Source organism: Heteronotia binoei, chromosome 10 (genome assembly GCF_032191835.1).
Source record: "Heteronotia binoei isolate CCM8104 ecotype False Entrance Well chromosome 10, APGP_CSIRO_Hbin_v1, whole genome shotgun sequence".
Classification (NCBI taxonomy): Eukaryota; Metazoa; Chordata; class Lepidosauria; order Squamata; family Gekkonidae; genus Heteronotia; species Heteronotia binoei.
The window spans coordinates 10,871,304-10,934,209 of NC_083232.1; the positions used below are offsets into that span (position 1 = coordinate 10,871,304).

A 62,906-nucleotide genomic window follows, 5' to 3' on the forward strand; every position below is an offset into this window, starting at 1 on the left:
CATACTTTGCTGGCTCAGTCATGGCCCAAAACGGGGAGAGGGGGAAGCAGGCTGCACCCTGGGGGGCTGCCTGGAAGTTGGGGGCAGTGGCTCCACAGCCCCCCCCCCCCCTCATGGTTACAGGCCTGTCTCTACCTGATTGCTAAGCATTTGTTAGACCAAGCAGAAGTCAAGTTGCACCTTTAAGACCAACCAATTTTTATTTAGAACGTAAGCTTTCGTGTGCTCTTAAGCACACGAAAGCTTACGTTCTAAATCAAAATTGGTTGGTCCTAAAGGTTCCACTTGACTCCTGCTTTGTTCAACTTCTTCAGACCAACACGGCTGCCCGCCTGGATCTAAGCATTTGTTAGAGTTAGAGCTATTGATTTTAGTGGTGCTTATTTCTACAGAGTTGGAAAAAAACCAAGTTTACCATTATGACACTGATCTCAACAGATTTTATTTTGGAGATAGCTATTGTAGTATTTGAGGAACAGCAGAGTCAAAAACACTGTGATCAGTCAAATTAAAAGCTGAAGAAACTGAGACAGGAAATTGCTCAAATAGCACAGGAAATGACTGGCAAAGAAAACAGAGATCTTGTTTCTTCCTTGCAGATGTGGTTGTGTGCTTGCAACTTGGTTGTGTGCTTGCCAGGTTGGTTGTGTGCTTGCAACTTGGTTGTGTGCTTGTTGTGTGCTTGCCAGGTTGGTTGTGTGCTTGCAACTTGGTGCAAAGCTGGAAATGAGGAAACAGCTTAAACAAATTATTCTAGTTTAATTTTTAATAAGATGAGTTTATCTAGTCTTTTGTGGTCCTTAACGCTTTTCTCTTTTTTTAGTGCTGTGTAAATTCTCAAGATATATCTATGGTTTAAAGCAGAGGTGGCCAAACTTGCTTAATATAAGAGCCGCACAGAACAAACATCAGATGTTTGAGAGCCACAAGACTTGAACGTTAGATGTTTGAGAGCTGCAGGACTGGACAGGCAGGCAAATAGGAGGGAGGGAGAGGTGGAAAGAAAGCAACTTTAATTTTAAATACATTCTCCAAGCCGCTGGCTGGCTTGGCTTGAAGAAGTGATTTAAAGAGAGAACTTTTAATTTTCCAGAGTTATATACTTATACCCCAATAATTCTGCCTTATCTACATACAAGTCTTTTTTTCGAATTTATCTTACTCTGCTTCGGTAGTTCCTACCCTCCCCCCCCCCCAAATTCTTTGGCTAGAGGGAAATCAGGATGGTGGGTTTTTAAAAGTTCAGATTTTTGGACATTAACTCTCTGGCCTCTGATCTGTCCCAACTGACCTGATTGACTGTTTCTCTGTTTTAATTTTTGTAAATTATTTAATGTATTTTACTATTTATTAAGCCGATTGTTGAATTTTATGTCGTGAGCCGCCCTGAGCCCGCCTCGGTGGGGAGGGCGGGATATAAATCGAATAAATAAATAAAATATGAAAGTATTGCCCAATACCAAGAGCCCCATGGTGCAGTTGTAAAGCTGCAGTACTGCAGTCTGAGCTCCTTGCGCATGACCTGAGTTCAGTCCTGGCGGAAGCTGGATTCAGGTAGCCAGCTCCAGGTCGACTCAGCCTTCCATCCTTCCGAGGTCAGTAAAATGAGTACCTAGCTTGCTGGGGGGAAAGTGTAGATGACTGGGGAAGGCAATGGCAGCCACCCTGTAAAAATTCCATGTTGTTTTATGGATTTTTTCCAGTTGCATATATTTGTTATGTAAACATGTTTTAACCCTTCTGTTGTGGAAGGTGCACTGTTATACATTGGTGTATATGCCTATGGCTATAACAGTAACAATAAACTTCTCTCTCTCACACACACACGAGAGAGAGAGAGAGAGAGATCTAGAAAGATGGGGTGTGTGTAAAAATCTATACCTTTCTAGAGATTTACTCAAACTGAAAATGCCATACTAGAAAACTGTACAACATTTTAAAGGGTTCTCACAAGTTATCAGTTGCCTAGTTGTAGTCTTTCTTTAACAGGTTTGGGTGTTTTCCTTTGTAGGTAGTTTCAGAATGAAACCTACGACTCAGTGCTGCTTGATATTTTGGTGCTTTTGCTTTGGTATTTGTAATGGGTCTGCTCCGAGTCAGTTCGTTCATAGGTAAGTGACTGGTACAGAATGTTACCAAAGATTATTGCTCCTAATCTGATAGTGTGATAAACTGGACTGAAAGTTCTGTGAGGAAGGGGAGCCAAGAATGGGCTAATTTCTGTGCTTGTTTCAAGGGATATGCAGATTTCTTGAGACATAGCCCTCCCATCTTTTCCATTTGTTCTAGGAAAAAGTTAATAGAGTTGTCTTGCTCTCACTACACTGTTGCTTACCTGTGCAGTCTACGCTTTCGCATAGTTAACATATCATGTCTGCTACTTAATGGTCTGTTTTCAAATTGCTGTATTCCTAGTTGCCCATAGATGAAAGTTCCATCTGGACACTTGGCCTGCTGAGCTGTAGGGGAAAGGACACGACCTAAACTTTGTTTTCAAGATGGACACAACTTGCCTGGCTCCTGGTTCTTTTTCCCTTTTAAGCCAGCAAAATAAAATTCTAATTTTCTGACGCTTAAAGGAGAAACCACAGGGTGCCCATAGATGAAAGTTCCATCTGGAGTCTGGACACCTGGCCTGCTTGAACCTGTAGGGGAAACGACATGACCTACGCTTTGTTTTCAGAATGATGTGGGACAGCCAGTTTGGCGTAGTGGTGAAGTGTGCGGACTCTTATCTGGGAGAACCGGGTTTGATTCCCCACTCCTCCACTTGCACCTGCTGGAATGGCCTTGGGTCAGCCATAGCTCTCGCAGGAGTTGTCCTTGAAAGGGCAGCTGCTGTGGGAGCCCTCTCAGCTCCACCCACCTCACAGGGTGTCTGTTGTGGGGGGAGAAGATACAGGAGATTGTAAGCTGCGGGGCGGGGTATAAATCTGCAGTCATCGTCTTCTTCTAGTACTTCACTTATCAGGTACCTAATTCTCTTCACTGGTTTACTTTGTGAGATCTGCTTTGAGTCTGAGTGAGAAAGGTGGACCATAAATATTGCAGATAAACACTTAGATGTAATTGTAGCTATTTAGAAGCTGTGGAGCGTAAAGACAATGCACAACGTCTTGAACTGCATCTATGGAGAGCCAGTTTGGTGTAGTGGTTAAGTGTGCGGACTCTTATTTGGGAGAACGGGGTTTGATTCCCCACTCCTCCACTTGCACCTGCTGGAATGGCCTTGGGTCAGCCATAGCTCTAACAGAGAGCCAGTTTGGTGTAGTGGTTAAGTGTGTGGACTCTTATCTGGGAGAACCGGGTTTGATTCCCCACTCCTCCACTTGCACCTGCTGGAATAGCCTTGGGTCAGCCATAGCTCTGGCAGAGGTTGTCCTTGAAAGGGCAGCTGCTGTGAGAGCCCTCTCCAGCCCCACCCACCTCACAGGGTGTTCGTTGGGGGAGGAAGGTAAAGGAGATTGTGAGCCGCTCTGAGACTCTTCGGAGTGGAGGGCGGGATATAAATCCAATATCTTCTATCTATGTGAGGATTTTACCTTCCATGGCTAGTATAGGGGAGCATCCACTTCATGTCATGCTCAATATGGACACAACTTGCTTGGCTCCTGGTTCTTTTTCCCTTTTAAGCCAGCAAAATAAAATTCTAATTTTCTGCCGCTTAAAGGAGAAACCACAGGGTGCCCATAGATGAAAGTTCCATCTGGACACTTGGTCTGCTGAACCTGTAGGGCAGGGGTGGCCAACGGTAGCTCTCCAGATGTTTTTTGCCTACAACTCCCATCAGCCCCAGCCTTTGGCCATGCTGGCTGGGGCTGATGGGAGTTGTAGGCAAAAAACATCTGGAGAGCTACCGTTGGCTTTCCCTGCTGTAGGGGAAAGGAAATGACATAAGCTTTGTTTTCAAAATGGTGTGGGACAGCTTGCTGTTCCACGTCCCCCCTACTTTTAAAATGCTTTCCTTTCTGAGTTGCACTGAAGGCTTACACCATAACTCAGGAGGGGAATTGAAAGAAGAAGAAGAAGATGATATTGGATTTATATCCCGCCCTCCACTCCGAAGAGTCTCAGAGCGGCTCACAATCTCCTTTACCTTCCTCCTCCACAACAGACACCCTGTGAGGTGGGTGGGGCTGGAGAGGGCTCTCCCAGCAGCTGCCCTTTCAAGGACAACCTCTGCCAGAGCTACGGCTGACCCAAGGCCATGCTAGCAGGTGCAAGTGGAGGAGTAGGGAATCAAACCCGGTTCTCCCAGATAAGAGTCCGCACACTTAACCACTACACCAAACCAGCTCTCCAGAGAGAGGCGGGGGGAGTAGTATGGCAGCAGCAAATGGAGTTGACCATGAGGATGTTAACCCCGCCCACTTACAGGTTTTTTTTTAAAAAAAACCCTTGATATTAACAGTATAGTTCCTGTGTTATTATTAACAGTGTCATTAACCAAGACTCTTTTGATTGTAATGAGACAATATTGCGTTATGTAAGAGGCAATTATTTTCTTGTTTCAGTAGTCCTCATTTCCCTGACTGGAAGAAATTGTACTTTGTTTATCACTGGCCAGTGACTGTGTGTAAGGTAAGGCTCTTCCTTTTAAAGGAATAGATTTGTTCAACCTAAATTACCCCTATTCTGAAGGCTCATGGTGAATAACGGACTTCATAAGAGATGGCTTCGGTGTTGATCACCACAGGGAGAGGGAGACATTCAGTTTTAGATACTTCCTACAGGAGTAAAACCCCAAACCATAAGTAGCAATGTTAGAGAAATTCCTGGTTGGTCTTGATAATTGCAGTTGTGATGGGGACAGCATCTAAAAGATCCTTCTGGGTCTAAGAGCTGGTGTGGCCATTCATGCAACTTGCCCTCAAAAACAACTGCTCATGTCACTTGTCACAGTAAAATCAGGGAAGAGAGTACCAAGGCAACACATAGGGGTAACTTACAACCTTGAGTTAACAGCAGGGATTGTTATTGATGCTTACTGTGGGCACAATTTCACTTTATATAATCTATACATTATCGATATGATGTAGTAGCTAGAACAGGGGTCCTCAAACTTTTTAAATAGGGGGCCAGTTCACTGTCCCTCAGACTGTTGGAGGGCCGGACTGCCGTTACTGTACAAGGCCGTGGGCCGTCAGTTCTCCGTCTTCTGCATCTCTCTCTCTTCCCCACAGCACACACCCCGGCCTGGGAACTCACCTCACCTCGGTATCACCTCACACTCTGTCTCCGGCGCCTCAGCCCAGTGCCGGAAGTGTGTGTTGCTAACGTGAGTTTAGGTCGAACGTCACTTCCGGTCTGATTTTGCCATAACCCAGCGGGCCGTAGTTTGAGGACCCCTGAGCTAGAATGTTGGGTTTCGTTGTGGAAAATCTCAATCCCAGTCTCTATTGGGTATGCTTACTGAGCAGTCTTAGTGAAAATTCCTGGTCACTGGTAAACCTCCCCCTTCCACAGTGACAGGCTGTGTGTCAAACACCCAGACGCTTCACAGAGTATGCAAAGGTTCAAGAGGAGCCCTCACTCATCTTTTGGTGGACTAAAAAGATTCATGTGCCATTGGTAAATGTATCAGTGATCTCTGGTTTTAAACGATTTGGAAGTTGACTCACGATGCGACTGCTTCGAGCAAAGTTTTTATTTTCCATCAAAGCGATGTTTGATATTAAAATGAGGAAAATACAAAAATGGCAAATTGTGGCATAATTCGTACTTAAAATGCTTTGATAGTAAATATTACATACAAATGGTTTCAGAGGGTAAATGTGTTAGCCTGCAGTAGAACAGCTAGCTTCCAGTCCAGTAGCTCCTGAGGTCCAAGGAACCTTAGAATCTGATTAAGGAAGAAGGGTTAAAATGCTTGGGGCTCTTTAGCTTGGAGAAACGTCGACTGAGGGGTGACATGATAGAGGTTTACAAGATTATGCATGGGATGGAGAAAGAAGTACTTTTCTCCCTTCCTCACAATATAAGAACTCGTGGGCATTCGATGAAATTGCTGAGCAGCCGGGTTAGAACGGATAAAAGGAGGTACTTCTTCACCCAAAGGGTGATTAACATGTGGAATTCACTGCCACAGGAGGTGGTGGCGGCTTCAAGCATAGACAGCTTCAAGAGGGGGTTCGATAACAATATGGAGCAGAGGTCCATCAGTGGCTATTAGCCACAGTGTGTGTGTATATATATAAATTTTTGGCCACTGTGTGACACAAAGTGTTAGACTGGATGGGCCACTGGCCTGATCCAACATGGCTTCTCTTATGTTCTTATGTGACACAGAGTGCTGGACTGGAGGGGCCGTTGGCCTGATCCAACATGGCTTCTCTTATGTTCTTCTGTGACACAGAGTGTTGGACTGGAGGGGCCGTTGGCCTGATCCAACATGGCTTCTCTTACGTTCTTATGTTCTTAAGCTTTGCCTACCAAAAGCTCATACCCAATTTTGTTGTTGTTCTGAAAGGTGCTACTGGACTGGAATCTAGCTGTACATAAAATACTTATTGTTAGCTGTATACTTTATTTCTGTAAAGAAACACGTGGAAAATTATCTGCTGGTTATATGTTTTTATTTGTGTGTGTGTGGGGGGGGGGTGATGCCTAGAAGTCATGGTTGACTTCTGGTGACCCCGAGTGGGGTTTGAACATTTACAGCTGCGGCTTGATATTGCCTGGTATTCCTTGGAGGTCTCCCATCCAAGTACTTGGGAGGGGTGGCCTTTCTTAGCTTCTGAGATCTGATGAGATCAGGTTTGCCTGGGCTATCCAGGTCAGGGCTTGCTGTAGGTCAAGGGTGGCCAACGGTAGCTCTCCAGATGCTTTTTTTTTTTGCCTACAACTCCCATCAGCCCCAGCCATCAGCCATGCTGGCTGGGGCTGATGGGAGTTGTAGGCAAAAAAAAACATCCGGAGAGCTACCGTTGGCCACCCCTGCTGTGTAGGTCATATCTGACTGCTGTTTTAACCCGACTGCTCAGCAATTTCATCGAATGCCCACGAGTTCTTGTATTGTGAGAAAGGGAGGAAAGGACTTCTTTCTCTGCTTTCTCCATCCCGTGCATTATCTTGTAAACCTCTATCCTGTCATCTGGCAGTCGACGTTTCTCCAAGCTAAAGAGCCCCAAGCGCTTTAACCTTTCTTCATAGGGAAAGGGTTCCAACCCTTTAATCATTCTCGTTGCCCCTTTCTGGACTTTTTCCAATGCTGTAATATCCTTCTTGAGGTGCGGCGACCGGAATTGCACACAGTACTCCAAATGAGACCGCACACTTAGAACCACAGGTGCATCCTTCTTGTACTCACCTGGACTGCAGGTCACTTCAAATTCTCAAAGCTTAGGTCTGAAAATGACTTTGCGTGTTGAGCATTTGTGGTACTTATGCTTAAAAATGTGTGTTTAGCATTAAAGTTTAGCTTTCCGTTATACTGAAGGGCTTTTTTTTTCCTCTCTAGATGAGTGAGAATGATTGCAACAATCCGCCCATGTATTGGACCATCCATGGCCTCTGGTAAGACTTGAAATCCTGCCATTTGGAGGTTGGGCGGGACATAAATCCATGGAAATAAATGAATAAATTTTTCACTTAGAACCACTGAATTTGAAGGAATTCTGTATGGAATCTAGGCAAGTTTTCAACCTGAGACGGAATACGCTAGAGTATTGGTTAGGGTTACCAAGCCTTGACAGTTCTGTAGCAGGAGGCTCTGATGGCAGGGATGGGTGGAAATGGTGTCGCTGCCAAAGTTCCCTCTACACTGCGGAGTCTTGTGAGCAAAAATTTTACTTTGTGAGCTACTGGCATTAAAGTTGTGAACTGCTGCATCAATTAGTTTGCTCAAGGGCCAATTTTTCCTGAGCTGAGACAAAAATGTGTGAGCTAGAGGCTAAAAAATTGTGAACTAGCTCACACTAACTCCGCTTAGAGGGAACACTGGTCACTGCAATGCCTTGGTTTCATTTCTGGCTGAAAAACCCAAGTGTGGTAACTCTGTAGGAACTGCACTGATTTCTGTGGTTTGATTGTGGTGATCCAGGGGATTCTTAGAGTGTCACCTTGATGCAGTGGTGTTGCTTCCAGTTGTTTGTTTGTTTGTTTGTTTTGGGGGGAGGCTGGAACAGACACCAAGGTGTCACACAGTACCATTTCCCCTCCTGCATGGTTAACAAACCAAAGTAATGGAAGCTGTAAAAGACAAGAAGGATTCCTTTAAGAGGTAGAAAGCTAATCCAAGTGACATTAATACTGTGACAAATCAAATGCAAGTCTGTGATCAGGCAGGCAAAAAGGGATTATGAGGAGCTTATTGCGAAAAACATAAAGACTAACTATAAAAATGACCAAGAGGTAAAAGGATTACTGAAGGATGATAGGGAAAGGGCTGAGAAGTCGAATGCATTTTTTTGCCTCCGTCTTCACTGTGGAAGATGAAAAGTGTTTGCCCACTCCAGAACCGCTGATTTTGGGAGGGGTGTTGAAATACTTGAGTCAGATTGAGGTGACGAGAGAGGAGGTCCTATGCCTGATAGACAATCTAAAAACTGATAAGTCACCAGGCCCGGATGGCTTACATCTGAGAGTTCTGGAAGAACTCAAAGGTGAAATTGTGGATCTCCTGACAAAAATATGTAATCTTTCATTAAAATCTGCCTCTGTTCCTGAGGGCTGGAAGGTAGTTAATGTCACCCCCATCTTTAAAAAGGGTTCCGGAGGAGATCTCTGGGAAATTACAGGCCTGTCAGTCTGACTTCAATACCATGAAAGTTAGTGGAAACTGTTATTAAAGAGAGAATTAGTAGGCATATTGATGAACAAAAATTATTGAGCAGCTTGGGTTTTGTAAGGGAAGATCTTGTCTCACTAACCTGTTAAGAGTTCTTTGAGGGGGTGAACAAACATTTGGACAAAGGGGGGCCCAATAGATGTTGTTTACTTTGACTTCCAGAAAGCTTTCGATAAAGTTCCTCATCAAAGGCTCCATAAGCTCAGGAGTTATGGAGTAAAAAGACAAGTCCTCTTGTGAATCAAAAACTGGCTAATTAATAGGAAACAGAGAGTGACTATAAATGGGCAATTTTCTCAGTGGATGGTGGTAAGCAGTGGGATGTCGCAGGGCTCAGTACTGGGTCCGATACTTTTTAACTTGTTCATTAATAATTTGGAGTTGGGAATAAGCAGTGAAGTGGCCAGGTTTGCAGGTGACACTAAATTGTTCAGGGTGGTGAGAACCAGAGAGGATTGTGAGGCACTCCAAAGGGAAAAGTCCAGAAAAGGGTAGAATTATTAAAGCTTTGGAACACTTTCCCTATGAAGAAAGTTTAAAATGCTTGGGGCTCTTTAGCTTGGAGAAACATCAACTGCAGGGTGACATGATAGAGGTTTACAAGATTATGAATGGGATAGAGAAGGTAGAGAAAGAAGTACTTTTCTCCCTTTCTCACAATACAAGAACTCGTGGGCACTCAATGAAATTGCTGAGCAGTCAGGTTAGAACTGATAAAAAGAAAGTCCTTCTTCACCCAAAGGGTGATTAACATGTGGAATTCACTGCTGCATGAGGTGGCCGCAGCTACAAGCATAGCCAGCTTTGAGAGGGGATTAGATAAACATATGGAGCAGAAGTCCATCAGTGGCTATTAGCCATAGCCTATTGTTGGAACTCTCTTTCTGGGACAGTGATGCTCTGTATGCTTGGTGCTTGGAGGGGCAACAGTGAGAGGGCTTCTAGTGTCCTGGCCTCACTGATGGACCTCCTAATGGCACCTGAAGTTTTGGCCACTGTGTGACACAAAGTGTTGGACTGGATGGGCCATTGGCCTGATCCAACATGGCTTCTCTTATGTTCTTAGGTCTGGGGCAAGTGATGCTCTGTATTCTTGGTGCTTGGAGGGGCAACAGTGTGAGAGCTTCTAGTGTCCTGGCCCCACTGATGGACCTCCCGATGGCACCTGAGTTTTTGACCACTGTGTGACACAAAGTGTTGGACTGGATGGACCATTGGCCTGATCCAACATGGCTTCTCTTATGTTCTTAGGTCTGGGGCAAGTGATGCTCTGTATTCTTGGTGCTTGGAGGGGCAACAGTGTGAGGGCTTCTAGTATCCTGGCCCCACTGATGGACCTCCCGATGGCACCTGAGTTTTTGACCACTGTGTGACACAAAGTGTTGGACTGGATGGACCATTGGCCTGATCCAACATGGCTTCCCTTATGTTCTCCTCATTTCCATCTGCTGCTCATTTTAGCATCAGGGGAGAGCAGGGAGAATTGGTGGGAGCCCTCCTGCTGGAAGCAAGTACATGTTTTCCTATTTATTTGCTTAAAACATTTTGTAGTCACCTTTTTCCTTTACAGGGCTCAAAGTGGTTTATAACATAAATAAAATACATTAACTAGAGTTCGTAAATAAAACCTCTTTAGATAACCGCTGCATCAGATCTACAAATAGCTCTCGAATCAATATCCCTCCGAGACTGATGTAAGATACTTAGCTACATAGCTCCTAGGACCGAGATCTGAAGCTTATTCTTCTTTGAGGTGAGATTAACGGGGGCACATGGCAGAGAGTTTTCAACTGGTGCCCTCAAATTCTAGAACTCCCTCCCTCAGAAGGTGAAATCAGGTATGTCCCTACAGGTCTTTTGAAGCATGTTGAAGGACATATGTGTGCTGGGAGTACTTTGAATTGGATTGTTTGAAAGGAAAGTGTTTTGCTGTTGATGGATTTTTTAAATGAATTCTTATGACCATATTATTGGTTGGCTGTGTTAGTTTGCAGTAGACTAGCCAGACTGAAGTCCACTAGCATCTTAGAGACCAACAATATTTTCAGAGTTATGAGCTTTTGAGAGTCTGACTAACAGTAACAGGTTCAGCTCTTGAAAGCTCACTCTTCAAAAATATTGTTGGTCTCTAAGGAGCTACTGGGTGTGACCGTATTGTAACTTCGTTGTATTGATAACAAAGTTGGCTTTTTAAAAACCGGTTTTGTAACTTATATTGTCAGCTTAAATTTTAGCTGCTTTGAGAGCTTGAAAAGGCAGGAAGGGGGGTTATAAATGTTCTTAAATGAATCAAGAATGCTGTTAGTTCAGGGATCAGAAAGTTTTTTTCCCTGTGCTATGCATGTTAGCAGCTAAATGCATGTTGCCTTCTTGCTGTCAGCTTTTCAACACAGGTGGTATATTGAGCTATATAAAGGCTATTATGAGTTTGTCAGAACCATTTGTTAATTTATTTGGAAACTTTAGCCTGTTGCCAAATAAACAACTGTACATTTAACATGTCTTCATTTTTTTAAAAAAATTCTGTAGACGATGACTAAAATTATAGCTCACCGTGCTCTCGTCTTCCCTGAGACAACACAAATTTGTAACAACATTTCCGCATTTATGTGGATGCACTGAATTCTCTGTTCTCTCCTCCCCACAATTCTTCTGTAGGACTGATAAAGCAGAAGATTGTAATAAAACCTGGCACTTCAATGTAACAGAAATTAAGGTATGAATGTATGAAAATACAGTTTTCGCAGGTGTACATAACTTACATGGTTGAAGCATGTTTACAAGTAATTTAATGACGGTAGGCTTTTATTTTCATGGTGGAGTATTTGTTTCTCTCCTGTCCCATTCCAAGAACTTAGGGTGGATATAATGACAATCGAGTTTTTCAGAACTATTTTATATCGTTGGTTTAAATTGGATCCAACCAGCCTAAGAAGCCTCCCTCCTATGTAACAGCCGCTTAATTTGGAGGAAGAGTCTTAATATTGGGGCAGGGCGTTGAACATAAACCAAAAGGAAAAGTGGAATATAAATATTTTAGTAAATATTTGGAGATGCAGGATGGGATAAGATGCACCCCAGTATTGCACAAAAATTAGTTTCATATGCCTTTGTCGTATTAAACGGTGGCCTTAAAAGTGGTATCACTAACACCCGTATACATATGGGAAAGGTTTTACATGCAGCCGCTTGAAATGTGTTCCTGTACCACATCCTGTAACAGCGCCCGGAACACCTCTGCTGTTGTTAAACTATAGATTATATATGTTATAGACTATATATGCTGGATTAGTGTTGTTTTAAAAAAATTTGATGCTGTTTTATAATTTTAATGTGTTTAATGTGTTTAATGTGTTTTAATTATTGTATTTATATTATGTCTTATTGAATGTTGTTAGCCGCCCTGAGCCTGCCGGGGAGGGCGGGATACAAATAAAAATTAATAATAATTAAAAAATAATAATAACATTAAGTAGTGCAATATACCTGAGTCCTGGTGTAATGGGCTCTGGTGGTGCAGTCCTGAATTCAAAGGGTTTAGGAGGGTGTCACTCACCTTAAACTTGCATTGCTAACAACTTGCATCATTAGGAACTGCCAGCTGCATTCTGTTCTGCCTGAAAGTTTTCACCCAGCAAGGTGCAAAGGGCAACTCTGGCTTTTAATTATGGCCACAAGAATCGTGGAATCAAACACCATTCAGTCAGTAGGGACATTCTGGCTAAAGGGAGGAGTTGGTGCAACTTGCTTTGAGTTACTGCTAGCTGTAGAGTTAGCGAGTGGCACCCTAAGGTAAAAGGCAGGGAGTCGAGAAAATCTCGTCGCCCTATGCAGAGCTTTGGTTTGGATGAGGAGAAGAAAAACAAAATTTCATAGGACTCTAGGTCCCCCAGGCGTCTCACACTAGCATAATCCCGTGTCAGCCAAGAGCTGTAGTAAGGATTGTGCTCCTTATGAACATATGAAGCTGCCTTATACTGAATCAGACCCTGGGTCCATCAAAGTCAATATTGTCTACTCAAACTGACAGCGGCTCTCCAGGGTCCCAAGCTGAGGTTTTTCACGCCTACTTGCCTGGACCCTTTTTAGTTGGAGATGCTGGGGATTGAACCTGGGACCTTCTGCTTACCAAGCAGATGCTCAGCCATTGAGCCACCATCCCTCCCTAAAGTCAGTCTTGTCTACTCAGACTGGCAGCAGCTCTCCAGGGTCTCAGGCTGAGGTTTTTCACACCTATTTGCCTGGACTCTTTTTAGTTGGAGATGCCGGGGATTGAACCTGGGACCTTCTGCTTACCAAGCAGATGCTCAGCCACTGAGCCACCGTCCCTCCCTAAAGTCAGTATTGTCTACTCAGACTGGCAGCGGCTCTCCAGGGTCTCAAGATGAGGTTTTTCACGCCTCTTTGCCTGGACCCTTTTTAGTTGGAGATGTCAGGGATTGAACCTGGGACCTTCTGCTTCCCAAGCAGATGCTCTACCACTGAGCCACAGCCCCATTCATGGCTCTCCAGGGTCTCAAGCTGAGGTTTTTCACGCCTATTTGCCTGGACCCTTTTTAGTTGGAGATGCCGGGGATTGAACCTGGGACCTTCTGCTTCCCAAGCAGATGCTCTACCACTGAGCCACAGCCCCATTCATGGCTCTCCAGGGTCTCAAGCTGAGGTTTTTCACGCCTATTTGCCTGGACCCTTTTTAGTTGGAGATGCCGGGGATTGAACCTGGGACCTTCTGCTTACCAAGCAGATGCTCTACCACTGAGCCACCGTCCCTCCCCAATGTTGCCATACCCGTTGCGTCATGGCCAGGGCTGGCTTGCCCACTTAGGCAAACTAGGCAATTGCCTAGACGCTGGGAGGAGGGGGCCGAACTGGGCTCCGGAAGTGAGGGGGGGGGGAAAGCCTCCTCCAGCGTGCTCGTCAAACAAGTGAGAACAGGGGTGTCAAACTCATTTGTAACGAGGGCTGGATCTGACATAAATGAAGCCTTGAGGGGCTGGGCCATGTTGGGTTTGGCCGACCCATGTCGGGTTAGGCCATGGGTGTACCTATTTAAGATTAGGTAGCAGAGATATACATTTTATATGAACCTATGAAGCTGCCTTCTACTGAATCAGACCCTTGGTCCATCCAAGTCAGTCTTGTCTACTCAGACTGGCAGTGGCTCTCCAGGGTCTCAAGCGGAGGTTTTTCACTCCTATTTGCCTGGACCCTTTTAAATTGGAGATGCCGGAGATTGAACCTGGGACCTTCTGCTTACCAAGCAGATACTGTACCACTGAGCCACCGTCCCTCCCCACAAAGAGCACAAATACAAATATATATATTTTTAAAAACTTCAAGTATTCTAAAAACGTAAGCACCCATTGGTCTTAAGGATGCTTTCTTTGTATTTCTCCCCTGGGATCCAGGGAACTGGGCAAAGGAAGTTCTGGCTCTTTCCTTCCTTCCCCAGGGAACTGGGGGGGGAGCCTCAGACAATAGAGAAAATACAGGTTTTGCTCTGTGGCTCCTGTGCGATTGAGCAAGCCTTGCAAGGAAAGCTGTTACACAGAAGGAAGCAAGAAAAAGGGAGAAGGAATCAGATGACAGCCAGTTGCTCGGGGGCCTGATAGGAGCCCTCCAGGGGCCTGATTTGGCCCCCGAACTGCATGTTTGACACCCCTGACTTAGAACAACTTAAAAAAATTTAGAAGAAGCCTGGGCCCTTGCAAAGCAGGTAGGGCTGAGCCTCATCATGGCGCTCCTCTGATCGTGCCAGAGGGGCGGGCAACAGAGCGCGGTGCCGTGTTGCGGCACTGCGGAGAGCAGGCAGTGGGGCGGTGGGCAAGTGGCCTGTCTGGGGCACCACGTGCCCTAGGGCTGACACTGGTCATGACTCTGCAGGCAGGATCAGGTGAGCCAGTTTGGTGTAGTGGTTAAGTGTGCGGACTCTTCTCTGGGAGAACCGAGTTCGATTCCCCACTCCTCTACTTGCAGCTGCTGGAATGGCCTTGGGTCAACCAGAGCTCTGGCAGAGGTTGTCCTTGAAAGGGCAGCTGCTGTGAGAGCCCTCTCAGCCCCAACCATCTCACGGGATGTCTGTTGTGGGGGAGGAAGGTAAAGGAGATTGTGAGCTGCTCTGAGACTCTTCGGAGTGAAGGGCAGGATATAAATCCAATATCTTCATCTACCTCACAGGGTGTCTGTTGTGGGGGGTGGGGAGGTAAAGGAGATTGTGAGCCGCTCTGAGACTCTTCATCTACCTCACAGGGTGTTTGTTGTGGGGAAGGAAGATAAAGGAGATTGTGAGCCGCTCTGAGACTCTTCGGAGTGAAGGGCAGGATATAAATCCAATATCTTCATCTACCTCACAGGGTGTCTGTTGTGGGGGGGGGGGGTGGAAGGGAAAGGAGATTGTGAGCTGCTCTGAGACTCTTCGGAGTGGAGGGCAGGATATAAATCCAATATCTTCATCTACCTCACAGGGTGTCTGTTGTGTGTGTGGGGGGAGGTAAAGGAGATTGTGAGCCGCTCTGAGACTCTTCGGAGTGGAGGGCGGGATATAAATCCAATATCTTCATCTACCTCACAGGGTGTCTGTTGTGGGCAGGGGGGAGGTAAAGGAGATTGTGAGCCGCTCTGAGACTGTTTGGAGTGGAGAGCGGGATATAAATCCAATATCTTCATCTACCTCACAGGGTGTCTGTTGTGGGGGAGGAAGCTAAAGGAGATTGTGAGCCGCTCTGAGACTCTTCAGAGTGGAGGGCGGGATATAAATCCAATATCTTCTTCTTCTACCTACCCATTTGTAAGTTTATGCAGAATGCAGTGCTGCTCCCAAGTTTTACAATATCAGTATTTTTCATTGCTAGGATCTCTTGGTAGACATGAGACAATACTGGCCAGATGTGCTTCATGAAAATAGAACAAAGTTCTGGTGAGTTTATAATACACCTTTTTTTCTCTTTATATTTTTATTGTAATTTTAAAAAATATACAAGTTAATATCAATATTTATATTCATATACAATTAATTAAACTTATGGAAACAGGTTGTAAGCAAGCATAAACACTTACATGCATACAATTAAACATTGAGTAAGGATTTTAAGTTACAAAGTTGTATCTAGATATGTAGACCATTTTCTATCCAAGAAGAGAGGTCAAGATGAAAACAAAAGATTAAGAGTAATTCCTGTATCAAAACACAGTTAATCTAATTGAACCCATATTATCATCAAACTATTAATTATGCATTGCTATGAATTCTTTAACTGCCTAAATATTCTCTATGCAAACTATTACAGGTTATTCCAAAATTTACTATCTGGTAATTATAATTAGGTGCGATCCACGACTAGCCCGGTAATAGAAAAGGAAGGTAGAAAAAGAGAGAAATAAAAGTGTTAGTAAATAGAAAAGAAACAAAAAAACACAACTGAAGGAAAATATTAAAAACTTATAAGTAGAGAAGATCAAGATATTCTATAATACACTTAAAACTCTTAAAACATGATGGTTGTTTTACAGAGTACTGTTATTGTATGGTGTCTTTCTCAAGCACTGACCGGGTTTGATTCCCCCACTCCTCTGCTTGCACCTGCTGGAACGGCCTTGGGTCAGCCATAGCTCTGGCAGAGGTTGTCCTTGAAAGGGCAGCTGCTGGGAGAACCCTCTCCAGCCCCACCCATCTCACAGGGTGTCTGTTGTGGGGGAGGAAGGGGGAGGAGATTGTGAGCTGCTCTGAGACTCTTCGGAGTGGAGGGCAGGATATAAATCCAATATCTTCTACTTCTTCATATAACATCTCAGTTATTTCCTTTCCGATGTAAACATACCCAGCTCCTTCAGCCTTTTTTAATAGGACTTAGTCTCCAGACCCTTCGCCATCTTTGTTACCCTCCTCTAGACACGTTCCAGCTTGTCAACATTCTTTTTAAATTGTGTTGCCCAAAACTGAACATAGTACTCAAAGTGAGGTCAAGCTGATAAAGTGATACCATCACTTCATGTGATCTGGACACTGTGCTTCTGTGCATGCAGCCTAGAATCTCATTTGCCTTTTCAGCTGCTTCGTTACACTGCTAACTCGTGTTCAGTGTATGGTCTACTAAGTCTGAAGCAACATGGCTGGTGAGAGAGCTGAAGTAGTGACTTGCAAAGTCTGTGTCAGTGTTTGTTTTCTTGCCTGAGGATAATGAGTTACACTTGTAGCAAGCGTAAGTTCATAGCTCTGCTTGTAGAGAAGACACGAGGAAAGATTAAGAGCTCATGGACAGAACACTCGAAGCATTCGTGAGAGGGCAACAGCAGTAGGAGGAGAACAGTGTCTCAGGAAGAGCACCCAACAGAGGGCATGTGGAAGAATGTGACCCCCCAGGAGCATGAAAATTCAGGAGACATTCTGAGCCTCTATTGTGAAGCAATCAGTTCCAGGATCTCCCCATAGATATTGATTCTGGACTACTGGAACAAGAATTACACCCCCAAGCTCCACAAAGTTCAAAGGAACTTTCCCAGGCACCTCTGGATTAAAGGACTTGAGTGTCTGCCCCTCCAGTATAGGAAGAGACATGTGGTAATTGGGGGGCTTCCTACTGGGAGACAGAGGCTAAAGTGTGCCGGACAGACTTGTCATCTTGGAAAGTATGTTGTCTACCAGGTGTGTGTGTCCATCCAGGATGTGACAGAAAGGCTAGAAAGACTCTGCAAGAAAAAATAATAACGATGGTGACTAGAGACTTTTACATCTAACCAACTATAGGTACTTGGATTTTAGATTCTCCCACAGTCTGACTTTGCGTCATGACGAACATTCTTTGGGTTTGACAGTTTGACAGTTCAAGAAATTTTTAAATTTATTTATAAAACTACTTTGGGTCCCACTGAGGGAGAAAGGCATATATCATTCTCCTCTTCTCCATTTTTTCCTCATAACGATTCTGTAAGGTAGGTTAAGGTTGACAGAGTGACTGACCCAAGGTCAACAAAAAGTTTCAGTGACAGTGGGGATTTGAAACGAGGTCTCCCAAAGTGTATAGTTCAGCCCTCTTAACCACTGCACCACACTAGCTGTATTCTATCTCTTGGTTTCCAAACGTGATATCCAAAAATTGTTTTGTTCCTTGCTTCTTTTGTTGTGGTTTTCTTCCTTTTGCCATAGTGGACAGTCTCAAAATGTATTGCATGAAACTGTATTTTCCTCTACGTGCATCTGTTAGGAAGTGCACTTGTGGACATCAGCACTGTACCTGAGCATCTTTTAAGTACTGTATATTCGGTAGTAAAAAAGAATCCTTAAGGGCAGAAGTGTGTTTTGTATGGATGTGTTAAAATTTAATCCGCTTCAGGTGTTTTTGTACTGAGATTGGAATGAGAATTTTGTGTAATTTGTGTAATACAGTTTTCTTGTAGCTGCGCATAACTGGCCTCTACACCAAACTGGCAAACTGGAGAGTCAGTTTGGTGTAGTGGTTAAGTGTGCGGACTCTTATCTGGGAGAACCGGGTTTGATTCCCCACTCCTCCACTTGCACCTGCTGGAATGGCCTTGGGTCAGCCATAGCTCTGGAAGAGGTTGACCTTGAAAGGGCAGCTGCTTTGAGAGCCCTCTCCAGCCTCACCCACCTCACAGGGTGTCTGTTGTGAGGGGGGGGAAGGTAAAGGAGATTGTGAGCTGCTCTGAGACTCTTCAGAGTGGAGGGCGGGATATAAATCCAATATCTTCTTCTACCTCACAGGGTGTCTGTTGTGGGGGGGGGGGAGGAAGGTAGAGGAGATTGTGAGCCGCTCTAACTCTTCGGAGTGGAGGGCAGGATATAAATCCAATATCTTCTTCTACCTCACAGGGTGTCTGTTGTGGGGGAGGAAGGTAAAGGAGATTGTGAGCCGCTCTGAGACTCTTCGGAGTGGAGGGCGGGATATAAATCCAATATCTTCTTCTTTTTGTTTTCTTCCTGCAGGAAGCATGAATGGGACAAACATGGGACTTGTGCAGCCACACTGGAATCTCTGAATTCCCAGAAAAAGTACTTTAGTAAAGCACTGGAACTGTATGAAAAACTTGACCTCAACAGGTGGTTTACATACTATCAGATAAGACTTTGTTCACCTATTCACTTCTTATTTTCCCCTTGCGTTTGTCTCTAAAAGAGCAATTCCTTCTTCTACAGTAGCGGGTCTTTAATGTTTCGTGCCAGCCAGATCAGAGGAATTAGAATTGGTCCCTTAAGGTGGCTTCTTGCAACTTATACAGTACCTGAATGTTGCCAGCAACACAAGTGTAAACCCATAGGAAGAAGGAACATAAGAACAGAAGAGAAGCCATGTTGGATCAGGCCAGTGGCCCATCCAGTCCAACACTCTGTGTCGCTTAAGAACATAAGAGAAGCCATGTTGGATCAGGCCAGTGGCCCATCCAGTCCAACACTCTGAGTCACATAAGAACATAAGAGAAGCCATGTTGGATCAGGCCAATGGCCCATCCAGTCCAACACTCTGTGTCACATAAGAACATAAGAGAAGCCATGTTGGATCAGGCCAGTGGCCCATCCAGTCCAACACTCTGTGTTACACGATGGCCAAATATATATATATATATATATATATATATATATATATATATATATATATATATACACACACACACACACACACACATATACATACACACACTGTGGCTAATAGCCACTGATGGACCTCTGCTCCATATTTTTATCTAACCCCTTCTTGAAGGTGGCTATGCTTGTAGCCGCCGCCACCTCCTGTGGCAGTGAATTCCACATGTCAATCACCCTTTGGGTGAAGAAGTACTTCCTTTTGTCCATTTTAACCTGACTGCTCAGCAATTTCATTGAATGCCCACGAGTTCTCGTATTGTGAGAAAGGGAGAAAAGTACTTCTTTCTCTGCTTTCTCCATCCCAGGCATAATCTTGTAAACCTCTAAGGAAGCAGCATTTAAAGTTATGGAGGAGCATATGCTGTTAAAATGGCACAACCTTTGTTTGTAATGTATTAGATAGGCTGCCCAAGAACTTTCTGCTTTCAAGAAAACTGTGTGACTTTCTCAGTTGAGGAACCTACCTCTTAACTATAGAATTGCCACAGTAGATTCTGAGGCGTCTTTTGTGAGGCACCCCCTCTGTTCATGGGCGTGCTAGTCAAGCCTCCCCCTTACTAGAAATGGAAGCGTGCCCTACACACCCAATATGCCCTTACGGTTCTGCACAATGGGAGTAATAGAGGTGGACAACCTTCTCAATAAAGAATAAGCTATTCCCCTAGATAACTGGTTTGGTATTAATGAATTGCCACCGTTGTAAACAGCATGGAGCGTCCATAAGATATTCATTACCACCCATTTAATATACTGGTTGTATAACATTGTTACTGAAGAAAAACGGAAATTAATTAGAACACGGGTTGTAATTGCTGAACAGCTTAGGGATCCAGGGCCACCTTGTTTCCCATCTCTCCTTTGTGTGTGTGTGTGTGTTTGTGTGTGTGTGTGTGTGTGTGTGCCAGGAAGTTGAAATGAGCTGGAAGGTTCCCCCCAGTTTTGGGTACCTTTTCTTTCTCACCTTTTACGTACGCTTTGATGAGCACGATATGACAGAGCATTTACTAATTATATCCCAATTGGCTGTAAGGTGTTAAATGCTAAAGTGAAGATGTGCCTCCATCTTTCTTTTTCTCCCCTGCAGTTATCTCTTGAAACTGGGAATAAAGCCAGGCAGTACCTACTACCAGGTAAGATCAGGCATAGGAGCTGGTCTCTTTTTTAGCTTTTAGTCTCTTGGGCGGTGTAATAGAAAGTAGAGACATCACCCTGCCAAGAAAAGTCCGTATAGTCAAAGCGATGGTATTCCCAGTAGTCATGTATGGCTGTAAAAGTTGGAGCATAAGGAAGGCCGAGCGCAGAAGAATAGATGCTTTTGAGATGTAGTGCTGGAGAAGACTCTTGAGAGTCCCTTGGACTGCAAGAAGATCCAATCAGTCAGTCCTAACAGTCTGGGTTGATTTTCCTTAGGACTGACTGCTTGGATCTTTTTGCAGTCCAAGGGACTCTCAAGATTCTTCTCCAGTGAGTGCTCCCTTCTCATTGGGTGGCCAAAGTATTTGAGCTTCAGCTTCAGCATCTGACCTTCCGGTGAACAGTCTGGGCTGGTTTCCCTTAGGGCTGGCTGATTTGATCTTCTTGCAGTCCAAGGGACTCTCAAGAGTCTTCTCCAGGGAGTGCTCCCTTCTCATTGGGTGGCCAAAGTATTTGAGCTTCAGCTTCAGCATCTGACCTTCCGGTGAACAGTCTGGGCTGGTTTCCCTTAGGACTGGCTGATTTGATCTTCTTGCAGTCCAAAGGACTCTCAAGAGTCTTCTCCAGCACCACATCTCAAAAGCAAGGCAAAATGAGTCCATTCAATAAAAGCATCGTGTAACTTACTCCCAGTCCCATCTGTAATTTCTTCTGTAAAATGACTGTCTTGGCCATAAAACTTATTTCACTTTTGAAGTGATGCTTGAGTCTTTCAACAGTGTTGTTTAAATCTTCAGCTGGAAGCTATCAAAGAAGCTCTTACAAGCGCATATAATGTAACACCAAAGATCCAGTGCCTTCCTCCAGAACAGGTATACCATCTTTCATTATTACTGATTCACTAGTCTGCCTCTGCAATTGTTGGGGAAGGATATTTTGAATATTAGAACTTTGGAAGGAAAACACTTGTAATATTTTGAAATTAAACACTTTTTGCAGATTTATGCTCATAATTATCTCCTTCCCCACCGCCCCTAGTAATTCATTTTAAGCAGCAATCACCAAACAATTGGTCATAAGATTGAAAGTTTCCCTCCAAATTTATGTTGGCAGAACTTGAAACTCTTCTCAAACAGTATGAAAATCTAAGAGCAGTCATGTTCTAAACGTTTTATTTGAAAGTTGAGGGATTTATTCCATCCCAGTTGAAGTTTTGGCTTCGTTTAGATGACCTGTGCAGGTTACGTCTCCCTTTCTTGCTTAGGTTAGCAGCTCGTTATCTCCTTCTTGTCTGCCTTTGCCATCTCTCTCGAGTCAGTCTATTTATGTAACATTTTACAGTGTAGAAACTGCTTCTAATTTACCTTAACAATTGCTCTGCAAAAGAAGCAAACATCAGAAGTAAAGACTTCTGCAAGGCCGTGGCTGAGCTAGGATTTTCATTCCCCATGTTTAATAGTATGCCAGTACCATGTGATCCTCTGTGTCAGTGAAAATGTAGCCTATCCTGGAGTGGGAATTATGTCTGTGGGAAAAGAAAATATATCCCTTCCTAGAGCCAGTATGGCGTAGTGGTTAAGTGTGTGGACTCTTATCTGGGAGAACCGGGTTTGATTCCCTACTCCTCCACTTGCAGCTGCTGGAATGGCCTTGGGTCAGCCTTAGTGGTTAAATGAGTGGACTCTTATCTGGGAGAAGCGGGTTTGATTCCCCACTCCTCCACTTGCCGCTGCTGGAATGGCCTTGGGTCAGCCATAGTGGTTAAGTGTGTGGACTTTTATCTGGGAGAACCGGGTTTGATTCCCCACTCCTTCACTTGCAGCTGCTGGAATGGCCTTGGGTCAGCCATAGTGGTTAAGTGAGCGGACTCTTATCTGGGAGAACCGGGTTTGATTCCCCACTCCTCCACTTGCACCTGCTGGAATGGCCTTGGGTCAGCCATAGTGGTTAAGTGAGCGGACTCTTATCTGGGAGAACCAGGTTTGATTCCCCACTCCTCCACTTGCACCTGCTGGAATGGCCTTGGGTCAGCCATAGTGGTTAAGTGAGCGGACTCTTATCTGGGAGAACCGGGTTTGATTCCCCACTCCTCCACTTGCACCTGCTGGAATGGCCTTGGGTCAGCCATAGTGGTTAAGTGTGCGGACTCTTATCTGGGAGAACCGGGTTGGATTCCCCACTCCTCCACTTGCACCTGCTGGAATGGCCTTGGGTCAGACATAGTGGTTAAGTGGGAGGACTCTTGTCTGGGAGAACCGGGTTTGATTCCCCACTCCTCCACTTGCACCTGCTGGAATGGCCTTGGGTCAGCAATAGTGGTTAAGTGAGCGGACTCTTATCTGGGAGAACCGGGTTTGATTCCCCACTCCTCCACTTGCACCTGCTGGAATGGCCTTGGGTCAGCCATAGTGGTTAAGTGGGCGGACTCTTATCTGGGAGAACCGGGTTTGATTCCCTACTCCTCCACTTGCAGCTGCTGGAATGGCCTTGGGTCAGCCTTAGTGGTTAAATGAGTGGACTCTTATCTGGGAGAAGCGGGTTTGATTCCCCACTCCTCCACTTGCCGCTGCTGGAATGGCCTTGGGTCAGCCATAGTGGTTAAGTGTGTGGACTTTTATCTGGGAGAACCGGGTTTGATTCCCCACTCCTTCACTTGCAGCTGCTGGAATGGCCTTGGGTCAGCCATAGTGGTTAAGTGAGCGGACTCTTATCTGGGAGAACCGGGTTTGATTCCCCACTCCTCCACTTGCACCTGCTGGAATGGCCTTGGGTCAGCCATAGTGGTTAAGTGAGCGGACTCTTATCTGGGAGAACCAGGTTTGATTCCCCACTCCTCCACTTGCACCTGCTGGAATGGCCTTGGGTCAGCCATAGTGGTTAAGTGAGCGGACTCTTATCTGGGAGAACCGGGTTTGATTCCCCACTCCTCCACTTGCACCTGCTGGAATGGCCTTGGGTCAGCCATAGTGGTTAAGTGTGCGGACTCTTATCTGGGAGAACCGGGTTGGATTCCCCACTCCTCCACTTGCACCTGCTGGAATGGCCTTGGGTCAGACATAGTGGTTAAGTGGGAGGACTCTTGTCTGGGAGAACCGGGTTTGATTCCCCACTCCTCCACTTGCACCTGCTGGAATGGCCTTGGGTCAGCAATAGTGGTTAAGTGAGCGGACTCTTATCTGGGAGAACCGGGTTTGATTCCCCACTCCTCCACTTGCACCTGCTGGAATGGCCTTGGGTCAGCCATAGTGGTTAAGTGGGCGGACTCTTATCTGGGAGAACCGGGTTTGATTCCCCACTCCTCCACTTGCCGCTGCTGGAATGGCCTTGGGTCAGCCTTAGTGGTTAAGTGGGCGGACTCTTATCTGGGAGAACCGGGTTGGATTCCCCACTCCTCCACTTGCCGCTGCTGGAATGGCCTTGGGTCAGCCTTAGTGGTTAAGTGGGCGGACTCTTATCTGGGAGAACCGGGTTTGATTCCCCACTCCTCCACTTGCACCTGCTGGAATGGCCTTGGGTCAGCATAGTGGTTAAGTGTGCGGACTCTTATCTGGGAGAACCGGGTTTGATTCCCCACTCCTCCACTCGCAGCTGCTGGGATGGCCTTGGGTCAGCCATAGTGGTTAAGTGTGCGGACTCTTATCTGGGAGAACCGGGTTTGATTCCCCACTCCTCCACTTGCACCTGCTGGAATGGCCTTGGGTCAGCCATAGTGGTTAAGTGAGCGGACTCTTATCTGGGAGAACCGGGTTTGATTCCCCACTCCTCCACTTGCACCTGCTGGAATGGCCTTGGGTCAGCCATAGTGGTTAAGTGTGCGGACTCTTATCTGGGAGAACCGGGTTGGATTCCCCACTCCTCCACTTGCACCTGCTGGAATGGCCTTGGGTCAGACATAGTGGTTAAGTGGGAGGACTCTTGTCTGGGAGAACCGGGTTTGATTCCCCACTCCTCCACTTGCACCTGCTGGAATGGCCTTGGGTCAGCAATAGTGGTTAAGTGAGCGGACTCTTATCTGGGAGAACCGGGTTTGATTCCCCACTCCTCCACTTGCACCTGCTGGAATGGCCTTGGGTCAGCCATAGTGGTTAAGTGGGCGGACTCTTATCTGGGAGAACCGGGTTTGATTCCCCACTCCTCCACTTGCCGCTGCTGGAATGGCCTTGGGTCAGCCTTAGTGGTTAAGTGGGCGGACTCTTATCTGGGAGAACCGGGTTGGATTCCCCACTCCTCCACTTGCCGCTGCTGGAATGGCCTTGGGTCAGCCTTAGTGGTTAAGTGGGCGGACTCTTATCTGGGAGAACCGGGTTTGATTCCCCACTCCTCCACTTGCACCTGCTGGAATGGCCTTGGGTCAGCATAGTGGTTAAGTGTGCGGACTCTTATCTGGGAGAACCGGGTTTGATTCCCCACTCCTCCACTCGCAGCTGCTGGGATGGCCTTGGGTCAGCCATAGTGGTTAAGTGTGCGGACTCTTATCTGGGAGAACCGGGTTTGATTCCCCACTCCTCCACTCGCAGCTGCTGGAATGGCCTTGGGTCAGCCTTAGTGGTTAAGTGAGCGGACTCTTATCTGGGAGAACCGGGTTGGATTCCCCAGTCCTCCACTTGCAGCTGCTGGGATAACCTTGGGTCAGCCATAGTGGTTAAGTGAGCAGACTCTAATCTGGGAGAACCGGGTTAGATTCCCCACTCCTCCACTTGCAGCTGCTGGAATGGCCTTGGGTCAGCCATAGCTCTAATAGAGAGCCAGTTTGGTGTAGTGGTTAAGAGTGCGGACTCTTATCTGGGAGAACCGGGTTTGATTCCCCACTCCTCCACTTGCAGCTGCTGGAATGGCCTTGGGTCAGCCATAGTGGTTAAGTGAGCGGACTCTTATCTGGGAGAACCGGGTTAGATTCCCCACTCCTCCACTTGCAGCTGCTGGAATGGCCTTGGGTCAGCCATAGCTCTAATAGAGAGCCAGTTTGGTGTAGTGGTTAAGTGTGCGGACTCTTATCTGGGAGAACCGGGTTGGATTCCCCACTCCTCCACTTGCACCTGCTGGATGGGCCTTGGGTCAGCCATAGCTCTGGCACAGGTTGTCCTTGAAAGGGCAGCTGCTGTGAGAGCCCTCTCCAGCCCCACCCACCTCACAGGGTGTCTGTTGTGGGGGAGGAAGGGACAGTAATAACAGGGTTCCCTCCCAATTCATCGGGGCAACCGTAATCCTAGGGGCGGAAGTGAGCTAAAAGGGGCCCCTGCCATTTTAAGGCTTTCAGTGAGACTTACACATTAAATCAGGCCCAGGAAACTGCTGCATATACTTTCTTTATTGGTGTAAAGTGTTTGGGATACCGCTCCATTAACAGCTGTGGTACAACTTCATGAAAAATACTCAAACAGGCATTGCAGCAAATGTTAGTATCCCAGTGCTAACAAATTATTCCTGTCCTAGTGAAAGGGACGGGACGGCGGCTCAGTGGTAGAGCATCTGCTTGGTAAGCAGAAGGTCCCAGGTTCAATCCCTGGCATCTCCAACTAAAAAGAGTCCAGGCAAGGAGACAGGAAAAACCTCAGCTTGAGACCCTGGAGAGCCGCTGCCAGTTTGGTGTAGTGGTTAAGTGTGCAGACTCTTATCTGGGAGAACCGGGTTTGATTCCCCACTCCTCCACTTGCACCTGCTAGCATGGCCTTGGGTCAGCCATAGCTCTGGCAGAGGTTGTCCTTGAAAGGGCAGCTGCTGTGAGAGCCCTCTCCAGCCCCACCCACCTCACAGGGTGTCTGTTGTGGGGGAGGAAGGTAAAGGAGATTGTGAGCCGCTCTGAGACTCTTCGGAGTGGAGGGCGGGATATAAATCCAATATCTTCTTCATCTTCAATATCTTCTGAGTAGACAATAGTGGCTTTGATGGACCGAGGTCTAATTCAGTAGAAGGCAGCTTCATATGTTCATAAATCTGGGGACTTTAGTAATACCCCCTTAGAGTAAGTAATGTGTCAGTTGTAGCCTTACGATGTTTATGAATACATTTTATTACATGTTTATATGTTTCTTTTCCATCTAAATAAGATGACAGTCCTTTTTAAAAAAAAAAAAGGTCTTGGAAAAATGATATTCACTGTGAGAGTGACAATCTGTCTCTATCTAATTAGAAGCAATAGAAGTGATGCGTCAGTTCACCGGATGTGGATATTCAAGTGCATGGACTTAGAAGCTTAGTGGCAGTGCATTTGAATCCCCACAGCTAATTAACTGGTATGCATGATCTGTAGAAGATTGTTTTCATGTTCTCTCTCCGCTCCCAAGATCTCCTTAGTTGCGTCTTAAATTGGAGCTCCGGCTTTGCTTCATTTTTTTTTTTATTTTTGTTCCTCTTCAGGGTGAAGAAGTGCAAACAATTGGCCAGATCAAATTCTGTTTCACTAAGGAGTTTTTCCTGAGAAACTGTACTGAGTCAAAGGTTGATTCCTATTCTGCACGTGGAAATGCGTTCTTTGGAACTGAAGAGCTCTCTCTGTGCAACGACACATTGACCAATTACCCTTCGCATGTGCAGCTTTATAAGTGAAGCCGCGAGAAATTTGGGTCGTTTTTGCCAAATATTGTTGATTTTTTTTTTTTTTTTAAATAGTGCATCCGGATTAATCTACAAGGGCATTATTGGTCTAAAATTTGTAAGTTAATTGATTTGGGTGTACCTGCGTAAATTACGATGTTCATGCTGCAGATAATAGAGAGGATTGACTGCTATGATGTGTGACTACGTTTTGGACTGCTGGAGTGCCATTATATATTTTCTTTGAACGGAAACTTTGAAGCTTCTTTTTTTCAATTAAAGTCATTCCAAAAACCGTTTAGTTGCAAGTGATTTCTGTGAAACTTGTTTCCAAGTTAGTAAGGAGACAACCCTTGCTGTAAACTCTTACCACTTATGTAGTTGTGAATGCAATACGTGTATTGTTTCTTCTGGGACAGGGGTGGGGAACAGTGGCTCTCCAGATTTATTGATTTATTTATCCTTCTTATTTATATCCCGCCCTCCCTGCCAAAGCAGGCTCAGGGCGGCGAACAACAATCAAACACCAGTACAAGGTGCTGGTTATCACCTTTAAAGCCCTATATGGCTTGGGACCTGTCTACCTGAAGGACCGTCTTTCCCCGCACGTTCCCCAGAGAGTACTGAGGTCGGGAACACAAAATCTCCTTACTATCCCTGGGCCGAAGGAAGCCCGTTTGAAATCCACCAGAGAAAGGGCTTTCTCTGTTATGGCCCCTACATGGTGGAATCAGCTGCCGGAAGAGGTGAGGGCCCTGCGGGACCTTGTTCAGTTCCGCAGGGCCTGTAAGACGACCCTCTTCCGGCTAGCCTACGCCTAGCTTGAGAATTTTAATGTAACTTGCCGGATTTCTTTTATATACAGTTGAAATATTTATTAATATTTATTGATAACCATGGTTTTATCTGTTTTTATCTGTTTTAAATGCTGATCCCTTTATATGTTTAAATACTGTAATTTTGTTGGATCTATCACTGGAAGCCGCCCTGAGCCACTTGTGGGAAGGGCGGGATATAAAGCCCAAATAAATAAATAAATAAATAAATAAAAACTGTAAGCAAAACAGTTCAATTACAATTCAATTTACAAGCACCAGGACAACTTTAACAGAAAGGAAGAAGGCATTTCCATCCACCAATCTTGGTACCCAGCTCTGCAAAACACCCTACAGACTACAAATTGCGGAAGGTCACAGAACAACCAGCGCATTCCAGAGGACAATCAGCACAACCAACAACCATCTTCCTTATCTTCACACCCCTTCCAACCCTCCCAGCAATCAACACAGAACAATGGTCACATTCCACAGCCAGTTTCCTTATCACCACCCTTCCGGGAAGCCCCACCAAACAATGCGTACATTCACAAACCAATTGCCCTCTCACCACACCCCCTCCAGCCTAGAAATAGCAGCTCTCCAGCAGCCCTGGCCTCACTCAATGCACAGCAGCCAAGAAGGTCAGAGCGCCTGCTCCGGCTGCAACGCCACTGAGGATGTTCTCCGCAGCTGAGAACGAAACGTCTGGAAGAAAAACTTTCTCCAGTAGAACACGGCACTTGAGCCCAAAAGATTCTACAAACCCTAATGAGTTCAATTAATAATCAGTTACCGGTTAAACAATTAAAGCAATTTAAAACAGTTTAAAATAATTAAAACAATTTTTTGGTGCTAGAAGTTGGTACAATACATTCAGCGATGTTGGGCATCTACTTATACTGTAGTCTGGCTAAAGGCCAGTTGAAATAGAGTTGTTTTGCAGGCCTTGCGGAACTGGGCAAGGTCCCGCAAGGCCCTCACATCTTCTGGGAGTTGGTTCCACCAGTGAGGGGCAGCAATTGAGAAGGCTCTTTCTCTGGTAGCCTTCAGTCTCGCCTTCCTCAGCCCGGGGATTGACAGTAAATTCTGTGATCCAGATCTAAGTACCCTCTGGGGAACATGTGGGGAGAGACGGTCGCTAAATTAGACAGGTCCTCGGCCATATAGGGCTTTAAAGGTAATAACCAGCACCTTGTAGCAAATCCGGAATACTATTGGCAGCCAGCATGGCCAATGGCTGGGGCTGATGGGCGTTGTAGGCAAAAAAAAAAAACATCTGGAGAGCCACTGTTCCCCACCCCTGGCTCTAGGAAAAGTACTTTTCTGTCCCAATCATAATCAGTTATATCCTTCTAAGGGCCAAAGTATGTGTTACAAATTTTAATGAGTAATGGGGTCCAGGTTCCTAATTCCATATGTGTTACAAATTCCATATTTGTGGAAGAATTCTATGAAACTCTCAACTTGTCAGAGTATTAAAGAAAACTGTTTTAAGATGATGTCACCACTACACCAAACTGGCTCTCCAGAAGAGGAAGAAAGATAGAGCCCTGCAGAGACAAAGATGCTACATCGATGCCCTGTATACAAGAGCTGGTTCAGGTAGCCGGCTCCAGGTTGACTCAGCCTTCCATCCTTCCGAGGTCGGTAAAATGAGTACCCAGCTTGCTGGAGGGAAAGTGTAGAGGACTGGGGAAGGCAATAGCAAACCAGCCTGTAAAAAGTCTGCCGTGAAAATGTTGTGTGAGCAACGTCACCCCAGAGTCGGAAATGACTGGTGCTTGCACGGGGGACTACCTTGACCTTTTTAGCAGTAGAGAAGAGAAAGAGCTCAGTAGCATCTTAACAGCTAACAAAATTTGTGGCGGGATGAGCGGCAGCTCACAAAAACTCATACCCTACCACAAATTGTCTCTAAAGTACTACTGGACTCTTTCCTATGGTTGTGGGTTGTGCATAAAACTATTGAGTGGGAGAACTCAGCTGATCTTCTCTGCTCTCAAAAATAAGCTGACGTATTTTACGTGTGTGTGTTCTTGAAATCTGTAATGCAGGCCTGTCTATGCCTATCCATACTTGGATGCTTTCATTCGGGGGGGAAGGGGTTGTACAACAACTGTTTTGTGGCAAAATAATCAAACGTGGACAAAGAATGCAGTTTTATCTGGTTATCGCTTTTCTTTCAGCTCTTTTCTGTAAAAGCATCTCTTGTCTCCGGATGAGAAGCAGGGGTGGTTGGTCATTCCCTTCCTCTGCAGAGCCTTCCTTGGTGGGCTCCCATCCAAGACTTATGGTGATTCCAGCAAGGGGCTTCCAAGACAAGTGAGAAGCAGAGGTGGTCGGCCATGGCCTTCCTCTGCAGAGCCTTCCTTGGTGGGCTCCCATCCAAGACTTATGGTGATTCCAGCAAGGGGCTTCCAAGACAAGTGAGAAGCAGGTGGTTGGCCTTCGCCTTCCTCTACAGAGCCTTCCTTGGTGGGCTCCCATCCAACTATCAACCCTCCTTAGCTTCCAAGATCTGATGAAGTCAGGCTATGCTGTGCTATTACCTTCCCTCCCATGACTCTTCAGAGCAAAGAATTAATTGGTTGTTGTAGATTTTCCGGCCTATGTGGCCATGAATTTGGCATTGTGAGACCTGACGTTTCACCAGCACCTGTGAATGGCATCCTCAAAGGTGTAACCCAGAAAACTGGAGTTCTCTTTGGGTCAAATTGAGTATCCCAGTTTTCTGGGTTACACCTCTGAGGATGCCAGTCACAGTTGCTGGCGAAACGTCGTGTCTCACAATGCCAAGACCACGGCCACGCAGCCTGGAAAATCTACAACAACCAATGGACTCCAGCCATGAAAGCCTTTGACAACATATAAGTAATTAATACTACACTATAAACTGCTTACTACTCAAGTCCTTTGTTTGATGCTCATTCTTTGATTTTAAAGGTTTTTATTAGTTTTCTAGAAGTTGAGGGTAAAGGGCATGGGGGGATGAGAAATTAAAGTTACACATCGGTCTTAGTCTGCATATAAAATACTTTCATGAAATACAAGTCAGCATCTACTATACTTTCTTAAGGTACATAAATCGTTACATATTATATTATCTCTTAGCTTGACATCATCAACATTTTTGATATTTTTGTATTGCAAATCATCTTGTTAAAATACCTATTCAATTTGACATTGCCAACAAAAGCAATCTTACAGTACAAAATACAGGAGAAAGGAGATATAAGTTCACACCGGAGAATCTTAAGAGTCTTGAGCATCTAACCAAGTATAGAATTTCAACCAATGTTTTCTCGCTTCTTCCTTAGATTTCCCAGCCAACAGCTGGGATAAGTAGTCCAACTCCGCTGTTTCCAGAATGTTCCCCACCGAGTCCATTCTTGTGGGAATTTCCTGAAGCTTCCATCTCTGTGCCAGAAGAAACCTGCGACGCTCATTCTTAATCTCAGGATGGAGAACGCTCCATATAGTTGACATCCGGACCTCCAAAACTGCTGGGTGTAGAGATTGAGCTTTTAACCAGCTTGGCGCACGCCACTCCATTCAATTCCCTTCCTAAGGTCATGTGGCCCTAGGGATAACACACAGCGGCGAAAAGACTAATGCTGTCTTGGGGCGAAGCGGCAGAAGAGGTTTAACATCCAGATCGCAAGATGTCATAAGCCCTGCTGTATGCTGTACTGGTCGGGCTGCACCTGGTGGACTGTGTGCAGTTCTTAGGGTTGCCAATCCCCAGGTGGAGGCAGGGGATCCCCCGGTTTGGAGGCCCTCCCCCCGCTTCAGGGTCATCAGAAAGCGGGGGGAGGGGAGGGAAATGTCTGCTGGGAACTCTGTTATTCCCTATGGAGATTTATTCCCATAGAAAATCATGGAGAATTGATCCATGGGTATCTGGGGCCCGGGGGGGGGCTGTTTTTTGGTGTAGAGGCACCACATTTTCAGTATAGCATCTAGTGCTTCTCCCCAAAATACCCCCCAAGTTTCCAAAAGTTTGGACCAGGGGGTCCAATTCTATGAGCCCCAAAAGAAGGAGCCCCTATCCTTCCTTATTTCCTATGGAAGGAAGGAATTGAAAAGGTGTGCTGTCCCTTTAAATATGATGGCCAGAACTCCCTTGGAGTTCATTTATGCTTGTCACACCCTTGCTCCTGCCTCCGCCCCAGTGCCTCCTGGCTCCACCCCCAAAGTCCCCAGATATTTCTTGAATTGGACTTGGCAATCCTAGCAGTTCTGGAGGCCTCGCATCAAAGAGGACAGAATTGGGTGCAGAGGAGAATGACAAGGCGACCGGGGCCTAAGGAGACCAAGCTGTAGCGCCAGGGTAAAGTTTTAGTGATTTCTAAGTTCTGCAGGATTTCTCACCTTCTGTTGCAAGCCCCAGGGTGGAGCCGCCAGCTGCAAGGCATCAGGCCTTGATTGCTGATTGGGGGCTGGTGGGCTGGTAGAAGAGGAAATCTTTTTTCCCTCCTAAATTTAGTCTTCTGGGCTGCTTGCTTAGGTAAGAAGAAGAAGAAATTAAATTTATATCCCGCCCTCCGCTCCCAATCTCAGTCTCAGAGCGGCTCACAATCTCCTTTCCCTTCCTCCCCCACAACAGACACCCTGTGAGGTGGGTGGGGCTGAGAGGACTCTCACAGCAGCTGCCCTTTCAAGGACAACTTCTGCCAGAGCTATGGCTGACCCAAGACCAGTCCAGCAGCTGCAGGTGGAGGAGTGGGGAATCGAACCTGGTTCTCCCAGATAAGAGTCTGCACACCTAACCACTGCACCAAGCTGGCTCTCTTGGTAAGGAGCTGTGGTGACTTAAGGGTCAGTAAGAGAATTCTTGGAACCCTAGTGATTTGGGCCGGACCGTCCCAGAAGGGAGTGCCTGTGGAACTCTGAACCTTTTTAGCTCTCTACGAGTGGCCTGAGGGTTAAGGTAAGGAGACAGCTTAGGAAGCTTTTTGTTATTTTGTTACAATGGTGTTGGGAGAAATACCTGTACTGCTAGAATAAAATTTTTGTTTAACCTGGCATCAGTGGCTTGCAAAGGGACTAGTGCCTTTCGAAAGCCCTACTCAGAAGAAGGTGTGGATTCCATCAGCGTCTCTTTGCTTGTTGATTCTTCAGGGGGAACAGGGTTGGATTGGGCCCTGTGAAAAACTCCAGTCTGGTGGCAGCAACCTTGGGGAAAGGTGGAAGAGCTTTACTCTTCCCTTGATATTAGACTTAAAGTGCCCTGGTAGTAAGTCCCTATGAGCCCCGTGGCGCAGAGTGGTAAAGCTGCAGCACTGCAGTCTGAACTCTGCTCACAACCTGAGTTGGATCCCGGAGAAAGCTGATTTCAGGTAGCTGGCTCCAGGTTAACTCAGCCTTCCATCCTTCCGAGGTCGGTAAAATGAGTACCCAGCTTGCTGGGGGGAAAGCGTAGATGACCGGGGAAGGCAATGGCAAACCACCCCGTAAAAAGCCTGCCATGAAAACGTTGTGAAAGCAACGTCACCCCAGAGTCGGAAATGGCTGGTGCTTGCACAGGGGACCTTTCCTTTACCTTAGAAGAGCCCATGGCACAGAGCGTTAAAGCTGCAGTACTGCAGTCCTAAGCTCTGCTCACGACCTGAGTTCGATCCCCTGGCGGAAGCTGGGTTTTCAGGTAGCCGGCTCGAGGTTGACTCAGCCTTCCATCCTTCCGAGGTCGGACAAAGGAGTCCCCAGCTTGCTGGGGGGAAGCGTAGAGGACTGGGGAAGGCAATGGCAAACCAGCCTGTAAAAAGTCTGCCGTGAAAACGTTGTGAGAGCAACATCACCCCAGAGTCGGAAACAACCGGTGCTTGCACGGGGGACTACCTTTACCCTTTTTTTAGTAAGTCCCTAGACTGGCCCCCTCATAGGGAGCTGGGAGGTGGCAAGAGGGTCTCTTGGGCACCACACAAGCCCTATGAAGAAAGACTTGGGGTCTTGGGAATGTTCAGTCTGGAGTAGAGGAGGTTGAGAGGGGACATGATGGGTTCTGTTGGAGTCTTTGAAAGGTTGTCACTCAGAGGAGGGCAGGGAGCTGTTCCTGTTGGCAGCAGAGGAGAGGACTCGTAATAATGGGTTTAAATTAAGGGCAGGAAGGTCCTAGTTTGGTGTAGTGGATAAGTGTGCAGACTCTAATCTGGGAGAACCAGGTTTGATTCCCCAATCCTCCTCTTGCAGCTGCTGGGATGGCCTTGGCTCAGCCACAGCTCTGGCAAAAGTTGTCCTTGAAAGCCCCACCCAACTCACAGGGTGTCTGTTGTGGCGGGGGGGGGGGAGGAAGGGAAAGGAGATTGTGAGCCCCTCTGAGACTCTTCGGAGTGGAGGGCGGGATATAAATCCAATATCTTCATCTACCTCACAGGGTGTCTGTTGTGGGGGAGGAAGGCAAAGGAGATTGTGAGCCGCTCTGAGACTCTTCGGAGTGGAGGGCGGGATATAAATCCAATATCATCTACCTCACAGGGTGTCTGTTGTGGGGGGGGGGGAGGTAAAGGAGATGGTGAGCCGCTCTGAGACTCTTTGGAGTGGAGGGAGGGATATAAATCCAACATCTTCATCTACCTCACAGGGTGTCTGTTGTGGGGGAGGAAGGGAAAGGAGATTGTGAGCCGCTCTGAGACTCTTCGGAATGGAGGGCGGGATATAAATCCAATTTCTTCTTCTTCTAGCTGTATATTAGGGGAAACATTTTTACAGTGAGAGTTGTTCAACAGTGGAATCAGCTACCTCATGAGGTGGTGAGCGTCCCCTTCTTGGCAGTTTTTAAGCAGCGGCTGGACAAATGCTCATCAGGGAGGCTCTTAGCCAGGGTGTCGAACTTATTTGTTATGAGGGCCGGATCTGATATAAATGTGACTTTGAGGGGCCGGGTCATGTTGGGTTGGGCGGAGCCATGCTGAGCCTGGCTATATGTGTAGCTATTGTAAGATTAGGAAGCAGAGATACAAATTTTGTAAAGAACAGAGACAAACACATATATATATATATTTTAAAAAACTTAAAAACATGCTTAAAATGTTAGCACTCGTTGGTTTTAAAGATGCTTTCTTTGTATTTCTCCCACGGGATCCAGGGAACTGGGCAAAGGAAGCTCTGGCCCTTTCCGTCCTTCCCCAGTGGACTGGGGGGGAAGGGAGGAGCCTCAACCAATAGAAGGAAGAGAGGCTTGGCTCAGTAGCTTTGCTGTGCAGCTGAAAGAGCCTGGCAAAGCAAGCTCTCCCTCCCTCCTTCCTCCCCAAGGGAGGAGCCTCAGCCAGTGGAGAAAATAGAGGTTTTGCTCTGTAGCTCCTGTGCGATTGAGCAAGCCTTGCAAGGCAAACTGTGATGCAGAAGGAAGCATGATATAGGGAGAAGGAAGCAGATGACAGCCAGTTGCTCGGGAGCCTGGTAAGAGCCCCCCAGGGGCCTGATTCAGCCCCCGAACTGCATGTTTGACACCCTTGCTCTAGGCTTAACATAAGAGCCACATAGAATAGGGGTGTTTTTACACTGGCAGTTTGCAACTCTCTATCACCGCATTGGAAACTCAACTTTTACATTGCCTAACGTTCGCACAACTGTTGCATCGTTGCTGCCCAAAGCATCTACATTTGTTTCAGTGTGATGAGTTTTGGCGCTGCTGCTGCAACGTTTTTCTCCCAACTAGTTTTGATCCAGTCATTTCTCTGCAGGCGTTTCAAACTTGTATTGTAGACATTTCCGTGCGTTTTAAAAGACTCCTCCAAAAGCCACCACAAGGTGCTGTCATTTGCACGAGAACGGACAGCACTTGAAATTTTTACATATCATTGCTTGCCTCATCTAGTAATTTAAATTTGTATTGTTTTTGCAGGGTTGACACCATTTCCAAGCAATCGTATACCTTTAACTAAGCACTGGTATTCCGGCTGCCCTCTGATCAGAGACGCCCCCCCCCCCCCAAAAAAATGAAACGCTCAAATGTAAAAGGAAAATAATTAAAGCGGAACAGTGGCAGACGATTTGATCAAACCAAATGTAAAAACACCCTAGATGTCAGATATTTGAGCGCCACAAGGCATGAACATCAGAGGTTTGAGAGCCACAAGGCATGAACGTCAGAGTTTGAGAGTCGCAACATGGAAGGAAGGAAGGGAAATAGATGGGGGAGGGGGGAGGGATAAGCGGAAAGAAAGCAACTTTAACTTTAAATGCTCCAAGTCACTGCCTGGCTTAGCTTGGAGAAGTGATTTTAAAAGGTAAATGCCTTCTCCAAGCCAGCTGATGAGGCAGTGGGGACTTTGAGAGCCACATAACATGACTAAAAGAGCCACGTGTGACTTCCGAGCCGCAGTTTGGCCACCCCTGCTCTAGGCTGATGCAGCATTGAGCCGGGGGGGTGGACTAGATGGCCTCCAAGGCCCCTTCCAAATCTGGAATTCTGTTCTTTGATTCTATGATTCTGAGTCAACCCACAAAGAGGATAGTGTTTCTCTCTAATTATTCTCACTGGCCACACAGAGATAATGGATCCTCGGGGCTTTTTTTGAGCAGGGACGCACAGGGACGCAGTTCCGGCTGGCTTGGTGCCTGGGGTGTGGCCTAATATGCAAATGAGCTCCTGCCGGGCCTTTTTCTACAAAAAAAAAGCCCCGTGGATACTTATCCTTTCTATGTATCTCTCTTCTTAATCGTTACACTGTGTAATAAATGCTCGGTTATAGTGTTAATTTTGCGATACTCGACCTCCTGAGCACCCCCGCTGTGTCCGTGGTCGGGGTTCCCCTCCCCCGCTTTGTTTTTTTTTCTTTCCCACCCAAATTAACATCCAACAATGCAGCCGTGGGAATCATCTCGTTTAGGCTCCATCGAAGTCGTTTCTTCTGTTTGCTTAAATCAAAGATGGCCTCCTCCGGAGGCTGACAGAGGAAGCCGTGCTGTGAAGTTTTATGGCATCTGTATTACTGCAAGCTTGTATAACAGATTGCGCTAAGGCCTCCGTCTAGCCTGAGATGGATATAGTGTGTGTTCCTCTGCAACAGCGGGCAACAAACTTGAAGCAGCAGAGTTGTCAAACTCATCTGTTATGAGGGCGGCACTTGAAATTTTACGTATCATTGCTTGCCTCATCGAGTAATTTAAATTTGTATTCTTTTTGCAGGGTTGACACCGTTTCCAAGCAATCGTATACCTTTAACTAAGCACTGGTATTCCAGCTGCCCTCTGATCAGAGACACCCCGCCCCCCCCCAAATGAAACGCTCAAATGTAAAAGGAAAATAATTAAAGCGGAACAGTGGCAGAACTGGACAAAAGCAGCAACTGGACAAACGCTGGTCAGGGATGCTCTAGGCCAGAGTTGTCAAACTCATCTGTTATTAGGCTTCCCAGTCCCCAGGTCCCAGAGGGGGATCCCCCGGTTTTACAGGCTTCCTCCCTCCCCCAGCCAGCTGGCCGGCGGGGGAAGCCCCTCCCCCAGAGCCATCATGCACCTCCGTGAACAATTCCCATAGAGAATGATGGGGAATTGATCCGCAGGTATCAGGGGCTCTGGGGGGGCTGCTTTTTGAGATATAGGCACCAAATTTTCAGTATAGCATCTAGTGCCTCTCCCCAAAATACCTCCCAAGTTTCAAAAAGATTGAACCAGGGTGTCCAATTCTATGAGCCCCAAAAGAAGGTGCCCCTATCCTTCATGATTTCCTATGGAAGGGAGGCATTTAAAAAGGTGTGCTGTCCCTTTAAATGTGATGGCCAGAACTCCCTTGAAGTTCAATTATGCTTGTCACACCCTTGCTTTTGGCTCCGCCCCAATGTCTCTTGGCTCCGCCCCAGTGTCTCCTGGCTCCACCCCCAAAGTCCCCAGATATTTCTTGAATTGGACTTGGCAACCCTATCTGTTATGAGGGCCAGATCAGACATAAATGAGACCTTGAGGGGCTGTGTCATGTTGGGTTGGGCCGAGCCGTACTGGTCTGGGTCACGTGTGCACCTATTTAAGATTCGGTAGCAGAGATATAAATTTTGTAAAGAACACAGACAAACACACACAAACATATTAAAAACTTAAAACATGCTTAAAATGTTAGCACTCGTTGGTTTTAAAGATGCTTTCTTTGTATTTCTCCCATGGGATCCAGGGAACTGGGCAAAGGAAGCTCTTTCCTTCCTTCCCCAGGGGCCAGAAGGGGGAGGAGCCTCAGCCAGTAGAAGGAAGAGAGGCTTGGCTCAGTAGCTCTGCTGCGCAAGTGAGAGAGCCTGGCAAAGCAAGCTCTGTCTCCCCCCCTTCCTCCCCAAGGGAGGAGTCTCAGCCAATGGAGAAAATAGAGACTTTGCTCCTGTGCTATTGAGCAAGCCTTGCAAAGCAAGCTGTCACACAGAAGGAAGCAAGAGAGAGGGAGAAGGAAGCAGATGACAGATTATTGCTTGGGGGCCTGGTAGGAGCCTTCGGAGGGCCTGATTTGGCCCCCCGGCCGCATGTTGGACACCGATCTCTAAGCCGATCCTGCTTAGAGCAGGGGGCTGGTCTAGATGTCCTCTATGGCATCTTCCAACTCTGACTCTGTGATTATGCTTTTTTTTTTCTTAGCACAAGTCTTATTCTAGAATAGATCTGTTTGTGTTTCGTCTGTTATTTAAAAGACTCAAAATGCTGATTTGCAGCCCATGGTGTATGCAAGTCATTCTTCCGTGACCTAAACCAAGGATGGTACAATAATTTCATCCATGGCGGTTAAGTACTTGATCTGTTCCAGAAAGATGTCCAATTCTCAAACATCAGGGAGCTCTTAGATCCGAGCGGGCAGCCTTGTTGGTCGGAAGCAGTTGAACAAAGCAGGAGTCAAGTCCCACCTTTAAGACCAACAAAGTTTTATTCAGAACATAAGCTTTCATGTGCTAAAAGCACACTTCTTCAGACGAGGGGATCAGGTACAGAGGGCTGAAATACATGTAGGGCGTTTTCGCACTGACCTAACTCCGGAGCGAGGTCCCTCTTCACCGCGCAGCGTCTGCACGGATTTCGCACCAATTGCTCCGCAGACCCCAGAGGAGTCGCAAAGTCCCGCGGCTTTTGCGTCGCAAATGTAAACCGCCAAAAACCGGTTTACATTTGCGACGCAAAAGCCGCGGGACTTTGCGGCTGTCCCGGATATCTGTTATCTGATAACAGAACTGGGATCACATGGTGGAACAGTGTGACAGTTTGGAAGACCATTTGGTCTGGATAGCCATAAAAGGTAATAAAAGTTGGATGCCAATTGGTGTTTCTGTAAATTACAAAAGGACATGTGCTTCCTTGTCGTTGTCCACCTAATTATTGAATTGTTGAACAATGTTTTTAGCTGGTCAGGTATTCGGGATGCGCTTAAGGCCCATATTTTGGGGGGTATTATTTTTTTTTTTTAAAAAAATCTGAATTAGAAAAGAAAGTGTTAGTTTGAGAAGACAGGCTTGCGTAGCTCAAATCCCAAGACACTAAGACGTTTGACTGTGAGGAACGTTTGGATGAATTTGAGCTCTTGGAAGCACAGCTAGAAAACAAGGGGTCTTATAAACGTTAATATTTGAGGACTAATATCTGACAGAGGCATTACGAATCTTGCCACAAACTGCCCTATCCCAGTAACTTGAATTCTTTACTAGAATTAAATCGGCAGCGCTCCAGTTTGTCCTTGATATCCGAATCGAGCAGGGATTTAAATGTGGGTTTAAAGGTAAAGGTAGTCCCCTGTGCAAGCACCAGTCATTTCCGACTCTGGGGTGAAGTCGCATCACAACCTTTTCACGGCAGACTTTTTTACGGGGTGGTTTGCCATTGCCTTCCCCGGTCATCTACGCTTTCCCCCCAGCAAGCTGAGTACTCATTTGACCGACCTCAGAAGGATGGAAGGCATGAGCCGGCTACCTGAACCCAGCCTCCACTGGGGTCGTGTGAGCAGAGCTTAGGACTGCAGTACTGCAGCTTTACCACTCTGCGCCGAGGGACTGCTAAACGTGGGTTACCCCTACCTTTGTGTGAAAGACCAAATACTGCCACAGGTTGGCACTGTCTTCCCTTAAATCTGTGAAATACGAAAGTATCCAGGGTTGGGAGTCTTTTAGCTGCATCTGCCTATCTTGCCTCTAGGGGTCACCAGTTCACTGAGAACCACTTGTGATTACAAGAGATCTCTGGCTATTGGGAAGTATGTCTAACTGGAATACACCAAAGCCCTAAGTTAAATGGAAGAATAAGTACAATGAGATTCCACCCCCCCCCAAGCTGTCAGACCCCAGAGTCAAGGAACACGCAGAGGGTAAATTCAGTCTTTATTCCAAGCATCTTAAAGACAGTACAAGAGGTTGCTGAAACGGGTTCCAGCTGGAAGGCACCGCCTATATACCCTCGGTGGGCCGATACCAATTCAAGCAAAGCACGGCGAATAAAAGCGGGTACATTTGGCGGGCTCTCTACTCTCCCTCCCCACCCCCCAAGTCCAGGTGTTCCTAACTGTCCCTCTCCGTCTTCTCTGGCTCCTTGGTTGCCACGTTAACCAGCTTCTAAGATAAGCACGTGGGGATGCGTTCTCTAAGAAAAGTGAAGCAACGATTATATGGTTCAGAATGGAATGCAGACAGCTTCGGTCATCGGTTACAAAAGCTGCAGGAGTGTTCAGGGTCACTGATAAACGTCTGAGCAGTTAATGTTAAGAGGCTGCAATGAGGGATAGGCTCTCAACACCAGCAACTGAAAACAAAACTGTAAAAGCCAAGACTTGTTGGAAGAGCAGCGTGGTATCCTTCAACGGCTCTGCGTTTTTGAGCGGCCAAATTTAGTAGAATGACTGCTTTCTGTATTAATCTGTTTTATCAGATCCAGGATCATCTTTCTTTGTAGTAAAACATGAAGTCTTTTGAGGCAGTCAAAGTTTCTCTGAGTTCCAGAACTGCTGTGCTGGAAAAAGGAACTTCTGTTTCTTGATTTCTGGGCTGCCTGCTTAAAACCAGAATATTGTCGGGAATACCCAGGCCTTGAATTCAGCAGGAGCTCACAGGAGCACAGCTCCTGAACCTTCCTGACAGCCCCCCTCCTCCTCCCTACCTAGCTTCCTTGTCCATTGAAAAGCAGGTGCAGCTGCATAACAATCCCTGGATTAGGAGAGCAGGCAGCCAGCCAGCCACCAGGGGCTTTGCCACATCCCCAGCAGCCTTCTTTAACCTATAGAGAAGCCCGTGCCACCCTTTCTCCACCTCTTATTTGATTTGGGCGGTGGGTGGCCTTTTAACTGGAGGGGGGGCAGCCAAGGAGAGCCCCAGGTGAGCGAGGCCTCTTAGAGGGAACATTGCTTACAGTTCCCTGATCTTGGGGGGGAGGGGCAGGTGGGGTAGGGTTATCATGAGACTCAGGGCATGCATACTTGACCATGCTCCCCCCAACCCCGTTAGGGGCCCACAGGCCAGTTCCCCTCCTTTCTTAGGGTTTATTATTATTTACTACTATTTGTATTATTTCCTGGAATCTGTTACAAACAAAATTATTTTTCTCAAATTGTTAAAGTATTTAAAAACAAAATGTTTCTTTCTCCCCCTTCTAGTTGCCTTGAATTTTCAGACCGAGGGTACCGAAACGGATGCATACCTTCTAGCTGCCTTGAATTTTCAGACCGAGGGTACCGAAACGGATGCATACCTTCTAGTTGCCTTGAATTTTCAGACCGAGGGTACCGAAACGGATGCATACCTTCTAGTTGCCTTGAATTTTCAGACCGAGGGTACCGAAACGGATGCATACCTTCTAGTTGCCTTGAATTTTCAGACCGAGGGTACCGAAACGGATGCATACCTTCTAGTTGCCTTGAATTTTCAGACCGAGGGTACCGAAACGGATGCATACCTTCTAGTTGCCTTGAATGTTCAGACCGAGGGTACCGAAACGGATGCATGCCTTCTAGTTGCCTTGAATTTTCAGACCGAGGGTACCGAAACGGATGCATGCCTTCTAGTTGCCTTGAATTTTCAGACCGAGGGTACCGAAACGGATGCATGCCTTCTAGTTGCCTTGAATTTTCAGACCGAGGGTACCGAAACGGATGCATACCTTCTAGTTGCCTTGAATTTTCAGACCGAGGGTACCGAAACGGATGCATACCTTCTAGTTGCCTTGAATTTTCAGACCGAGGGTACCGAAACGGATGCATACCGTCTAGTTGCCTTGAATTTTCAGACCGAGGGTACCGAAACGGATGCATACCTTCTAGTTGCCTTGAATTTTCAGACCGAGGGTACCGAAATGGATGTATACCAGGGCCGATTTCAAGAAAACGGCTTCTGTGGGTACGTCCTCAAACCGGACTTTCTTCAGGACCAGAACCCTAAATTCAATCCCAAACCCATCACCGGAGAGCCATGGTGGACGCGGAAGAAACTCCGAGTTAAGGTAAGAGCAGAAGTCGGAAGTCATGAAGAGGGAGGGAGGGAAGGCCTGGCTTGCAGAGGACTGTGGGACAAAAAAACCCCACCGCTCTAGTTTATCAACGTCACCTTTACACTTGGCACTTGCACGTACAGCCCTTCTAGATCAGGCCAGCGTTACATGGCGCCAGTGTTCCCTCTAAGCTGAGTTGGCATGAGCTACCTCACCGTTTTTTAGCCTCCAGCTCACACCTTTTTGTCTTAGCTCAGGACGGATGGCCCCGGAGCGCACTCGTTGATGCGGCTGCTCACAGCCTTCATGCCAGGAGCTCCCAAAGTAGAATTTTTGCTCACGAGACTCTGCAGCTTAGAGGGAACGTTGGCACCGTGCCGTCAAGCCCGCCTTCCCAGGCAGCCATTTTCCTCCAGGGGAGCCAATCTTAATCTGGTGCTCAACGGTAATCGCGGGGAGATCTCCAGGTGCCACCTGGAGGTTTGGCAACGAAACAAGGGGGACACCGCCGAGGTTGAGAAAAAACGTAGGCGGCTGTGAAAAATTAACTGCGCAAAGGACAATCACAACTCGTGTAGCGCAGCTTCACACTAGAATGACACACTCTCCACAAACATCACATCAGTGCTTAATCGCGCTCTGCAATATGTTGAGTATTTACGTTGACGGCACTGAAAGGGAAAACACAATCAACTGTTAAACAACAATACTTCTAAGGAAAAAACATGCAAGGTTTGCCAGGTTTAAACAGCAGTTGCTTCTGTATGCAACCTGCAAAGTGTGTAGCATACTTGACCAACAAAGACAAGAGTCCTTGAATTAAGTGTAGGCTTAGAGCAGCGGTAGGGAACGTTGGCTCTCCAGATGTTTTTGCCTACAACTCCCATCAGCCCCGGCCAGCATGGCCAATGGCTGGGGCTGATGGGAGTTGCAGGCAAAAAAACATCTGGAGAGCCAACATTTCCCACCCCTGGCTTAGAGGAATGAATCAAAAAGTTGCTTTGCTGTTGATTGTCCTCATGTAGAGATTCAATGACGTGGTAACACGCTTCCTAGGTTTTCTTACCTTCACGTGTTTCGAACATCTTCAGGGGTCGCTTTGTAGCAAAAGAGGTGGTGGAGCTCATCCAGGGATTGTTTTGCGGCTGCACCTACTATTCAATGGCCAAGGTGGGAAGGAGGAGGGGAAACTCTCAGAAAGGTTCAGGACCTGCGCTCCTGCGAGCTCCCGCTGAATCTGAGGCCTGGTCTCCTTTGACCACATGATTCTGTCTCTGGAACCAAGGCTCTCGTAGCATTATAAGGAAATCAGTTCCAACATTTACACAGGCAAACTGGTTCTCCCCAACCTGGAGGCCGGCAACTCTACCTCCCGTTGACGATCTTTCAGCTGCCCTAATATTCTGGGCTCTGTGAAAGCTAGAACAGTGCACGTGTCTGGCGTTTTCTAAATCACTAGTGTCAGGCGTGGGTTCATTGAAGCTCACAAGCAAGCAGACTTGGTTGTTTAAAACAAAGTTGAATTTATTGGATACTTCAGAGTTACTCCAGCATTGCAAAGATTGGAACTGATGGCGATCAGTTCGATTTGTTAGTATTTAACCTTCTACTTCAAAGCAACAATTTCTACCCCTCAATTCCCCAAACAAAAGGCTGCTTTTGCATGTGCGATTTTTCCCAGCTCTTCCCCCCCTTATCTCTTCCGTTGGTGGTTACATTTCTCAAGGCAAACGTCCTTGGTGCCTCAGGGGATGTTGCGAGAACCTGGCACATACTGTCTACTTCAAAGGGGCCTTGGCAACCTTTGATATTCCTGGGAATGGTTCTTTGCTCTTCCCCCCTCCCTTCCTATGACCCCGGTCCCCTGTTAGTATGCATTTCTAAGCATCAATGAAAATGGTTAGTAACAGCAATTCTTAAGGTCATGAATGAACAGAGCCTGACAACTAGACCAGGGGTGACCAAACTTGCTTAACATAAGAGCCACTCAGAATAAATGTCAGATGCCTGAGAGGCGCAAGGCATGGACATCCGATGTTTGAGAGCTGCAGGGAAGGGAGGAAGGCAACTAGATAGGGGGAGGGAGTGGGAGGTGGAAAGAAAGTAACTTTAAATGGATTCTCCAAGCCGCCCGCTGGCATTGCTTGGAGAAGCGACTTAAAGAGAGCAGTGCCTTCTCCAAGTTGGCTGACGAGGCAGCAGGGGTTTTGAGAGGCACACAATGTGCGTGATGAAAGATCTATGGTTGGCTCCCAAGCTGCAGTTTGGCCATCCCTGCACTTGATGGAGGCAGGGGGATCTGTCCATTTAAAATTAACAGTATTTCCTTGCCTACCTTGCAAGTCCCTAATGTAAAGAGCCCCGTGGCGCAGAGTGTTAAAGCTGCAGTGCTGCAGTCCTAAGCTCTGCTCATGACCTGTGTTCGATCCCCAGTGGAAGCTGGGTTTTCAGGTAGCTGGCTCGAGGTTGACTCAGCCTTCCATCCTTCCGAGGTCGGTCAAATGAGTCCCCAGCTTGCTGGGGGGAAAGCGTAGATGACTGGGGAAGGCAATGGCAAACCACCCCATAAAAAGCCTGCCGTGAAAACGTTGTGAGAGCAACATCACCCCAGAGTCGGAAATGACTGGTGCTTGCACAGGGAACTACGGTACTTTTTTTTAATAGAACAAAATAGGAGTTGATTGCACCTTTAAGACCAACTTAGTTTTATTCAGAACATAAGCTTTCATGTGCTCTCTAAGCGCACTTCAACAGACGAGGAATCCAACACAGTGAGCAAAGCCATACATAGCTGAGCAGAGCCACACATAGCTGGGAGGCAGTGGCCCAGAATGCAAAATGGTACAGATTTAAGAACCAATGGCAGTGAAGTAAAATTATCTGGTAGGCAGCGACTTAGAATAGTAAAATTAACAAATTGAGCAAACCTTTGATCTGAGTGGAGAAAGTAGAGAAAGAAGTACTTTTCTCCCTTTCTCACAATGCAAGAACTCGTGGGCATTCGATGAAATTGATGAGCAGCCAGGTTAAAACAGATAAAAGGAAGTACTTCTTCACCCAAAGGGTGATTGGCATGTGGAATTCACTGCCACAGGAGGTGGTGGCGGCCACAAGCATGGCCACCTTCAAGAGGGGTTTAGATAAAAATATGGAGCAGAGGTCCATCAGTGGCTATTAGCCACAGGGTGTGTGTATGTATACAATTTTTTGCCACTGTGTGACACAGAGTGTTGGACTGGATGGGCCATTGGCCTGATCCAACATGGCTTCTCTTATGTTCTTAGTAGCATGAGCATAATTTTACTTCACTGTCTTTGGTTCTTAAATCTGTACCATGTTGCATTCTGGGCCACTGCCTCCCAGCTATGTGTGGCTCTGCTCACTGTGCCAGATTCCTCTTCTGATGAAGTCTGCTTAGAGAGCACACGAAAGCTGACATTCTGAATAAAAACTAAGTTGGTCTTAAAGGTGCAATCAACTCCTATTTCGTTCGACTTCAGACCAACATGGTGTCAAGTCTGCTATGAATTTCTTAACTAAAATATTAAGTTTGGTTCTGAAGTGAAGGAGTCTGGGAGTTTTCACTGAACTCCGAATGCTGCTAGCTAACTTCCCTACCCCCCTCCATAGAGAGGCCTTTGTTGTGTAGTCTACTTTGAAATGCTAACATGTGAACAAGATAGTGGCACCTTCCCAGCCTGGATGTCTGTGGGAGGATGGGGCGGCAAGGTCTCAGGCTGGGAATGAAGGGAGTAGCACCCGAGTGCGAAAATGTATTGCCTAGATTGCCCTCCCCGTAGGAATCCTTTGATCTATACCTTAAATGCTGGTTTAATGCTTGTATATCTCAGTCCTTCAATCTCTGCCATGGTCTTCAGTTCTGATTACAATAAACTTGCAACTCTGTTTTAACAAGAGACTCGTTATTGAATTCAGCCGACTTGACACATGGCTGCCAACTTGGATCTACCTTTTTTTAATGATGCAGAAGAAATAAATAGGTATCTGATATTGTGTCCCTTCACTTGAATTCACTGCCACAGGAGGTGGCGGCGGCTGCAAGCATAGAGGGGATGGGATGAGCATATGGAGCAGAGGTCCATCAGTGGCTATTAGCCACAGCTTATCGTTGGAACTCTCTGTCTGGGGCAGGGATGCTCTGTATTCTTGGTGCTTCGTGGGGGGCAACAGTGGGAGGGCTTCTAGTGTTCTGGCCCTACTGGTAGACCTCCTGATGGCACTTGAGTTTTGTCACGACTTAGGGGGGTATTACCAATTGCTGCCACCACTCTGGGTTCAGGGTTCCCCTTGAGAAGACCCAGAGTTCCCTCCCAAGCCCTTCAGGCCTCTTGTTGTTGTTCAGTCGCACAGTCGAGTCCGACTCTTTGCGACCCCATGGACAAAGTCATGCCAGGCCCTGCTGTCTTCCACCATCCTCTGAAGCCTGCTCAAATTTGTGTTTGTTACATCAGTAACGCTGTCCAGCCATCTCATCTTCTGCCGTTCCCTTCTTCTTTTGCCTTCTGTCTTTCTCAGCATCAGGATCTTCTCCCTTCTCATTTGGTGGCCAAAGTATTTGAGCTTCAGCTTCAGCATCTGACCTTCCAGGGAACAGTGTGGGTTGATTTCCCTCAGGACTGACTGATTGGATCTTCTTGCAGTCCAACTAGGGGTCCCAAATCCCCCGGTAGGCCTGGAGACTCCCGATTTGGAGCCTCCTCCCCCCGCTGGCCATAAAAGGGAAAGCGGGGGGGGAGGGGAGGAGGAGAACGGCAGCCCTTCGCACCCAGCCCCGATCGCAGCAGCCAGAGCTCTTCCGTTTTCTCAGGCTGCTTCCCGCCCCCAGTCAGCTGGCCGGTGAAGGGAGAGGAGCCCAGCCACGCCCCCAAAGGACCATGTGCCTTTGCACCTCCGGAGGTGAGTGAGTTCTGTCTCCTGCATCAGATTTCCCAGAAAGGGGGGGGGCGGGGGGGAGGGGGGTGGAGAGGGAAACGTCTTCTCATAGGGTATAATGGGGAATTGATCTGGAGGTTTCGGGGGCTCTGGGGGAGCTGTTTTTTGAGGTAGAGGCACCAAATTTTCAATATAGTATCTAGTGCCTCTCCCCAAAGTATCCCCCAAATTTCAAAACGATTGGACCAGGGGGTCCAATTCTATGAGCCCCAAAAGAAGGTGCCCTTATCCTTCATTATTTCCTATGGAAGGAAGACATTTAAAAAGGTGTGCTGTCCCTTTAAATGTGATGGCCAGAACTCTCTTGGAGTTCAATTATGCTTGTCACACTCTTGTTCCTGGCTCCGCCCCAAAGTCTCCTGGCTCCACCCCCAAAGTCTCCTGGCTCCACCCCCAAAGTCCCCAGATATTTCTTGAATTGGACTTGGCAACCCTAAGTCCAACGGGCTCTCAAGAGTCTTCTCCAGCACCGCATCTCAAAAGCAAGAGATGTAGGATCCTGGGAGATGTAGGCTTTCCACAGTAACTCCTAAGCAGGCTTTCCTGGGGCCTGCAGGCCTCACTAGGCCCAGGATCGTGACAGGTTTTTTGGCCACTGTGTGACACAGAGTGTTGGACTGGATGGGCCATTGGTCTGATCTAACATGGCTTCTCTTATATTCTTATGTGACACAGAGTGTTGGACTGGATGGGCCATTGGTCTGATCTAACATGGCTTCTCTTATATTCTTATGTGACACAGAGTGTTGGACAGGATGGGCCATTGGCCTGATCCAACATGGCTTCTCTTATGTTCTTATGTGACACAGAATGTTGGACAGGATGGGCCATTGGCCTGATCCAACATGGCTTCTCTTATGTTCTTATGTGACACAGAGTGTTGGACTGGATGGGCCATTGGTCTGATCTAACATGGCTTCTCTTATGTGACACAGAGTGTTGGACAGGATGGGCCATTGGCCTGATCCAACATGGCTTCTCTTATGGAGAGCCAGTTTGGTGTAGTGGTTAAGTGCGCGGACTCTTATCTGGGAGAACCGGGTTTGATTCCCCACTCCTCCACTTGCACCTGCTGAGATGGCCTTGGGTTAGCCATAGCTCTGGCAGAGGTTGTCCTTGAAAGGGCAGCTGCTGTGAGAGCCCTCTCAGCCCCACCCACCTCACAGGGTGTCTGTTGTGGGGGAGGAAGGTAAAGGAGGTTGTGAGCCGCTCTGAGACTCTTTGGAGTGGAGGGCGGGATATAAATCCAATATCTTCTATCTTCTATCTTCTATGTTCTTATGTGACACAGAGTGTTGGACAGGATGGGCCATTGGCCTGATCCAACATGGCTTCTCTTTTGTTCTTATGTGACACAGAGTGTTGGACTGGATGGGCCATTGGCCTGATCCAACATGGCTTATCTTATGTTACGTTTGTCCCCATTTTGCTGACTGCCCGATATGTGCGGGGCGGCTGTCTACTGGTTGAAAGAGTCACATGGCTTTTCCCCAACACTGGGTAGAGATAATGCGTAAATAGTTTCTCTTTTCTCGCACCCCACCCCCCAGCAATCGTGAATAATATCCAGCCCGTTTAAGCCCATGACTTTCCATCTGCTACGTTATTGCCATTCTGTGATTAATGATAAATAAACTGCGTTTCATCGTTTGGCAGCTCTGGTGACCAGCTTAGCAACTTGAGATGCAACAACATTTGCTTCCAAGATACTTACGTCTATTTATTTAAAACATTTCTCAGCCACTTCTAAAGACGCTCGGCACAGCTCACGCACGGTGACATTATTAAAAGGATCAAACGTGTAAAAATAATGCAAACCCAGAATTTTAAAAACTGCCTAACAACAACAACAGAAGGCGACAAGCCTGAAAGGCAAGCAGCAAACTGTGAACCCAAATAAAAAGGGTTTCCCGGTTTTAGGGGCAAGAATGTGGCACTTCTACTGCAGGTTCATAGCAGAACCTTTAGGGGGCAGCAGAGGTCCAATTTATCAGGCTTTTCAGCCTCTCTCGAGAGGGCAGAGAGAAATCAACGTTCAATGAACGCTGGATGATTTTCAGGCATGTATTGGAGCACTGAAACACGCGCTATGCAATCTTGAGCATGCAGAGTCCGAAAGAAGCTCGTTTAGGGTTGTGGCCTTGGTTTTCTGGTGCATTAGGGAGGTAACTTACCATGCAATGATCGACCACCACATAAAATGTTAAAAGAGGTCAGAGTTTGGCAAGATGCATTTCCCTTCCTCTTCCAACCCCACATTTACATGCAGTCTGAGAATGATAATGTGCATTGTGTAGGACGAAAGCTATGCATTTCAATGTTGTTTCTGTGTCACAGTTTGGATAGATGCGTCCCCCGGGAGCGCAGAAAATGGCTGACAAACGACTTTGGAGTTGCCAGCGTCCAGGTTGAGGCCTGGGGTGACATGATAGAGGTTTACAAAGTGATGCATGGGGTAGAGCTTGGGTGGCCAACGGTCGCTCTCCAGATGTTTTTTGCCTACAACTCCCATCAGCCCCAGCCAGCATGGCCTGGCTGGGGCTGATGGGAGTTGTAGGCAAAAAACATCTGGAGAGCAACCGTTGGCCACCCCGGGGTAGAGAAAGTAGATTTAATAAGTTTTTTCCCTTCCTTTCTCACAATAGAAGAACTCGAGGGGGCACTGCGTGAAATTCAGCAGTAAGGTTAGAACGGGGAAAAGGAAGTATTTCTGTGAAAATCGCTACCACAGGGAGTGACGGCAGCTACAAGCATAGCTTCAAGAGCTGGTTGCAGCAGAGGTCCATCAGTGGCTTTTATCACAAGGTATAGAGGCACAGACTGTCTGGGGCAGTGACGTTCTGTCTTCTTTTGCGGGTGGGGCAGTGGGAAGCTTTCTGGAGTTCTGGCCCCACTGATGGACTTTCTGATGGCCCCTGGGCTTTGGCCACTGTGTGACACAGGGTGTTGGGCTGGATGGGCCACTGACCTGATCCAACATGGCTTCTCAGATTCTCTTCCAGCTGATCTCCAGATGATGGAAATCTGTTCCCCTAGAGGACATGGCAGCTTCAGAGGGCTTATGACTCTGTAGGATTATACCCACTGAGCTCCTTCCCCTCCCAAACTCAACCCCTCCTTAGACTCGTCCCCTAAAACTCCAGGAAAGTTTGGGTTGGCAACATCGCTCACTGTTGAAGCGGAACCACTAACGAGGAATGTACACATTAGTCCACATTAGGGTTGCCAAGTCCAATTCAAGAAATATCTGGGAACTTTGGGGGTGGAGCCAGGAGACTTTGGGGGTGGAGCCAGGAGCAAGGGTGCGACAAACCTAATTGAACTCCAAAGGGAGTTCTGGCCATCACATTTAAAGGGACGGCACACCTTTTCAATGCCTCCCTTCCATAGGAAATAATGAAGAATAGGGGCACCTTCTTTTGGGGCTCATAGAATTGGACCCCCTGGTCCAATCTTTTTGAAACTTGGGGGGTATTTTGGGGAGAGGCACGAGATGCTATACTGAAAATTTGGTGCCTCTACCTCAAAAAACAGCCCCTCCAGAGCCCCATATACCCGCAGATCAATCCTCTATGATTTTCTATGGGAATAAATCTCTATAGGGAATAATAGAATTCCCAGAAGACATTTCCCTCCCCTCCCCCCGCTTTCTGACGACCCTGAAGTGGGGGAGGGCCTCCAAACTGGGGGATCTCCTGCCCCCACCTGGGGATTGGCAACCCTAGTCCACATACATAACAGACTCCACGGCATCCCCCTTCTGAGGTCGCTCCCTAGGGTTGCCAATCCCCTGGAGGGGGCAGGGGATCCCCCGGTTTGGAGGCCCTCCCCCCGCTTCAGGGTCGTCAGAAAACAGGGGGAGGGGAGGGAAATTGCTACTGGGAACTATATTACTTCCTATGAAGACTTATTCCCATAGGAAATAATAGAGAATTGATCCGTGGGTGTCTGGAGCTCTGGGGGGGGACTGTTTTTGAGGTAGAGGCACCAAATTTGCAGCCCAGCATCCAGTGCCTCTCCCCAAAGTACCCCCCAAGTTTCAAAACGATTGGACCAGGACGTCCAATTCTATGAGCCCCAAAAGAAGGTGCTCCTATCCTTCATTATTTCCTATGGAAGGGAGGCATTCTAAAAGGCATTCTAGTTGCAGAGAAGGGCAACTAGAATGATTAAAGGGCTGGAGCACTTTCCCTATGAAGAAAGGTTGAAACGCTTGGGACTCTTTAGCTTGGAGAAACGTCGACTGCGGGGTGACATGATAGAGGTTGACAAGATAATGCATGGAATGGAGAAAGTAGAGAAAGAAGTACTTTTCTCCCTTTCTCACAATACAAGAACTCGTGGGCATTCGATGAAATTGCTGAGCAGACAGGTTAAAACGGATAAAAGGAAGTCCTTCTTCACCCAAAGGGTGATTAACATGTGGAATTCACTGCCACAGGAGGTGGTGGCGGCCACAAGTATAGCCACCTTCAAGAGGGGTTTAGATAAAAATATGGAGCACAGGTCCATCAGTGGCTATTAGCCACAGTGTATGTGTGTATATAACATTTTTTGCCACTGTGTGACACAGAGGGTTGGACTTGATGGGCCGTTGGCCTGATCCAATATGGCTTCTCTTATGTTCTTAAAGGTGTGCTGTCCCTTTAAATGTGATGACCAGAACTCCCTTGGAGTTCAATTATGCTTGTCACACCCTTGCTCCTGGCTCCGCCCCGGTGTCTCCTGGCTCCACCCCGGTGTCTCCTGGCTCCACCCCCGGTGTCTCCTGGCTCCACCCCCAAAGTCCCCAGATATTTCTTGAATTGGACTTGGCAACCCTCCCCCTCCCTCCCCCAAACCCCGCCTTCCCTGGCTCCGCCCCCAAATGTCCAGGAATCCCCCAACCCTGCACTCAGAGTCTGTGCTCTTGTACTTCGTGAGAAGAACCCAGAACTGAAAAATAGATTTCCCCACTGTGCCGAGTCTTGGAACAGTTGCTTATTGCGCAGCTGGGAAGCCCTGCCCCTCGCTGACTTCTGTCTTCACTCCGCTCCCCCACCCCTCGACGTTATCACACAAAACACGAGCAGTCAACAGTTGCGATGTTGCAGGGTGACCACCGCCCCCTGCTCCTTGCGAGAACGCACGCATGGCTGTTTTCCCAAATGTTGCTAGCCGAGCCGCGTTTGTGTGTACGGTCGCTGTGTCGCGCAAAACGTAAAATAAACTATTTTGTTAATCTCTTTGCACCATCTGGTAAAAATCTCGCCCCCGCCCCCCGCTCGTGCGAGCAAACATCTGCTAACGCTCGAAGCCCAAACAAAAGCCGCTTTATTCCTTCGCTCTCCATTAACCTATATTTTTGGGGTGTTCCAAAAAGGAGAAGTTCTGCGGGGCAGGGGGGGGGGGGGACGCCGTTCATTTTCGCAGAGCATTTTGCAGATCCGTGGCTCATTTACGAGGCTCGATGTCGCTCGGTCGGTGCTTGTTTCAAACGGATGGATTATTGCTGTTTCTCGGATGGCTGGTTTTTATCGTGAGCTTCCTTGGTGCCCCTCTGTGGGTGGAAACACATTGGATCAACGCTGCAAGGAATAAAAACAGCTTGCCTGGAGTCGGGTCCAAACCAACACAATAAAGAGCCTGGGCTTGCATGTCTCTGTAGAAGACGAAGCAGGGGTGTCGAACTCATTTGTTATGAGGGCTGGTTCTGACATAAATGTGACTTTGAGGGGCCGGGTCGTCTTGGGTTGGGCCGAGCCATGCTGAGCCTGCCTGGCCATGTGTGTACCTATTGTAAGATTAGGTAGCGGAGATACAAATTTTGTAAAGAACACAGACAAACACAAATATATATATATTTTTTAAAAAACTTAAAACATGCTTAAAATGTTAGCACTCGTTGGTTTTGAAGATGCTTTCTTTGTATTTCTTCCACGGGATCCAGAGAACTGGGCAGAGGAAGCCCTTTCCGTCCTTCCCCAGAGGTTGGGGGGGGGGGGAGCCTCAGCCAACAGAAGGAAGAGACGCTTGGCTCAGTAGCTCTGCTGTGCAATTGAAAGAGCCTGGCAAAGCAAGCTCTCCCTCCCTCCTTCCTCCCCAAGGGAGGAGCCTCAGCCAGTGGAGAAAATAGAGGTTTTGCTCTGTAGCACCTGTGCAATTGAGCAAGCCTGGCAAAGCAAGCTGGGATGCAGAAGGAAGCATGATATAGGGAGAAGGAAGCAGACGACGGCCAGTTGCTCGGGGGCCTGGTAAGAGCCCCCCAGGGGTTCGATTTGGCCCCCAAACTGCATGTTTGACCCCACTGAGGTAAAGCGTGCTTGTCCGCAGTACCGATTCGGACCAGGGCTGCGCACGGAGGAGAGACAGTGTCGGGATGCCACAACACCTGGTGTCCAAACAGTTCAGAGCTTTAGTGGGACACAGGCAAGGTAGGGCTGCCAACCTCCAGGAGGAGCCTGGAGATTTCCCAGAATCACAACTGATCTCCAGGTTTCAGAGAGCTCCACTCCTACGGGAGAAAATGGCTGCTCTTGAGGCAGACTCCGTGGCATTGTTATAAGGTTGACAGCTCCAGGTTGGGAAATAGTCTGGAAATTGAGGGGGGGGGTGGAGCTTTGGGAAGGGAGGGGAGGGGCCTCAGTAGGGTATAATGCCATATAGCCCATCTTCCAGAGTGATCCATTTCATAGAATCCTATAGCGGGAAGGGGCCACTGGGCTTGATCCAACATGGCTTCTCTTATGTTCTTATGTGACACAGAGTGTTGGACTGGATGGGCCACTGGCCTGATCCAACATGGCTTCCCTTATGTTCTCTGTAATCTTGATGCTGGGGTGGGGCACAGTGGGAGGGCTTCTAGTGTCCTGGCCCCACTGTTAGACCTGATGGCACCTGGGTTTTTTTGGCCACTGTGTGACACAGAGTGTTGGACTGGATGTGCCATTGGCCTGATCCAGCATGGCTTCTCTTATGTTCTTATGTGACACAGAGTGTTGGACTGGATGGGCCATTGGCCTGATCCAACATGGCTTCTCTTATGTTCTTATGTGACACAGAGTGTTGGACTGGATGGGCCATTGGCCTGATCCAACATGGCATCTCTTCTGTTCTTATGTGACACAGAGTGTTGGACTGGATGTGCCATTGGCCTGATCCAGCATGGCTTCTCTTATGTTCTTATGTGACACAGAGTGTTGGACTGGATGGGCCATTGGCCTGATCCAACATGGCATCTCATGTTCTTATGTGACACAGAGTGTTGGACTGGATGGGCCATTGGCCTGATCCAACATGGCATCTCTTATGTTCTTTCCCTCTTTAAAAATGCAAATAGAAGCCCAGGAATCTTAGTGGCGATTAGGGAAACTGGTCTGGGATTGAAGGAGGAAATCCACTTTTGTGTGAATCATGGCTAACAAATTCTCTTTTACCAGTGGACAGAGCTCAGTAGGCTTCCTCACAGCCGCTCCGGTTCTTACTTACCCCATATATTCCCAAGAGATTTATCTCCTTGGAAGGATTGAAACAAGAAAGAGGAAGCGGATTTTGATTTCGGCCCACATAAACAGCCTCTTTGTTCCCTAGACCCAGCGAGGAAGATGCAGAGCCGATTTCCTCATTAAGACCTTTGGGTAATACAATATGGATCCGGAAAAAAATCCATCGAGTCTCTTTTGAGGTAATTAACAGAATGGCCCTAAATAGAGTTGGCGCTCTTCTAAATCCGTTGATACCCACAAGCTTAGAAAGGAGTAACCCTGTTTAGGATTGCGATGGAGGAAGAGACGAGGGTAAATCAATCTGTTCCAAAGGCCCAAATAGTACGATTAGTTGTCTTCTGCGTCTTGCCAAAATACTTCCCCCAAGATGCATTCTCTCCCTTTTTTTAATTGATAACATTATCTTCAGCGGTCATGATTCATGCTGTCGGCTTCCCATTAGCTTCTCGCGCATAAATCTCGTCGGGTGGATGGCGGAGCCGCTACGCGCGCCGTGCAATGCATTTGGAATGATCTGCGCTTGTATTTCTTTATCTGGGTCACTGCCGCCCAGGGGTCCGAAACAGCACCCCTGTTGTGGAAGCACCGACAATGGGGTGAAAGTGGGCAGGGTTGGCGCCAAGCTGGCACATGCAGCATATGCTGGGCTGGCCGTGCCACTAGGCAAACAAGGTGATTGCCTAGGGCACTGGCCTTCTGGGGGTGCCAAATTGGGCACTCCCATCTGACTAGATGATGTTATCTAGTTTGATGTAGTGGTTAAGTGTGCGGACTCTTATCTGAGAGAACCGGGTTTGATTCCCCACTCCTCCACTTGCACCTGCTGGAATGGCCTTGGGTCAGCCATAGCTCTAATAGAGAGCCAGTTTGGTGTAGTGGTTAAGTGTGCGGACTCTTATCTGGGAGAACCGGGTTTGATTCCTCAGTCCTCTGCTTGCAGCTGCTGGAATGGCCTTGGGTCAGCCGTAGCTCTAATAGAGAGCCAGTTGGGTGTAGTGGATAAGTGCGCAGATGCTTATCTGGAAGAACCGGGTTTGATTCCCCACTCCTCCACTTGCACCTGCTGGAATGGCCTTGGGTCAGCCATAGTGGTTAAGTGTGCGGACTCTTATCTGGGAGAACCGGGTTTGATTCCCCACTCCTCCACTTGCAGCTGCTGGAATGGCCTTGGGTCAGCCATAGTGGTTAAGTGTGCAGACTCTTATCTGGGAGAACCAGGTTTGATTCCCCACTCCTCCACTTGCACCTGCTGGAATGGCCTTGGGTCAGCCATAGCTCTAATAGAGAGCCAGTTTGGTGTAGTGGTTAAGTGTGCGGACTCTTATCTGGGAGAACCGGGTTTGATTCCTCAGTCCTCTGCTTGCAGCTGCTGGAATGGCCTTGGGTCAGCCGTAGCTCTAATAGAGAGCCAGTTGGGTGTAGTGGATAAGTGCGCAGATGCTTATCTGGAAGAACCGGGTTTGATTCCCCACTCCTCCACTTGCACCTGCTGGAATGGCCTTGGGTCAGCCATAGCTTTCGCAGGAGTTGTCCTTGAAAGGGCAGCTGCTGTGAGAACCCTCTCAGCCCCACCCACCTCACAGGGTGTCTGTTGTGGGGGGGAGAAGATATAGGAGATTGTGAGCTGCTCTGAGTCTCTGATTCAGAGAGAAGGGTGGGGTATAAATCTGCAGTCTTCTTTTTCTTCTGCTTCATGCGGGGAGGGGTGTCAAACTCATTTATTATGAGGGCCGGATCTGACATAAATGAGACTTTGGGGGGGCATGTTGGGCCGGGCCATATGAGTACCTGTTTGAGATTAGGTAGCAGAGATACAAACTTTATAAAGGACACAGACAAATACAATTAAAGATTGTGTTTACCTTAAAATTAGCATGCTTAAAACATTAGCACTCACTGGTCTTAAAGGTGCTTTCTTTCTATTTCTCCAATGGGATCCAGGGAACTGGGCAAAGGAAGCTCTGGCTCTTTCCTTCCTTCCCTAGGCAACCAAGAGGGGGAGGAGCCTCAGCCAACAGAAGGAAGAGAGGCTTGGCTCAGTAGCTCTGCTTTGTGATTGAGAGAGCCCAGCAAAGCAAGCTCTGCTTCCATCCTGTCCTCCTCAAGGGAGGGGCCTCAGCCCATGGAGAAAACAGAGGCTTTGCTCTGTAGCTCCTCTGCGATTGAGCAAGCCTGGCAAAGCAAGCTGTGATGCAGAAGGAAGCAAGAGAGAGGGAGGAAGAACCAGACGACAGCCAGTTGCTTGGGGGCCTGATAGGAACCTTCCCCTGGCCTAATTTGGCTCCCGGGCCGCATATTTGACACCCCTATTCTAGGGCCTGGAGGGCTGCCGGCCCCCCCCCCCCCTTGCTTTTTCAAGACGAAAGGATATTAAAAAAGGCATTCTTGGTGCTTTTTAATCTCCCCTTCCCTTTGGGCAGCGCAGAGTTTTCAAGTCAAGAGCCATTCGGAGGTGGTTTGCCATTGCCTATCTCTACGCCATGACCCTGGTCTTCCTTGGGGGTCTCCATCCGAGCAATAACCCAAGGTCAGCCTTGCTCAACTTCTGAGACCTGAGGAGATGAGGCTTAGCCTCATCAGACTTCTGTTTATAATAGAATATAAATGCAAAGAGAGCCAGTTTGGTGTAGTGGTGAAGTGCGCGGACTCTTATGTGGGAGAACCAAGTTTGATTCCCCACTCCTCCACTTGCACCTACTGGAATGGCCTTGGGTCAACCATAGCTCTCGCAGAGTTGTCCTTGAAAGGGCAGCTTCTGGGAGAGCTCTCTCAGCCCCACCCACCTCACAGGGTTTGATTCCCCACTCCTCCACTTGCAGCTGCTGGAATGGCCTTGGGTCAGCCATAACTCTCACAGAGCTGTCTTTGACAATAGCTTCTGGGAAAACTCTCTCAGCCCCACCCACCTCACAGGGTGTCTGTTGTGGGGGAAGGAGATAACGGAAATTGTGAGCCACTCCGAGATTCTGATTGGAGGGAAGGATATAAATCCAATGTCGTAGTTGTCGTCTTCTGGCTGAGAGAGCCAGTTTGGTATAGTGGTTAAGTGTGCGGACTCTTATCTGGGAGAACCGGGTTTGTTTGATTCCCCCACTCCTCCACTTGCAGCTACTGGAGTGGCCTTGGGTCAGCCATAGCTTTCTCAGGAGTTGTCGTTGAAAGGGCAGCTGCTGGGAGAGCCCTCTCAGCCCCACCCACCTCACAGGGTGTCTGTTGTGGGGAAGGAGATAAAGGAGATTATAAAACTCTCTGAAACTCTGATTCAGAGAGAAGAGTGGGATATAAATCTACGGTCTTCTTTAGCAATTCAGGGTCCCTTCAATAGCACGCCAGCATGACCTACATTATTGAGAGAGCTGGTGTCATGGATTAGCCTGCCATTTTGGAGTCGGTAGTATTCGGGCATCGATTGTTCGGTACCGATGGAAGCGCCAATGAGAATTCCCTCGCCGCCAGTACGGTGTTGCATTCGAAATAATAGACTAAGTGCTTTCCCACAAGCTGACTAATGCACTTCTCCATCCATTTTCGATGTGACTTGCGAATGGAATTTACTGTTTGAAAGAGCAAAATCCACTTCCCAAATGATCACCAAAGTGCACTGAAAGTTGAATGTAAAAGGCCTGACTCTAGTTTTGTTTAAAGCAGGGGTGTCAAACATACAGGGCTCCTATCAGCCCCCCCCCCCCCCGAGCAACTGGCTGCCGTCTGCTTCCTTCTCCCTCTCTTTTGCTTCCAGTTTGGTGTAGTGGTTAAGTGTGCGGACTCTTATCTGGGAGAACCGGGTTTGTTTGATTCCCCACTCCTCCACTTGCAGCTGGTTTGATTCCCCACTCCTCCACTTGCAGCTGCTGGAATGGCCTTGGGTCAGCCATAGCTCTGGCAGAGGTTGTCCTTGAAAGGGCAGCTGCTGTGAGAGCCCTCTCCAGCCCCACCCACCTCACAGGGTGTCTGTTGTGGGGGGGGGGAGGGAAAGGAGATTGTGAGCCGCTCTGAGACTCTTCGGAGTGGAGGGCGGGATATAAATCCAATATCTTCATCTACCTCACAGGGTGTCTGTTGTGGGGGGAGGAAGATAAAGGAGATTGCGAGCCGCTCTGAGACTCTGAGTGGAGGGCGGAATATAAATCCAATGTCATCGTCGTCGTCGTCTTCTTCTGTACCACAGCTTGCTTTGCCAGGCTTGCTCAATCGCACAGGAGCTACAAAGGGAAGCCTCGATTTTCTGCATTGGCTGAGGCTCCTCCCTGAGGGAGGAAGGGGGGAGGAATAGCCTGCTTTGCCAGGCTCTCTCAATTTCACAGTCAGGAGGGAGCTCTCAGTTGTAGCCACCAGGTGGGAGCTGGTGAGGACATGCCTGCTTTGGAGGGTGGGCTGTGTGCCCTTGTACCCACTGGAGGTTCCCGTCCATCCCCAGGTCTTCAGGAGTTTCCCAACGTGGACTGCCAACCCTAAACCCCCCCCCCCCATCCCATGCCAGTGGCCAGGGGGCACCTCGCAACCCTAATTTAGACTGCCAGCAGCTAGGGTTGCCAAGTCCCATTCAAGAAATATCTGGGGACTTTGGGGGTGGAGCCAGGAGCAAGGGTGTGACAAGCAGAATTGAACTCCAAGGGAGTTCTGGCCATCACATTTAAAGGGACAGCACACCTTTTAAAATGCCTTCCTTCCATAGAAAATAATGAAAGATAGGGGTACCTTCTTTTGGGAATCGTAGAATTGAACCCCCTGGTCCAATCCTTCTGAAACTTGGGGGGTATTTTGGGAAGAGGCACTAGATGCTATACTGAAAATTTGGCACCTCTACCTCAAAAAACAGCCCCCCCAGAGCCCCCAATACCCACAGATCAATTCCCCATCATTCCCTATGGGAATTGTTCATGGAGGTGCATAATGGCTGTAGGGGTGGGGCTTCCCCCGCAGGCCAGCTGGCTGGGGGAGGGGGGAAGCCTGTAAAACCGGGGGATCCCCCGCTGGGACCTGGGGATTGGGAAGCCTACCAGCAGCCCTCCAGGGTCTCTGCTTAAAGCAGGTGTGTCAAACTCATTTGTTATGAGGGCCGGATTGGACATAAATGAGACCATGTCGGGCTGGACCGTGGGGATCTATTTAAGATTAGGTAGCAGAGATATAAACTTTATAAAGGACACAAACACAATTAAATATTATTTTTTAAAACAATAACCTTAAAATAAAACATGCTTAAAACATTAGCACTCGTTGGTCTTAAGGGTGTTTTCTTGTCTCTCCCGTGGGATCTAGGGAACTGGGAAAAGGAAGCTCTGGCTCTTTCCTTTCGTTCACAAGGGACCAGGAGAGGGAGGAGCCTCAGCCAATAGAAGGAAGAGAGGCTTGGCTCAGTAACTCTGCTGTGCAATTGAGAGAGCCTGGCAAAGCAAGCTCTCCCTCCCCAAGGGATGAGCCTCAGCCAGTGGAGAAAATACAGACTTTGCTCTGTAGCTCCTGTGCAAGCCTAGCAAAACCAGCTGTGATGCAGCATGAAGTAAGAGAGAGGGAGGAAGACGCAGATGACAGCCAGTTGCTTGGGCACCTGATAGGCCTCCAAGGGCCTGATTCGGCCCCTGGGCTGCATGTTTGACACCCCTGCCTTAGAGGTCTTTTGCCTCACCTTTCATCTGTCTCAGGGGCTTGAAAATTATCATTGGGTAGAGCCGGTTTGGTGTAGTGGTTAAGTGAATGGACTCTTATCTGGGAGAACCAGGTTTGATTCCCCACTCCTCCACTTGAAGCTGCTGGAATGGCCTTGGGTCAGCCATCGTGGTTAACTGAGTGGACTCTTATCTGGGAGAACCGGGTTTGATTCCCCACTCCTCCACTTGAAGCTGCTGGAATGGCCTTGGGTCACCCATAGCTCTCTCAGGAGTTGTCCTTGAATAGTCAGCTGCTGTGAGAGACCTCTCAGCCTCACCCACCTCACAGGGTGTCTGTTATGTGGGAGGAAGATAAAGGAGATTGTGAGCCACTCTGAGACTGAGATTCGGAGTGGAGGGTAGGATATAAATCCAATATCATCATTGTTATACAGGAATTGACCACATCTCCCTGAGGAACTGATTATCTAGATGGACTCCTCCTTGGGATGATTGCTTCTGAGACTGAGGTTTCTGAATAGTTCAGAAATTTAGAATCAGAGAGTTGGAAGGGACCCCTAGGGTCATCTAGCCCAACCCCCCCACACACACACAATGCAGGAAATTCACAAACACCTCCCCTTAAATTCCCAGGATCAGCATTGCTGTCAGATGGCCACCTAGCTTCTGTTTAAAGACTTCCAAGAAAGGAGAGCCCACCACCTCCTGAGGAAGCCAGTTCCACTGAGGAACCGCTCTAACGGTCAGGAAGTTCTTCCTAATGTCGAGCCTGAAACTCTTCTGACTTAATTTCAACCCATTGGTTCTGGTCCTACCTTCTGGAGCCACAGAAGACAATTCTGCATCATCTGCTAATATGACTTGGCTGTATCTTGAACCCTTAAGTGAACAGAAAAACTAGTCCCAATGGCGAGGGGCACAATAATACTACCCAAATGCCCTTAAGAAGTGAGCTAGTGCTGAAATCCTGTTACTGCGAGAAATGGTGGCACTAATCCTACACAGGGGTCATTTTGTAGAAAAATAGGTGGTGGAGCTCATCCAGGGATTGTTTTGCAGCTGCACCTACTATTCAATGGACAAGGAGGTGGAACTCTCAGGAGGAGGAACTCTCAGAAAGGTTCAGGAGCTGCACTCCTGTGAGCTCCCACTGAATCCGAGGCCTGATCCTACATATGAATATATCTTGATGGATGTTTGGTATATTTCCCGGATCACGTGTCTTGCATGCTACGGAGACTTTCCTTTTGGGAGAAATGCCTTTGAGCTGGCCTTCAGACTCTGTCGTCTTCACTGTAGCTGCCCCGGATGCCCCTTTCATTGTAAAGGAAGTTCTTGAGAAATAAGATGAAATCAGGCATGAATAATGCAACTGGCAGCGCTGAATTGCTTTGCGCAGTCCAAAGAAACCACGAAAGCTTTGTGGTAATGGTTTGTCTAAGCCAGTGTGCCACGTTAAATATACGGGGAAAGAATAAGTTTACTTGGTGGTGGTCGGAAGTGCCATCAAGTTTGAAGCTGAGTTAAACTATACACTAAAGCAGTAAAGTAAGTTGTAGTCAACTTAAACCCTAGCAAGGGGCTTTCAAGGCAAATGAGAAGCAGAGAACATAAGAACATCAGAGAAGCCATGTTGGATCAGGCCAATAGCCCATCCAGTCCAACACTCTATGTCACACAGTGGCCAAAAAAAAACCCCAGGTGCCATCAGGAAGTCCACCAGTGGGGCCAGGACACTAGAAGCCCTCCCACTGTGCCCCCACCCCAGCATCAAGATTACAGAGAACATAAGGGAAGCCATGTTGGATTAGGCCAATGGCCCATTCAGTCCAACACTCTGTATCACATAGTGGCAAAAAAACCACAGGTGCAATCAGGAGGTCCACCAGTGGGGCCAGGACACTAGAAGCCCTCCCACTGTGCCCCACCTCAGCATCAAGATTACAGAGAACATAAGGGAAGCCATGTTGGATTAGGCCAATGGCCCATCCAGTCCAACACTCTGTGTCACACAATGGCCAAAAAAACCCAGGTGCCATCAGGAGGTCCACCAGTGGGGCCAGGACACTAGAAGCCCTCCCACTGTGCCCCACCCCAGCATCAAGATTACAGAGAACATAAGAGAAGCCATGTTGGATCAGGCCATTGGCCCATCCAGTCCAACACTCTGTGTCACATAAGAACATAAGAGAAGCCATGTTGGGTCAGGCCAATGGCCCATCCAGTCCAACACCCTGTGTCACATAAGAACATAAGAGAAGCCATGTTGGATCAGGCCAATGGCCCATCCAGTCCAACACTCTATGTCACAGAAGAACATAAGAGAAGCCATGTTGGATCAAGCCAATGCCCCATCCAGTCGAACACTCTGTGTCACACAGTGGCCAAAAAAAACCCCAGGTGCAATCAGGAGGTCCGGCAGTGGGGCTGGGACACTAGAAGCCCTCCCACTGTTGCCCCCCCCCCCGTCAAATTCTTAAGATCCAGGTAGCCTGGGCCATCCATTTCAGGCATCCCAGTGTGTTTTTAATCCCAAAATGTAACTTTGTACCTAAGCTTTTTAATCTTTTGTCTCATGGCTCTGTATTTAAAGAGAGAAATCACACATGGAAT

The 62,906-nt window shown here is 47.5% G+C and overlaps 1 protein-coding gene across 1 annotated transcript; it reads left to right on the forward strand.

Annotated features, from left to right (window-relative positions):
- Positions 1–584: 584 nt before the first annotated feature.
- On the forward strand, positions 585–27,348 carry LOC132578118 (ribonuclease T2-like). Its single transcript, XM_060247967.1, has 10 exons — positions 585–662; positions 2,012–2,111; positions 4,515–4,581; positions 7,460–7,515; positions 11,447–11,504; positions 15,640–15,704; positions 18,729–18,842; positions 20,470–20,515; positions 21,317–21,391; positions 26,877–27,348. The coding sequence occupies exons 2-10, from the start codon at positions 2,023–2,025 to the stop codon at positions 27,063–27,065; spliced, it is 759 nt and encodes a 252-aa protein (XP_060103950.1). The 5' UTR covers positions 585–662; positions 2,012–2,022; the 3' UTR covers positions 27,066–27,348.
- The last annotated feature ends 35,558 nt before the right edge of the window (positions 27,349–62,906 follow it).

Coding starts and splice junctions, on each gene's coding strand:
- LOC132578118 (XM_060247967.1), top strand. CDS start 2,023: ATGAAACCTACGACTCAGTGCTGCTTGATATTTTGGTGCTTTTGCTTT. Junction 2,112..4,514: donor CCGAGTCAGTTCGTTCATAG/GTAAGTGACTGG, acceptor TTCTTGTTTCAG/TAGTCCTCATTTCCCTGACT. Junction 18,843..20,469: donor GAAAAACTTGACCTCAACAG/GTGGTTTACATA, acceptor TCTCCCCTGCAG/TTATCTCTTGAAACTGGGAA.